Source organism: Acipenser ruthenus, chromosome 3, assembly GCF_902713425.1.
Source record: "Acipenser ruthenus chromosome 3, fAciRut3.2 maternal haplotype, whole genome shotgun sequence".
NCBI lineage: Eukaryota > Metazoa > Chordata > Actinopteri > Acipenseriformes > Acipenseridae > Acipenser > Acipenser ruthenus.
The window spans coordinates 49,469,588-49,530,535 of record NC_081191.1 but is presented as its reverse complement, the minus strand read 5'-3'; the positions used below and the strand labels follow the sequence as shown (position 1 = coordinate 49,530,535).

General features: G+C 41.2%; 1 protein-coding gene across 2 annotated transcripts; it reads right to left on the bottom strand.

The window, feature by feature from the left end:
- Positions 1 to 595: 595 nt before the first annotated feature.
- LOC117394871 (CCR4-NOT transcription complex subunit 10-like) lies at positions 596 to 42,459 on the bottom strand. 2 transcript variants are annotated; one of them, XM_033993542.3, is made up of 19 exons: positions 42,164 to 42,459; positions 40,719 to 40,816; positions 40,160 to 40,321; positions 39,362 to 39,512; positions 38,719 to 38,858; positions 33,746 to 33,823; positions 33,411 to 33,494; positions 32,568 to 32,685; positions 31,690 to 31,839; positions 31,374 to 31,576; positions 30,198 to 30,319; positions 24,943 to 25,119; positions 24,305 to 24,385; positions 7,414 to 7,527; positions 6,093 to 6,223; positions 5,052 to 5,087; positions 4,429 to 4,556; positions 2,677 to 2,752; positions 596 to 2,114 (listed from the first exon to the last, which is right to left on the bottom strand). In XM_033993542.3, the coding sequence occupies exons 1-19, from the start codon at positions 42,183 to 42,185 to the stop codon at positions 1,954 to 1,956; spliced, it is 2,232 nt and encodes a 743-aa protein (XP_033849433.1). In that variant the 5' UTR covers positions 42,186 to 42,459; the 3' UTR covers positions 596 to 1,953. The 2 variants fall into 2 exon arrangements, with proteins under 2 accessions (XP_033849433.1, XP_033849434.1); XM_033993543.3 differs by having other exon boundaries at positions 38,719 to 38,855.
- Positions 42,460 to 60,948: the final 18,489 nt, after the last annotated feature.

Here is a 60,948-nt window from a genome sequence, read left to right as displayed (position 1 = left end):
TGACATTTCCTTGTATGAAATGGCTGGTCCACCATGAGGGTATACGGACAAGTATTATCCTATGGCTATACTGAAAGAAACAAACTATTTCGTAAATGTTTGAACTAGAAGTCTTTTAGTAAGTACCCTGTTGGAATAGCTGTTGTGTTGCTTTTGTGAAAAACCTTAGAAATGTCTTGGGTTGCCATGGTAATTGTGCATTTCACCATATAGCTGGGGTGGGGTCTGCATTTGCCAGATGTGAGTCAGTCTTGGAGCTGGAATATCAACATTATCTTGCTGAACAAGTATTGGGCCTTGACAGGGATACTGGCTGGTCATGGTGACTCATGTACATTTATTGCCTACGCAATTGGGATTCACTTTTATTCATAGCAGGGCCCAAGGCTGTAAGCTCCTGCTGGTATTGTATATGCATTCTCTTATATGTATTGACAAATATGTTCTTATATTGTGTCATATGCGTCAACATACTTTGTATTCTAATGGGCCAATTAACATGGCAGATGAAGGAGCGCTACAGCATGTTACTGAACGTGTAGTCTGTGATCAAAGCTTACTTAACATCCTGAGAGAAAAAAAATGCAAAAATCCAAACATTTTACATACATTTTTATTGACTAACATACATTACAGATCTCTGTCAAACAAAATGGTGACAGTTTGCTCCTGTATTATATTTAGTTCACGTTCCCTACATGACATTAAACAGTGCTTCCCCACTAAGAACTAATTGGATTTTTAATGTTAATTATAAATAGGGCTTCTGATTTAGTAGTTTCTTATACATTTTAAATGGTTTTAAATTCCTCAGACCTTATTTAAAATTAATAACTGAACATTAAAGAAAATACCTTAAAATAAACCTGGTGACTGATCATAGAATGCATTATGGTCTGCAGTATAGACACAACCAATAGATGGTCTTTTAATGAAAAACAGCAATATAATCCTATCACTTTATCCAATAAATTACTTAACTTAGTAAAAGATACATAGAATGAACATTATGTAAAGTAAATTTCATATTCTAAAATATGTTTTATATTTACATGTTATATAAAGTTGATCTAAAATTGCAATACTTGCTGTGGTGGTACTTTAACATCATATTGGTAAGTAGAACATAGTCGTTTCTGCATTATTGTAAGAATTTTGTAATGGGTTATTAACCTGGGAAATGATAAGCAACCAGAACTTTTACTGCTGCAAAAGACTCCATGCACATCAGTGAGTGACAGAACCCTTAAAGAAGATTTAGTGAACTACACTAATTACCTGTTATTTGTACAGAATGCTTCATGACTGAGTAGGCATACTGTGTAATAGCTGCATTTTTGTCTTCATTATTCATCAACTACCTTCAAATTCCAGTGCTATATGACTAAAATGAACCATTTAGTCCACACTTGCCTTTATAACCAGCAAATTCTTTGTTGTTAACCCAGTAAGAAAAAAATGCAGAATTACAGCTTTACTTGTGCTGGGGCCTTTAAAAGCAGTGTCCCCGATCTTAACTGCTTTGTCTTGTATTCTGTTATGCATAATGAGAATGGCCTCCTCAAGGATGGTGCAGAAGTAAGGATATCCCCACAGAGGCTAAGGAGGCATAATATTGCGCATCTACAAGCAGGCACACACAGCGAAAGAAAGACCCCTATTCCAAAATTCAAACTAAATACTGCAGAGGAAACCAGCATTTACCCAGTTGATTTTTAGATCATTTGCTAAACCAGAGATCCAGAGCCTTCTGATTCATTTATTTTACCGATTAGTTTTTACTTTACTTTTGTCAGTTTAAAAAAAAAAAATAATAATAATAATTAAATGAAATAAAAATGTATAAGAACAAAATAGGACCTAGTTGGTTGGTGCTATTTCTAAATGGCTGTGAAAAAATTGATGGGAGAACTGTTGTATTTCTAATTGGGGCAGGCTCTGTCTCTGCCTTCCTCACTTGCGCTGGACTGTGGTGAAAGCAGGCATTTGAATAGGCTGGATGGGCTGGACGGGCTGGAAGGCTGCTGGTTTCTTCCGCACATCAGGAGACAGGGTTTTGACAGAGGGCAGTAGCTGATTTCTTTTTATAATCTGCAGAGCCAGCTGTGTGTTTCCTGCAGAACAACAAAAGATGATTAGGGTATCCAGTCACTTTCAGTTTTTCTACTTTTGAATTGCAGAGATACTCATCTTATTGAATGATAATCACTGTATGAGAACTATAGTACAGCTGCTTTTTTTCTCTCTCCACAATTCAAGGTGTCAACCATCCTCCTAGCTTTGAGGAGCTGCCCACTACAGGGAAAGAGATGCACTGAAGCTACCGTGTTTAATAAATCAAGGCTCCAACTGTGTGGTCCTTTTGTGCTGTTGATTATAGTTCAATAGGGTATGTTCAGAAAATGCAAATCTTATTAAACCTGTGACCAAAGATGTAGGCTTGTGTGTCGTCTTCACAGACTTGGTCTGTTGAAAAAGTTAAATTTCTACCTTTTACTTCCATGCAATTTCAACAGCTTTTTTTTTTTTATATACCATTGTTTGCATTAGTAAATTCCTGCTACCTTGGGTCCACATCAACTATGTGTTAATAAATGCTTAGTGTTTTTAACATATTACAGATAAAAAAGAAGTAATCTAAAGTTTTAAAGGGAATTCCCCAACACAGTGATTTACCGTTCTGTAGTTCAAGGTAAACTGCCAGTAGAATTGCCTCGGGTGGAATCTCTTTTGTCTGAACCATCGAAGCAGCCTGTTCATAACACACATAAAAAAAGGTTTGAATTAAACACATTTCCCAAGGCTAGAGGTGTGTAAATGAAAAAAACAAAAAAAAACAACAACTATTCACTTTAATGCCTTTTCATTTAAAACAGTCCTAAATAAAATAACTAAATCAGGAATTATCTTGTATTCTTCGTTAACTGAATAATGTTAAACCAACTGACAATTCTCGGGCAGTACATGCACCCCACAGAATACAGAGAAGTCACTAAATATTAAATATTTGACAAAGTGATTGACAGAACATCTTTATTCAATTAGATATGCTTATATGGCTTCTGTTTTAGATAACAAATTTTAATTATATAGGCCAATTATGCATAGTTTAAAAGCTTTACATTTCCAAAGGTCTCATGCTAAACACAACAATAAAATGCAAGTAATATGTGAAAGTGTTTTTTTTTTTTTTTAACTGATTTGGGTGAAATTCAGTAGTTAATATAAAATGTCAATAATAAATTGAGATAAAATGTAACTGTAAATTTCAGAGCAATGCATTATTATATTATGCTCTATATTATGTAATTTATATTAAATACCAGTAGCTCTACAAGGTAGAGGTCTTCACGGGTCTGAGCAGACATGAGGACCTGAAACCCGTCCCGTACCTGAATGGGTTTCGGGTAGAACATTGTTATGCAACACGGGTTCGGATCTATTCAATTAATGTGAATGTCTTACAGTGTTTTGCACACTTACGAATTGTGCATTATTTTGAGATGTACCCATGTGTTTTCCAGCATCAAGTGTTGCTAGCGAGGCTGCTTTTAGTATTGCCGGTCATACACGGGAGAATCAGCACACTTCTCGAGGAACAGCATGTCAAAATGACCTTTTATTTTTGAACAGCAATATGAAATGTAGTGGAAGTATATGTTTTGTTTGTTTTTTTTATTTGCTAGTTTGTTTGATTCAATGATGCCTTTACTTGTTGTTTTTTCAATATTGTGCCGTGTTTATGTGTGAACTCTTATTCTGCTGTGTGTCTCTGTCCCCTACGTAGTGTTTCTGCTACCATGTATAGTTCACATTTTTGGGACGGCACTCATTATGGGGAAATCCTGACAATCACTGAACCATTATTGTTAGAGTTCGGGTTGGATCCGGGTCTGTTGTTAAGAGTTTTACTTCGGTTTGGGTCGGGTCGGGTATAAATGTTATTTTGGACCTGTGAAGATCTCTACTACAAGGTGTGGGACTGCTTTTTCTCTCACTACCACACAACTGTGAAAAAAACTAACATTGAATGGGGTAAACAGTATTTATACTACAAAAAATAACAAAGTGACAGGATGTATTTAACACTGTAATTCCATCGCTGGGATCAAATGTGGATGAATTTATTTCTACATGAATTTCAAGCCTTAAGTGATTTATACCTTAGTTTCTTTCTTTCAACATACTGTATTCTGAAATTTTAACTAGCCAACAGGAGCCACACACAATTTTGAAAAGTATAATATCTAAGTACAATGTTATGTCATCAATGTGTTTCGTGATTCACAGTTTAGCAGCACAAAATAGGTGTTCTTCAGGCACAACAAGCCAAATATCTTGGATTATAAGCATGAATCAATTAAGGTCATTTTCTAGAGTTCTTTCTAATGTTGGTATTTAAATAAGGTATTACAATCTTTTATTCACCTGATGGAGACATTTTCGGGCTTTCTCGTATTCACTCCTCAGACAGTAGGCACTGCCAAGATTGAACAACATCATTGCTCGAGCTGCCATCACAGAGTTGGGGTAGCATAGTGGGGTCTGCTTTCCTGCTATAACATTACAGCACTACATGTTTAAATATACTATTCATTAAGAACAATGTTATACATTTGGTGTTTTGGGGTCCAGAGTTGACATTTATCATTGTTATTCTCCATTATAAATTATTTCCAGGCTACACAAGAAATGGTTGATCAACTTTTCTTACATTTTGACCCAACACATTTAAAACCAATATCGAATACCACAAAATAAAATAGATTATTATTTATACCTTTTACCCACCCCTTTAGGATCAAGACCGACACATTTATATTGCACCCTTATAGCCAGTCTTCCAAAGTAAACTTGCTTAAATAGAATACATCACACCCCAAGTCCTCTACATTTATAATAACACCAACACAAAGATCCCACATGCAGGCCAATAAATGAGCTGAGTCACCCTTTCCAGGGGTTATATTTAACAGAAAATCATGACCTGTATATCTCAATGATACTGGCCAGGACCCAACACTCCAAATAATGAAAGCAAAACCACTTACAGGACTCCATTGGCTCATTTTCTCCCTTGTCAGACCCTGTGGAGTAAATGACACAAGTTTATTGATTGTACAAATTGTGTCAAAGCTTTGTTTTGTATATTCTGATCAGTGTTTGCCATCCACAAAAATAAATGTATCATTTTTTTTTTTTCTCCTAAACTTATTATTATTTTTTTTTAAACCTTTAACAGATAGTCCAGTATGATAATATTACATCTCTTAACCCTTGGGCTCAAACTTATGTTTTGTCTGTCCACACTCTGGTATTGTGTAATGTAAAAATGTGATTGCCATACAGAAGCTTAAGGGACATTCATGAACCAATATAAATGCAGAACATATCTGAGTAAGATTCATATTGATTCAGTTCTCAATCTACAGTAGTATAAATGTTTTGACAAGTTTTAAAATGCCCTCCCTTTCTGAAAATTTGCAAACGAAAGAGAATTTATTTAAAAGAGATTTCTTAAGGATTAACACATTTCTGCTAAGCCAACCAAAAAGCCATATTACATAAACAGTATTTATTTTTCCCTACTGAGTAAATAAGGATTACAGCAAATCCGTGAGATCAACTACAGTTACTTGCTACTTAAACTGTCCTCATTCATGTGGGTAGGATGACCTTGACAGCATATTGTTTAAAATGTTGTTGAGTTCTTCAATTAATACAGCTTTAGACAAACATGTATTGTGTAAAACAATAATTATTTAGTAAGCTATTTTTTAATCTAAATATATAAATCTTGATATGTAAACCCTAATTTGTGAAATAACCATGTTTGCTTACAGTAGTGCAGGTTTAAGATCACTTTGTTTAAAACAAAATTATTTTACAAAATTATGTAAAATTGCTATACTGTGGTAGAGGTGCCGTGAGGGGAGGAAGTACAAACAAGCTTTTAAGGCTGAATAGCTCTCTGAAAAACTATACTCCAAGTTAAACAAAATATCTACATTTACACATGCTGTAAGTTAAGGGTTATGGCAGGAAAGATGCTTAAAGCATGACCGGTTTTAATCAAGCACATGCTCATTAACCTTGATCTTGCTCGTTTGAAGAGATCCCCAGGGAAACATCAGTGACGTTCTCAGGGTTCAAGTGACTAATGGCATCAGAGATCCTGTCCAAAGAGATGAGAGCCTCGGCTGCATACAAGTGGCCCAGAAATCTATACCAACACAAACATACAGCTGTACATTCCAACAGTTTGCAAATCACATTACTCTGCTACTGATGCATGAAAAAACAGGGGTTTTCCTTACTTGTGCGAATCACAAAGATGCGAAGTATAGATACGCCAAGATTCCTAACCCTTTAAGGGACAAGGGGCATATGTTTCCCACAAATAAAAATGATGCAAACTTCCTTATTTTTGCAATGAGGTGCATGAAACAGGGATTAATTTACTGACAGGTTGGATAAGGTCATCCAAATTGTTAATTTTCTCAAGATACTGAAGTCACTCTCAAATGTATTTTAAGAAGAAACCATTTGAACAACTGCTCAATTCCTTGTGTACCTTAGTGGTCAACAGCAAAGCCTGCATCATTCTGTATTTTTGTCTGGACAGTGTTTGTTATTATTATTGTTTTAATTGCAGTTACACCAGTATTGGGCTATAGCTTGTTCAACTAATTATTACCAACCCCAAGACACCCGTAACTCATTGATATTTCAAAACGACTGTGAAATTAAATAAAACTTAGGAAAACTAAGTTTTTTTCTGTCAAATTCAGTCAATCTTTTATTTTGTGTTTGAATATGCAAAGAGCAACATGCATCTGCGGGAGGAGTAGTCGCTATAATGAAGCAGGAGAAATCCACCTCACGGCTCTTTTGCTTAATGGTCAATACAACAGTGCATATACTTGTTTCACTTTCCCATTGCAAACTTCATCATACGTCTGCTCTTCATATAGAAAGTGATTTCAATGATTTGATTCAAACATTATACTTGTTTCTTTTAGCAAGTGATTTTAGATATTTAATATTACTGGAGATTTTATGATTGACTGTTTAAAGTTATGCCAGTGAAAAAATACAAACTTCAATCAATTGTACCTTTTTTTGGCAACATGCCCACAATCCCTTAAACTTAATAAAACACTTTTTTCCCTCCTACAAAAAAATGGCAACTTAAATATATATTCAACAACAAGAGAGGGTGAATATGTAAAAACAAATAAATCCTTTCTCTGTCATTAAATGAGGTGTCGGGTAAGGTAGCGTGCCATTAATCACTGCAGGATCTGGGGGGGGGGGGGGGGGGGGGGGGGGGGGGGGGGGTTGTAGGAACAAAGACATATGGCAATTTTACACTAAAGGCAGGAAATATTATTTTAAAAAAGGGAAACATACTTTAGTGATCCAGACAACTTGAGCTGCTGTAGAAGTTTCTCTGCATGATTCAAAGCCAGGAGGCTATCTCCGAGAGTCAGTGCTACATAAGCGCTGCAGGCCAGAATCGAGCACCTACAGGCAATATACACAAGAGAAGTTAACATCCTGTTCTGTTCCAGAAGAATGTATTAGAGTTACAGTAACAATACAGACATGGCTCTCCTTTTATCAGACGTTCCACGGCTCCATTCTTATTCAGGGTGAAACATTTAAACATTTAAAAGTGGAAGCCTGTTATAAACAGGGTGGTTATATTCTAATGGTAACTGTGTGTAAATACATTTGACTTTTTTATATTTAGTGTGCAGCATACATTTTAAAGAACAACAAGCAAAGGAGGTGTTGATGATTTTGATTTTATTGTAATTGGTAAAAGTAGGAAGGAAATACAATAGCGTTTTAATGATTTTTTTTTAATCTAAAAGAGATAAACAACTATGTCTGCAGATGTAATTTAGCTTGTGTTAATGCTAGAAACACCAAGCTTTTTTACAACCCCCACCAATAAAAGGAAAAACACACAAACATAATTTTACTATAAAATTACTATAATTTTTATTTTCTCTCATTTGAACTGGCTCTTACTTACTACTGATTTTATTGTATCTATAACTGCTATTATCTGTAATGTAATACTTTGTAATGTGACACTTTGTAACAACTGTAAGTTGCCCTGGATAAGGGCATCTGCTAAGAAATAAATAATAATGGATTTTAAAATGAAGTAGAAAAACAGCACCTCAGCTTTTTTTACACCTCCCATTCCTGGAAACACAATAGGGCTTCAAATTCAAGAAATCTGAACCCAGCGCCCTGCCTCCTCATAAACCTGTCACAGAGCAGGATGTCAGGGCAAGGTCAAACCTTTATTTAAAGACTCCCAGAGTAAAGCGGGAGGCTGATGAAATTAGATTGTCAGCAGCACAAACCTTTTTCTAATCAGCTTCCACAGAATCTGGAGAAAACAGCAGCATGGTAAATGAGCTCCGCTTTACAAAGCTGGGCATTAGCACACCAGAAGTGTCTATAAAAAATACTACCAATATCTCTAGATCACCTCAAGCAACATATTTCTTTGCATTTTAATAAAAGGATACTAGTAAATCTTCACATTTTGCACAAAATAAAACAATGTGTAGAGCATAAATGTGACGTCTGCAAGTGTTGTTTTATGTGCATGGGAAAGCAGTGCAGATTTAAAATACTTATTTAGTTCCTGGTTGTCTGTTAGAGTTCCCAGAGGACTGAAGTTAGAAACCACAGCAGGATGGTGCAATTACATCATCTTATTAACTTTCACATATAATTATGGCTTTAACATTTCAGTTTTTATTTAGTTCGGGGGAGGGTGGCTTTTTATTATTATTTGGGAAAGTCGGCTATTTACAGTTATTATAAATAAACACCACTCAAAACGCATCAATGTTCAGTTTCTATAATACATTGCATGTATGTTTCACTAATACATACAGCTATGGCCAAAAGTTTTGCATCACCTAGAATTTTAGGATTGTGACAATTAAATAAATAAATAATAAATAAATTATGGCTGCTCCAATTAACAGATTTATCAGACCGATTAACCAACTAAAGAGTTGATCGCAGATTAACTTATTTTACAATTTAAAAAAAAAAAAAAAAAAATCAGGCAGATTTTATTTATTTTTTTGGCTGGGCATTTTGAACTCCATTTAACATCCTCTGTGGAGAATGAATGCGTGCAAGAAGGCATTTTCTGCAATGTCCAGAACGCTCCTCAATGTCAAAATACGTCTGCATTTACTACAATCAAAGCAGACCTTATTCATTTTAAAACTGTTGATGAAAAGAGAGTTTTTATGTTTAAGTTGGATGTACAACGTTAATTTCAACGGAGTTGACTGTGCAGTGCAGCATTTATTTTCCACGAATCCTTCAATTTGGCCTGGCATGGTTTCAGATGAGTAAATGCCTTTTACTATTGTCACAAGCTGCGATGTATGCTATAATGTTTTGTTTTATTGATGTTAGTACTGTTAACATTACATTACTGTTCAAGTTGTTTATGTATACCCATTTTTACTAGTTTATATTGTGGAACATGGGTAGGAGAGTTGTTTTAACCAATCTTGACCTGTTTCAAGGTCATTAAAAGTTTTTTTTTTTTTAATGCCTAAAACAAAAAAGGTTGTTTATAAGGAACCATGAGTGTTATATATGTTTGCATGAAAGACCAAGAAAATCCACTCTCAGTTCTTGTGCATTATATTTTGCTATATTAAACTCTTTCATGGATTGACTGTTCTGTGAAAATGTGTTACATTTACTGAAATAAAAATGACCAAATTAAATCAACTAATGCCCATAAGTTAACTGATCAAAAGTTTTAAATCGCGTTACAGCCCGAATTTATATATATATATATATATATATATATATATGGAATTGTTTTCCTGTACCTCACTGAAGAGGCCCATTTATTATTTTTTATAATACATGGATACCCTTGATGCTAATATTAAAGATGACGAGGTTCAGCAGTACAGTTGTTTTTTTGTTTTTTTTAAATGTAGTGTTTCAGTGCTGTACCGATGTTCCATGTCGTTATCCGTTTCTCAGAGATACGAATGCACCAGCTTTACATCTTTTTCTTTTTAATGTATTCTCATTTTGTTGATCATTAATGAGCATTTCTGGACTGTGGGTGTTGTCGAGTGATTGAAAACGAGACATTTTGTATTTGAATTGAAAGTGATGGTCTCGAGGAGTCGAATGGGTCAAAGTTCAAGTATATATTCCTCTAGAGGAATTATCACTTTTTGACGTCACTAGTGTGGCATTATGCCTTTCTTTTCGGAATGGCTCATGATGCAAATATAGCCTTCATCCATGTATTATATATAGACACACACACAGTGCACTCTGTTTATAAGAATCACTGATATATGAATCAACCGCATATAGTGATCAAAACCATGCTAAAATACTACGCTTGTAAGAAATAAGCAATCTGCTTATAAGAACCATTTTTGGGCAAACTGACTACATGTAATACGGTACTGTATCAAGTGCAATGACGTGTACAATCAATAAAGCTGGTTTTGAATTTGATGACATCTCGCGTGATTAGGCACGTACGCAGTGTGGATCGTGCAATGATGCAGGAAACACTGCCTTGTTTGTAATCAAACGTGACTGCGCCACTGCATTGTGCAGGTATGGTTTTTTTTGTGTTCTCTAAGTGAAAATGTGTTTCCATAAAGTGAATACACATTCATTGAATACATACTGAGCTAGAGTCCTGCATCAGGTCGGGTACCCGCGGGGTCCATGGGTGAACCGCAAATGCGGGTCGGGTTCAGGTCAGAATGTGAACTTTTTTGCGGTTTGGGCGTGGGTCAAAAAAAAATTTTCGGGGCTGAATTTGAATCGTCTAAAACATTTTCTGTCCTTTCAGGGTACTTGTCTGTAACCCTTTCCCAAATAACGTATTAGAAGGTAAATGTACCAGTATTTCCTGCACTAAAGAGTCAGCTGACTAAGCGGTGTTGTTCTTGCTTGTTACGCCGCAAGATCTTTTTATCATGTCTGCTTGGTGTTATTAAAAATGCCTGTGGACGAGGTGAAACAAAAGATAGCGCAGGGTTTATATCATAGTGGATAATAGTTTAAATCAGAAGTGTGGAATTCTTTTTGAATCATTCTTTTGGAAAATATTAAACGTGACTGGATTCGTTGCTTGTAAAACCTGTCATTATGTTTTTGTAAACGACAGCCACAAAACTATCTGCGAAAGCACAGGTGTAGCTCCCTTTCAACTGGTGGCACGAAAGGAATATACAAGTATTTTATAGTAAAGTAAGTAGAGAGAGCTATTTTCAGATCACTAGAAAAAGCTACCACGCTGTATAATTGCCTATTTTATAAACTCAATCTGTGGAGAGTGGTAGAGATATCTGTGTGTGAATGTGAGAGAGTCAGTCGGCGCAGGCAGTAGGTAAAGGACATGCACTTGCGGGTTTGGGTCGGGTTGCGGGCAAGAAGACGGTGTTGCAGTGGGTTGTGGGTTCGGGCCAGGTCCTGTAGTAGTGGGTCCGGGTCGGAAGTGGGTCCTACAAATCGGACCCGTGCAGGACTCTATACTGAGTACAGCACTTATTGTGTGATATGCATGTAGAGGGAGTGGGATTGCAGTGCGGTGCGGTCAGGAGGGGGGAAGGGAGGAAGGGGGGATTGCGGAGCTTTGCATCTCCGCTTAATGAAAAACTGTGAGATAGAAATGAACATTGCTAAGGGGGCTAAAACCAATTCCAAAATGTTTTTCCAATATTGTAACAGCAAGAGAACATTCAAAGAGGAGGTTAAATGTCTAAGAGACACAAATGGCAAAATCACAGACGAAGAAAAAAAAATAGAAAACATATTAAATGACTACTTTTCACAAGTTTTTATAAAGGAGGATACGGACAACATGCCCCACATGTCGACCTGTTCTGATCCAGTTTCAAATGACTTTAGCATAACAGAGGCAGAAGTGTTAAAGGGACTAGGAGCTCTTAAAATAAACAAATCCCCTGGGCCAGATGAGATCCTCCCAATAGTACTCAAAAAAATGAAAGAAGTTATTTACAAACTGCTAACCAAGATCATGCAGCTGTCTCATGACACAGGGGTTGTACCGACAGACTGACAAACTGAACCAGGTAACTACAGAGCAATAAGCCTGACTTCTATTATATGTAAACTTATGGAAACTATAATAAAGATCCAAAATGGAAAATTAGCATTTTGGAAAGGAAACGAAAACAATAATTTCATACAGTATATAAAAAGCAAACCCCTCCTCCCAAAAAAAATGACATAAAACAATAGCTAAAAATAAGCACCGAAAAATGAAATGAATAATTTACATAGCACGGTTCTCTTGTCTGGTTGCTCAAAATACTTCCAAACATTACTTCACCTCGTTCCTTTGTTTAGAGATGCCATTTTATTAAAAAATATAACAAACGTCAAAAAAATGCTTGTCATTAACTCTCTTACCATGTGGACTGGTTACCGTGACATGCCTACCATAGCATGAACAGAGTGCGCCACTGAAGCGCCAGATCAACCGAGGATAACACCCGCCCCAGTGTTAATCTTTCTGTTGCGCCAATTAGAAAAACTGCTTGGAGGCAACTGCCAAACCCCTTCCTTTTTATAATATCCACCTTACTCTGGCAACACCACAGTCGGATATGTGATGGACTACTGTATATGATAAATTACTACAATTAATACATTTAAAAAAATATGCATTTGGTGAATTTTGTCACGTGACTGGTCATATGTTTAGCATATTATTAAACGTTTGACCACTTCTTTAGTGCTTATACGTTTAAACACTTAAAATTCTCATGCCTAGTGTTTAGCAACCCCGCACCTCAGGTTTAAATCTGGCCTGTGCATAACATGCACATATTTCATCAAGCAACAACCAGCATGGTGAGAGGGTGCGGATGGAGGCACAGTGCTGGCTGAGTTTGTAAAACTGAAGCAAGGCCTGCTCGGGAGGACCATTTAAGATTCCACAAGACTTGATGAAAACCAGCAGGGCCTGCTGACCCTTGTGCTCTGGGCAAACTCAAAATGCTTCACTTCCCCACTACAGCATGATGAAGACCTTTAGCTTTTTCTACTTTGTGATCATGTGGTGGTGAGAGAAAGGATCTACGAGTTACAGCCTCAATGTGTCACAGTGCATGGCGTTCATTAGAATCAAGTACTAATACAGTCATAAGGAACTTGCATGCAACTGGAAATGGTCAAACACCATTCCAGCTGTTATATACTGCACATCACAGTTAAATGATAACCGGCTGTTAAAATACATATGAGCGTCACATGATCTCTACACAACAAATACCTTTAAGTTAGTAATTTCTCAAAATATAATTTCTGGTAAGAATGTGTCAAGTGTACATCATAGCCTGAGGCCAGTTCATATAACTGTGTTAATAGTGTAACAGTACCTTTGCATTCTTGTAAAATTTAACAAAATAATCCTGATGCAAATTAAACAGAACAGATGCATCAGTGCTGAAACAGTAACAAAACACTTACTTGGAATCGGCACCAATATATTGTAAAATGGCACAATCGGCTATCGGTAGTTTTTGTTGTTCTAGCAGATTATGAGCACCGATATTTAAGATGCTTTAATTTCTCATTGCATTAAATGCAATGTTTGGTGCATGAACTGATGTACAGAACCTTGCATAAGTATTCACCCCCTGTGGACTTTTCCACATTTTGTAGTGTTACAACCTGGAATTAAAATGGATTTAATTAGGATTTTTTGTCACTGATCTACACAAAATAGTCCATAATGTCGAAGTGGGGAAAAATATCTACATATTTTTCAAAATTATTTACAAATAAAAAACTGAAAAGTCTTGATTACATAAGTATTCACCCCCTTTGCTGTGACACCCCTACATAAGCTCTGGTGCAACCAATTGCCTTCAGAAGTCACATAATTAGTTGAATGGGGTCCACCTGTGTGCAATTAAAGTGTCACATGATCTCAGATTAAATACTGTTTCTGGAAGGCCCCAGAGTTTGTTAGAGAGCATATCTAAACAAACAGCATTATAAAGACCAAGGAGCTATCAAAACAAGTCTGGGATAAAGTTCTGGAGAAGCACCAATCAGGGTTGGGTTATAAAAAAATATCCCAAACTTTGAACATCCCCCAGAGCACCGTTAAATCCATTATTAAAAAATGTAAAGAATATGGCACAACCGCGACTCTGCCTAGAGAAGGCCGTCCACCAAAACTCAGTGACCAGGTAAGGAGGGCATTAGTCAGAGAAGCAACCAAGAGGCCAATGGTAACTCTGAAGGAGCTGGAGAGATCCACAGCTGAGAAGGGAGAAACCGTCCATGGGACAACTATAACCCAGACGCTCCACAAGGCTGGGCTTTATGGAAGAGAGGCGAGAAGAAAGCCATTGCTGAAAAAACCCATATCAAATCCCATTTAGATTTTGCCAAAAGGCATGTGGGAGACACAGCAAACATGTGGAAAAAGGTTCTCTGGTCTGATGAAACCAAAATTGAACTTTTTGGCCTTAGCGCATAACGCTATGTGTGGCGCAAAACCAACACTGCTCATCACCCTGAGAACACCATCCCCACGGTGAAGCATGGTGGTGGCAGCATCATGTTATGGGGATGCTTTTCATCGGCAGGGACTGGGAAACTGGTCAGGACTGAGGGCAAGATGGATGGAGCCAAATACTCAACAGGGAAATTCTAGAGGAAAACCTGTTTCAGTCTGCAAGAGACCTGAAGTGGAGGTTCACCTTCCAGCAGGACAATGACCCTAAACACACAGCCAAAGTTACACTGGAGTGGATTAACCCTTTGCGGTCCATTGTCGGACCTGGTCCGACATTGCAATAATTCCTATCAGATCCATTGTCGGACCCTGTCCGACATCATTATAGAAACGAAAAAAAACGGGTTTCTAGTCGTTTTTTCTCCGGAAAAAGCCGAGAAAACCATTCAATGGCCGAGTGGGAGCGACAGGAGCAGAGACAAGTTGGAGAAAAAAAGGCGTACATGGTCATACATGGCCCTGGTATCAGATAACGGGGCGGTCATAAGTAAACAAGCTGGCTGATAGTGCGTCAGCGCACAAAGAACACGGACATTTGCACAGCTTTTTTGAGATGTTATAGTAATAAAATAATGACTTGGATAGCATTATTGAGGAGTTTGGTGATAAAACGAGTGATCAGGAGATGATTGATCGGTATGTACGACTATTATTATTATTATTATTTATTTCTTACATAGGTGAAAGCTATAGCGAACGAAAGGGTGGGGCGGGGCTGGGATGCCTAGTGAGTGCTTTGTTGTTATGCAGGGCCTTTTAAGCCCGTTTGACTGTGGAAAAAAATACTTTTAAACAGCGCGTCTAAAATTAACTGCGCGTGTGAAAATAAATTGGACCCGACGTGTCTGACACGCACTTAATAAATGGACTGCAAAGGGTTAAAAACAAGAACCTGAATGTCTTAGAATGGCCCAGTCAAAGTCAAGACCTCAATCCGACTGAGAATCTGTGGCAAGAATTGAAAATTGCTGTTCACCAACGGTCCCCATCCAACTTGACAGAGCTTGAGCAATTTTGCCAAGAAGAATGGGCAAAAATTGCAGGATCCAGATGTGCAAAGCTGGTAGAGACTTACCCAAAAAGACTCACAGCTGTAATTGCTGCCAAAGGTGCTTCTACCAAGTATTGACTCAGGGGGGTGAATACTTATGCAACCAACAAATGTTTTTTTTTTTTGTTTAATTAACTTGTGTCACAATAAATATTTTGCACTTTCAAAGTGTTAAGTATGTTGTGTAAATCAAATGGTAAAACTCCCAATTAAATCCATTTTAATTCCAGGTTGTAACACTACAAAGTGTGGAAAAGTCCAAGGGGGGGTGAATACTTATGCAAGGCACTGTAACTATTCAACAGGTTTCATTCAACTTTATTAATGAACCAAAATGAGTTAATTCTTAGGGTGATGCAAAACTTTTGGCCATAGCTGTATATTGATTCAGTTATAAAAATGTCTGTGTTAAGCAAGATACAACTGGGCTAACTTGGCTAATGGCACTGCCAAGACTAGTGGAGGCAGTGTAGTCCAGTGGTTAAAGTCCAGGGCTTGTAACCAGAAGGTCACTGGTTCAAATCCCACCTCTACAACTGAGTGACCCTGAGCAAGTCACTCCTTGTGCTCCATCCTTCGGATGAGATGTTAACCCTTAGCAGTCCATTTATTCGGCGCGTGTCAGGTCCAATTTATTTTCACACGCGCAGTTTAGAACATAAGAAAGTTTACAAACGAGAGGAGGCCTTTCAGCCCATCTCACTCGTTTGGTTGTTAGTAGCTTATTGATCCCAGAATCTCATCAAGCAGCTTCTTGAAGGATCCCAGGGTGTCAGTTTCAACAACATTACTGGGGAGTTGGTTCCATACCCTCACAATTCTCTGTGTAAAAAAGTGCCTCCTATTTTCTGTTCTGAATGCCCCTTTAACTAATCTCCATTTGTGATCCCTGGTCCTTGTTTCTTTTTTCGGTCAAAAAAGTCCCCTGGGTCGACATTGTCTATACCTTTTAGGATTTTGAATGCTTGAATCAGATCACCGCGTAGTCCTCTTTGTTCAAGACTGAATAGATTCAATTATTTTATTTTAGACGTGCTGTTTAAAAGTTGTTTTTTTTCCCCACAGTAAAACAGGTTTAAAAGGCACTGCATATCAACAGGACACTCAGTACTGCATCCCCAGCCCCGCCCCACCCCTTGTTCGCTGTATTTTTCACATACCTCTTCATAGTCGTGCATACTGATAAATCATCTCCTGATCACTCGTTTTATCACCAAACTCCTCAATAATGCGATCCAAGTCATTATTTTATTACTATAACATCTCAAAAAGCAAATGTCCGTGATATTCTCTGAGCGCTGGGTGCGGAAGCAGCCATCTTGTTTGTTTATGGCCGTCTTATCTCTGTGGTGCCAGGGCTATGTGTATTGCTCAGATTCTCTTGGCTCCTATCGGTCTCACTTGGCCATTAAATGGTTTTCTTCTCGGCTTTTTCTGGAGAAAAAACTACTAGAGACCTGTGCTTTACGTCTTTTTGATGACCGGAAAGACCGGAAAGGGAAAATTGTAATGTCGGACCTGGTCCGACATAGGACCGCAAAGGGTTAAATCAATCAAAATAAATCAATTATTTTCAAAATCAATCAATTAAATAAATCAAATCCTATTGTAAGTGACTCTGCATATACAGTGCCTACAGCTTTGGCTGTGGGCTTGGGGTCATTGTCCTGCTGAACGGTGAATCTCTGTCAGTCTTAGGTCTTTTGCAGACTGAAGCAGGTTTTCCCTCAAGGATTTGCCATTTTGCCCTCTACCCTGACAAGCTTCCCAGTCCCTGCTGATAAAAAGCATCCCCATAGCATGATGCTGCCACCACCATGCTTCACAGAGTTGTTTTGAAAGTTCCTTGGTCTTCATGGTAGTATCTGTGCTTTGAATGCACTACCCAACTGTGGGACCTTACAGAGACAGGTGTATTTAATCTGAAATCATGTGAACCACTTTTATTGCACACAGATGGACTCCATTTAACTTATTGTGTGAATTCTGAAGGCAATTGGTTGCACCTAAGCTTATTTAGGAGTGTCATAGCAAAGGGGGTGAATACTTATCTAATGAAGACTTTTCAGGTTTTTATTTTTAATTGATTTGTTTTTTCACCCCCCCATTTTTTTCACACATTGAAAGTGTTGAGTAGGTTGTGTAAATCAAAGGAAAAGAAATCCCATTTAAATGCATCAAGATTTCAGGTTGTAACACAACAAACTGTGAAAACGTCCAAGGGGGGTGAATACTTACTATAGGCACCGTAATGCACAGTTCACAGCCTACCTCTGTAAAGCGTTTTGCGATGGTGGTCCACTATGAAAGGCACTACATGAAAATAAAGATAGAGATATATATATATAACACAACCTAATGAGTTACTCTGCTGTTAACTTACTGAGCACATTGCTACAGTTTGGTACTTTAAACATGTTTTTGAATACAATAGTAAAACCACACAGTGGTTGTTACAGAGTAAGCAGCACAGAAATACTTTGGTATTATGTAAACGGTGTGTTTGAATTCATCTGCACTTCTAAAAACACAAAAATATATATACAAAAAAGTTATTCTCTAATCACACTTTATTGGTTCAAAGTGATGCAATTGTTTTCAAGAAGTGGATGTCTTAAGAGTTTGAACCTACTGAATCTGCAATTTTCACATTTTGAGCCCCATTCACTAATATAGAGATCTATTCGTTCTTTGAACAGGTTCTATCTAAAATATTTCACAATGAACAAAAAAAATTGTGGAAACAGTTCATTACAACCACTGTCGATCTACACATTCTCCTCTCTGCTTTAGATCGGACATAATACATTGCACATGAACGCTGTCTCAGTTGCTTGCCGTTTCCACTAGATTCTAGTAGAGATCTCTATACCGACAAATAAATATACAAATAAATTATTGAGAAATAAGAGTTTTAGTACTGCTGCAATGTGAGGGGGACGTGTCATAAATCCCTGATCCCTGATTTCCATGCAGCCATGTAAGATTACTGTTTAAAACCCTCTGAAATCTAAAATACTAAAAATAATAACGATTTTAAAACTACAGATCGAGGAAATCTCTAACAAAAGCGCAATTAACAAAAATATAAATACAAACAGCAGCAGAAAACATTTTACAGGAATCCACAAAACAAAAAATGGGCTTTAAAGCAACATCAACTTAAATATGTACAAAATATTTCTAGAAACCATATAGGACTGTGCAACTTAGTGGCAAACATATATGTTTGACTGTACATCGATTGCTTGCAGGAGCAGACAGTAATTTAAAAAGCTGCTATAATCATGGGATATATAAGAAATGTAGAAAGTAGAAACTAGTACATCAATGGTATTTAAAAAAACTTTGCCCTGCCCATATTAAATGCTATTTAAAACTGAAATGCTCTTCAGGAATAAAAATAAATAAAAAAAACACTTACATCCGGTCCCATTCCTAGAACATGTAAAAGGTAAAAAAACAAAAACAAAACAAAAAAAAAACCTTGAACAACATTTCAATTACAAAAGTATTTAATGTGTGCAGCGGAAATTACTATTTTACTTTTTTTTTTTTTTAAATATAGGATTTTTTTGCTTTAGTAGTCTCGTTGTTAATCAACAAATTCATTTTAAAAATCCAATACCCTACGTTTGTTAATTCAGTACCCAAGTGGGTACTATTAAGGAGAGTATTAAACAAATCCTAAGCAGAAACAATTTTAAGGAAAGACGGTATACAGCCCATTAAATTATTAAATGCTCTCTGGAAATAGGATTGGTTTTACACTTCAAGCTGTGCTGTGCCTCGAGGTACCGCAGATTTGCCGTGGTGCAGGGGAGGTTTTCCACGTAACCCACTACATTATAAACTGTAGTGTTTTAGCTAATAGTTAGTTCTGATGTGCACCCTTTTGGTGTTATAATGTGGGTAATACACTAAACTAAAGCAGTGGATTTCTTTACTGAAATGCCATTTAATCCTCCAAAAAATGTAAAATAAATGGCGGCATGACATCTGAATTGCAAATAGCAAACAGCAGACAAACGGTACGGAGACTGTTTTTATGTGATATTTTAAACAAAGGATGTTGCTGTTGTCAGAGAAATACCAAAAGCATGCACCCAACCAGTTAATATATGATTCTTATCTAAATGAAACAAGGTGACTAATTCAGTTCATACAGCTCTTGGCTCACAGGAATGCATCCCAAAGAACCACATTTAAATTTTCATGTTTAATATGCTCATAATTTAGCTGTTTTGAACAAATAAGACACCCCATCTGTCTGAAAGGTTTCCAGAAATGGTTTCAGCTGTCTTGCAACAAATGCAAAAAAATACAGTTTTGCTTCTGAGTGGGTCAGAAGCTGCCTCTTTCACCAAAGTGTAGGACACTGAGGTTGCTTTTAGGAATTTCTTGTGGCTGTCAATATACTTGAGTACAGCTGGCCATATCTCAATTGCACGCTCTGCAACTTGCAGATCTTCCACCCATCTGTGGGCACAAAACTTCAGAGGAAATGTTGTTTTCGTCAAGTCAGCAAAATCGTCTCTTCAGGCTGGTGTGTCGTGAAAGAGCTGCCACAGGGCTCTCAGTGTTTCTCCCAGTTTCCAACCAGTCTCACCCTGTTGAAAACTGCCATGAACAACATGCAGACCACAGCTTCCCAGGTTGAGCAGATGTGGTAGATTTGGGTCCATTTGTCTCCTCTCCTCTTCAAATATTCGCAGAAACTTCCAGTTGACCTTTGGGCCATCCATGGAGATTTGAAGGAGCTTCTTGGGATCAAGAGGAAATAAACTGATTTTGATTCTCAAGGAGCCGCTCTGTTTGAGTGTGTCCCAAAAACTCTGAGTCAAGATAATGCACCACAACCTTGCACTCATCCTCACTCCAGTATCGAATGACCACATCCATCTGTTCTGTCTGTGTTACTTTGTTTAGGCATTCATCAAAAGAGATAACGTAGCACTTTGACATTCTTATGTCATTATTATTATTATTATTATTATTATTATTATTATTTATTTCTTAGCAGACACCCTTATCCAGGGCGACTTACAGTCATAAACAAATACATTTATATCCTTGATTAGCTTCTCTTTGAAATACGGTGACAAACCAAAACATACAAGGTAGGCTGCTTTCGTTGCACCACACAAAAATGTCCTTGCAATTTCACTGTCTGGAAACATTTTTCCAAAAATGTCAGCCACATCTGTGCATGAATTAAAGGAGTAGTGTGACATCACCATTTTGATAACCCAGCGGATCTCTGCTTTAAGTACAGCTTCGTTCGAAAAAAAAGTTGAAACTGAGGAAGACAGTTGTGGTCCTGAGCTTGTTCCCTCATCGGCACCTGCATTTGATGTTTGTAGTCCAGCTCTGCTTCCTCCCTGACTGACACTTTCCTCCTCTGCATTGGCAGTTTGTGGTCCTGTGCTTCCTCCCTGACTGCCACTTGCCTAAAACTGCTGTCTCAGATGGCCTTCTCATAAAATGTGTCATGCAAGGCTCATTTTGTAACTGTCCTGCTACTTTCAGATGTCCTTGGCCTCGTGCATGGCTCTTGAGTGCAGAGATGCCCATATTCCCAACTTCAAAGGACTTCCTACAAAACTTGCAATATGCCCTGTGCACATCTCCTGATACTTCCCCTATCCAGTCTCTGAATAGAGGCTCTTCTTTCCACTCCACTTTAAACTTGCACTGCCTTCCTGACATCCTGACTTCCTGACCTCCTCACTCACTCCTTTAATAATAAAACACAGCAAAGTATTATATCACTTTTGCAAATGAGATTGAAAAGTGTCTCATGAATGTAACGATTAGCAAAGAGCCACCATAGATATAGAGCTCTAAATTCATTCCAACTTGGGAGTGAGGGCTCTGTATGATTTCGCTCTGTATGATATCAAACCAATGAAAATTATAACGCACACACAAAGTTGCCTACTAAGGGATTTTTATTACTTAAGCTATCGTATCAAATGAGGGTTTAGGTTCTAGCTTCATTGAACTACACAGTCAATGTCAGGAGGAGTCAGCTGCACGTGCACACACCCTTCAGTCACATACTGAGATCCACACACACACACACACACAACACCAAAAGTGCACGCATAAACACACACACACAAAGACAGTAAGCACTCATAGGTGCATTCACACAGATTTTTGATTTTTTGATAAGAGACTACACATGGAGATACAGGTTATGCATGCGTGCGTGTGCATGCACATGCACGCACACACACACACACACAGTATACACAAGCACAGTGCACAAACACTCAAAGGTGCACTCACACAGAGTTTAGAGTTTTTGTTAAGAGACTACATGGAGATTCACGTTGGGTGCGCACACACACACAAAGACAGTACAAGCACTCATAGGTGCATTCACACAGAGGTTTGAGTTTTTGAAAAGAGACTACACATAGATACAAGTTATGCGCGCATGCACACACACACAGAAATACAGTAAGACAAGCACAGTGCACAGACACTCATAGATGCATTCACACAGAGTTTTGAGCTTTTGATAAGAGACTTCACACGTTGATACACGTTGTGCACACGCGCACACACACACACACAAGCGTGACTGGAAGTCTGCTCTCATTCTCAATGCATTACCCGAAGTAAGCATGAATCCGTCAATGAGGAAGCACTGCACAACAGCTACTTTCATGTTGCATATTGTTTCCCAACAACAAGATCAGCTAGCTACCAGTAGCCTACGTTTCTGAGAAAAGATTACCACAGCATCAGGATCACACTCACGCACCATCTCTCACCCCAACAACGAGTTGACTAGCTCGGTAGCTTGCTATCGTTACTACATTTGTTTCCAGCTAGATTATAACATACAACAATGTAACTACAATTAAACATAACAACCAGCCTCAATGCATAATGTTAGCGACACAAATCAAGCGGCGCAGTTACTGATGCTTTCAACCTGCACTGAATTGACCTTCCCTGGACTGTGATGTTGCCGCAGCACGCTAATACAAGCTACAGTATGCCCAAACACGTTTTGAATTGATGCAACTGCTTATTTGTTCGAGTTACTATGGCATCTGTAATCTTATATGATTTTTCCAGGACACTAAGTTTTCCAGGACATTTTATTTTTTTTCTCATTTTCCATGCGTTTTCCAGGCCTGGAAGACTAGTCTTTAATTTTCCAGGTTTTCCAGGACGCGTGGGAACCCTGGGCCCTACCAAATTCACGATACATTTTTTGTAAATTTCACGGTCATTTTAAAAATCTTAGATTTCATGGTGGTGTAATAAAGTATGAACATGTAGTTAAACGGCAAAATATAAACATTTAACCCTTTGCAGTCCTATGTCGGACCTGGTCCGACATTGCAATTTTCCCTTCCCGGTCCAATGTCGGACCCTGTCCGACATCATCAAAAAGACTTAAAAAACAGGTCTCTAGTCATTTTTTCTCCGGAAAAAGCAGAGAAAACCATTCAATATCCAAGTGAGACCGATAGGAGCTGAGAGAAGCCGGGAAAAAAAAAAGCACAGCATGAATTTTTTAGAAGTTAAAGTAATAAAATAATGACTTGGATCGCATTATTGAGGAGTTTGGTGATAAAACGAGTGATCAGGAGATGATTTATCGGTATGCACTACTATGTAGAGGTATGTGCAAAATACAGCGAATGAGGGATGGGGCGGGGCTGGAGATGCAGTACTGAGTGTCCTATTGATATGCAGTGCCTTTTAAACCTGTTTTACTGTGAAAAAAATACTTTTAAACAGCACGTCTGAAAATAAATTGGACCTGACGCACCTGAGACGTGCTGAATAAATGGACCGCTAAGGGTTAAAGCCCTGAAGTTAAGAAAAGCATGTGACTAACAAAGTAGAAACTATGATTGTTGCGTTTCTGTTATTGTTATAAAAAAAAAAAAACTATTCTGGTTTTAAATGTCATTGTATGCAACAGTAACTAAAACTATTCTGAAATGCTGTTTTTCTTCATTCCCTGTCTTTGCGGTGTAAATACATATCCGTATTTAGACACAGCTCTCTCTGCATCCACAGAGTTTGTTGGAATTGACAGACAGCGCCAAGCTAGGGACAGGTCTGTAGCTGGACAATATATCCAGAGACTAAAAAATATAAATGTGAAGTCTCTGAAATTACTGACTTATTTATTTTATTTATGATTTTGTCCTGCTGTGTTTATGTATTTTTCTGCTCATACTACTACTTGGTATATATTTGGCTTCCAAATTATTTTACATGATCTGCTTCAGTAACGATTGTGGCACTTTTTGATTTATTTTGGACACTCATTTTAAAATGTCGGTGTACCAGTTGAGATCCGTAGGTTATACTAAACCCGCCCCGGATGCCCGTGTCTACCAATCAGTGAGTACAGCCCAGTTATTAGCTGTTGTCAAGTGTCAATCAATAAATCCCATCCTGTTCATGATGAGCTTTCTTTTTTAAATTGAAACAAGCTAACAATCGCATCAGGAACCTGTAATAAACTGCACTGTATTTTACTACAAGGTAAAAGTACACAAAAGACCAGATTTCACAGGGGAGACCAGATTTCATGGTCCATGATGCGTTTCACAGCCATGAATTTGGTAGGGCAGTACTCATGTGTGACTCATGTGACACTGTCGTTGCCTTACCTTAAGTTTTCAAGTTCCTGTTTCCTCAGTGGTGATGAAGGAGGAGATGGGATGAACTTATCTCCTTCATGACCTTTACCACTGCAAAGATATAAAATGTTGTTTAAAGAACAGGCTATCAAAAAAACAAAAAGACCAAAATACATTTTTATAATTTGTTATAAAATTAATAAAAAAGATAATTAAAATCTAGTGTTAGCTGTGAATCTTGAGTAGACTGTTCTTAGATGAACAATACATGAGGCACATTTTCATCAAGGGTTTAAAAGTGTGCCTGGATTCGTTACAATTTTACTGAGTTAGAGCCGAGCATTTCCCAAAAAAGCTTTTAATAAGGGCCTTGAGCTTGCCTCCGAGTCATTCCAACTGCATCCCTGTTTTCTGAGGAAAAACCTTAATCCTTTACCCTTTTTGAGGACTTGAGGGAGCACAAACACATTTAAACACCAATTCATAAATGCAATTGTAATTCTATACATTTATTTTGCTACTCTGCATTTCCTAAAAGGGGGGGGTGGGGGGTTGAACAATAAAGCAGGGTAGTATTCTTATATTACTAGCAACCTCAGAATGGTTTTAAGAGCACTAAACCAGAATGCTACAAATCCTAGTACAAAGAGTTTAGCGTGTAATGTAACCTGCAGGCTTCGCTGCCCTCACTGCTGCTTTCCACACTGCCAGACTGGCTGGAGTTTTTAGAGCCGTTCTCTGACTTCGCCTCCTGTTGATCTTCAGGCAGCAGGAGCAAGGCGTTCCTCAGACAGATAGCAGCAAACTCCATGCTAGCAACAGGGATCGCTGCAGACTGACCATCACTGCACAAAATACATTTCATTAACAATTCCACACAGCCAATCACTACCATTCAGAATGTTCATCTTTTTACATTTCAGGCTTCAGAAACATGGTAAGTATGCAATAACTAAAACTCATTTATTTAGTTACCATAATTGGGTAAAAATATGTATCTTCTGGAAATGTCTTTTTGAAAACCTGCATCTTGCTAAGCATTATATTTTTAACAGGGTCTGCCTGCCCTCCAGTGGTGACATTTATAAAGTGCACTATAAGGAAGATGTAACCTGACTTGTTCTGTTAATGCTTACAGCATCCTGCCCATGCAGTGGTGGGATTTCCCCCCAGAATTGTTTTAGGGTATAAAACAGTTAAATGCTACACTCTGGTGAGTTCATTTTGTTTACCTTAGTATAGATGAAACCTTTTTAACTTATACCAACTGAAAATTATTTCAAGTACAGAAAATAGCCATTTTTGTTGTATGTGTGTATTTTATTTACTGTCAAAACATAAATTGAAATGTATAAGCTTCTAAAACAAAGAAACAAAGCACTTTCAAAAAAGGAAAAAAAAAACTTGTAAATAGTCACTGAGTGAGCTGTTTGGAACAGAAATGAATCCAACAGGTCAAACTGCACTTTCAGATCTTGAATGTTTAGCTTCACAGGTGGCTGACTTGGCTTTCCTGAGCAAGGTGTCACTAAAGGTTTTTGTGTGACACTGTGGCAATGTGCCCTGCCCCTGTGTGCATGTGTGTGTTATGTGTTGTATGTTGCGTGTGTTAATGTTGGTGTATAGAGATTGGTACACGGGATATAAACTGGTCTGTGTTTCACGTGCGATTTAAATTGTATATTTGTATTTAGGCACGGGATTGCACAACACCGCACGTGCATTTAAAGTAATTGAATATGTGAGCACGAGGTTGCAGATAATTAATTCACGTGCTGGGATTCAAGTGAATAATTAATTAGTAATTGAATCCCAGCACAACAGTATATATAGATGCACATTTCTTTCACACGGGGTTGGGTGTTCATGAGTGGAGAACGGGAGAGAGAGAGAGAAGTTAAACTAAATAAGAACGTAAATATAAGTGTTGTACTCACCGTGTTTGTTTGTCTCTCCGTGCACCGTTTGTTAAGTGTTAGTGCGTTTTGTTTGTCTGTTTTATTTTGGCGTGAAGTGCCGTGTCCTGTTTTGTGTTCTGTTTAAAACCTTTACTTTGTTAATAAACGCTGAGTGCTACCATTTGCACTCAGCTTCTCATCACCACCGTCTGTCTGTGTATTCCTTTCTGTTCTGACGCCACCCACTCCGGCCGTCTTTGTGACACGTGGTGTCCTGCGTGGGATAACAGCGCCTCCAAGCATCAGACCAGGAGGGGTTTTTTTGGGGGGGGGGGGGGAAATAAAATAAAAAATAAAAGGCAATGGCAGAAGACGCCATCAAGCTACGGGACTGGATAATGGAAAATGCTGGGCTGGAGGCCCAGTCTATGCCAGTAGCCATCCGGATCCTGTGGCTGATGGACAGGGAGCGATGGGAGGCCTATGAGAGGGAACACACCCTAAGCACCTGGGAGGAAGGTGTGGAGTTGGCCCTCAGCTACCTGGAGGCAGCTATAAACGGAACAGCAGCCCAGGTAGCAGGGTCTCCAGCAGGAGGGTTCATGGCCAGCTGCCCCTTCCTAAAGTGGGAGGAGCCAGAGTGTCCACAGCCCGAGTGGGAGGAGCCCGAACATCCTACGCCTGAGTGGGAGGAGTCCGAACGTCCTACGCCTGAGTGGGAGGAGTCCGAACGTCCTACGCCTGAGTGGGAGGAGCCCGAACGTCCTACGCCTGAGTGGGAGGAGCCCGAACGTCCTACGCCTGAGTGGGAGGAGCCCGAACGTCCTACGCCTGAGTGGGGGGAGCCCGAACGTCCTACGCCTGAGTGGGGGGAGCCCGAACGTCCTACGCCTGAGTGGGGGGAGTCAGTGCGTCCACAGCCCAAAAGGGAGGAGTCTGTGCGTCCACAGCCCAAAAGGGAGGAGTCGGTGCGTCCACAGCCCAAAAGGGAGGAGTCGGGGCTTCCATAGCCCTAAGACCCAAGCTGACAGCAGAGGGAGAATGCCTGCTGGTTCCACCTCCACCAGCAGAGGAAGAATGCCTGCTGTCCCCATGTCCACCAGCAGAGGGAGAATGCCTGCTGTCCCCATCTCCACCAGCAGAGGGAGAATGCCTGCTGTACCCATCTCCACCAGCATAGGAAGAATGCCTGCTGGTTTCCCCTTCAGAGGCAGAGCCGCACCAGTCCCCTGCAAGAGAGGCAGAGCCGACCAGTCCCCTGCAAAAGGGGGAGACTACACGCTGCTCCCACCTCCGTCGCCAGGAGACTACACGCTGCTCCCACCTCCGTCGCCAGGAGACTACACGCCGCTCCCACCTCCATCGCAAGGAGACTACACGCCGCTCCCACCTCCATCGCAAGGAGACTACACGCCGCTCCCACCTCCATCGCAAGGAGACTACACGCCGCTCCCACCTCCATCGCCAGGAGCAGAGCAGCCGGAGCTGCCTCTGCCTCCGCCACCTTCACTGGCAGGAGCAGAGCAGCAAGAGCAGAGCAGCAAGAGCTGCCTCTGCCTCAGCCACCTTCACTGGCAGGAGCAGAGCAGCAAGAGCTGCCTCTACCTCCGCCACCTTCACCGGCAGGAGCAGAGCAGCAGGAGCTGCCTCTACCTCCGCCACCTCCACCGCCAGGAGCAGAGCAGCAGGAGCTGCCTATGCCTCCATCACCATCAGGGGGAGAGGAGCTGGAGCTGCCTATCCCTTCACCAGAAGGACCAGGACTAGATGCTGGCGGTCCTCAGCAGCCCTTGCATAGGCTGCTGAGGGAAGCCCGGGGAAGAACCGCCCGGCCGCAGAGGCCGAGAAGAGGGCCAACACCCGCACCCCAGCTTGGCCTGACTCCCTGCCTCGCTTCGCCCAAGGATGCCTGCCTCGCTTCGCCCAAGGATGCCTGCTTCGCTTCGCCCAAGGATGCCTGCTTCGCTTCGCCCAAGGATGCCTGTCTGGCATCGCCTGGGGCTGCCTGTCGCTCGGCATCGCCTGGGGTTGCCTGTCGCTCCGCATCGCCTGGGGTTGCCAGCCGCTCTGCATCGCAGCAGGAAGTACTGTGGTCGGAACCCCACCAAGGGGAGCTGCCGGCCACGAAGAAGGTGGTGGAGGTCAGGAGACCTGCTCCCACTGCAGCAGTTTTGCTGCCGGAGATCGTGGGGGAGGTCAGGAGACCTGCTCCCACCGCAGCAGTTTCGCTGCCGGAGATCGTGGGGGAGGTCAGGAGACCTGCTCCCACTGCAGCAGTTTCGCTGCCGGAGATCGTGGGAGAGGTCCGGAGACCTACTCCCACTGCAGCTTCTTCGCTGCCGGAAGTATTGTGGCCGGAGCCCCACAAAGGAGAGCTACCGGCTACGAAGAAAGGGGGAAAGGTCAGGAGACCAGCATCCCCCGCAGCAATTTCGCTGCAGGAGTGGACCAGCATGCTGTCAGCCATGCCACTACCGGCAGGGGTGCTGACAGCATTGCCAGCCATGGGCCCACTGAAGCCTCCCTTCCCAGTCCGAGACTTTGTCCTGGACTGCTGGGTTTTTAAGGGGGGAGGTGGCCGTTGAGGCCCTGTGTGCTGCGCACAAAGGGGGGGTATATGTGGCAATGTGCCCCGCCCCTGTGTGCATGTGTGTGTTATGTGTTGTATGTTGCGTGTGTTAATGTTGGTGTATAGAGAGTACTTCACACTCCCTCCAGTGTGCCCGAAACTGGCAGTTAAAACACAAGTGAGTCAGCTCAACAAAGCCTAACAGGCTACAGAAGAATGTCAGTGATTATACAAAGAAACTGAGTGGTGGGTATTTCTGTCAGTGAACTCACGATAACTTTTTTTTTTTTTGGTTGGATCGTCAACTAAACTCAAAAGCTGAATGATTATTCTATCACGTAACTAAACTCAAAACCTGATTGGTTAATCTATCTTGCTTGCCTTGCCCTAAGGCCAGCCCTAATGTTAGATGCAACACTTTCTCTAATTACAGGCAACATCATAGACGATGAGAGAAATATGGATTACGTATTATTGTGTACCATCTCTGATAAAAAGCGTACCCGCGTATTACCAACTCAAAATGCGTAGCGGATATGCAAAATGTGTAGAGGTTAGCAGGTCTGGTATACATATGCAATGGAAAGTGCATCATTTTTTCAACCCAGCTCACCGCTGCCACCCCTGCGCTGACTCGGGAGTGACAAAGACTGACACAGGCGTCCTCCGAAACATGCGCTGTCAGCCGTCCACTGCTTTGCACTCTGCGGGCTCGCCATACAACCACCTCGGAGCTACAAAGTTGGAGGGTCATGCAGCTCTGTGTAGCTTACAGGTAGGCCTACAGGCACCCGGCCAGTCTACAGGGGTCACTGGTGCGTGGTGAGCCAAGGACACCCTGGCCGACCTAGACCCTCCCCAGACGGGTGGCACTCGGCCAATTGTGTGCCGCCCCCCGGGAACTCCCGCCCACAGACCCGAACCAGCGACCTCCAGGCTATATATAAAAAACTATATAAAATAGGTAGTAAATGAAAATTATTTAAACCAATGATTTAAAAAAAAATAATCAAGTGGTTTAAATCATGATTTAGATCACTGATTTAAAATCAACTTGTTTTAAATCAGCCAACCCTGCGAGTAACGGTAGGAAACAGAGAGACTGCAAATTGACAGACCACAGCTATTAGGATTAAGATCATAGTAATTAGGATTAGGATCCACAGATATTAGGATCTAGTAAAGCACAGAATTGTTCTACATTCTGTCTATTCTAACACTTTTTAAGAAACATTACAGGTTTAACTAACTGAGTAGTCAAACCTGGAATGCCTCACTCTTCTTTGTAATAGAAACCATGACCTGGTACTACAAATAGGCAACTAGCACCAAGGCTAAGTGCAGCTCAGAAACTGCTCAGATTTTCTAAGTAGCAGTGTATACATATCATATCCCAAAATGCAACCTTTAAATATAAAGTACATTCATTTTAAAACACACAATACATATACATTACTTGTATACTGTGTTCTGTGTTGATTGTGAAGCTAGAATTATCTTGCGATGATATCCTTGACCAACAATTGACTGCACAATTCCTTTTTTGCTTGGAAGGCCTTTGGTCTCTTGCTCAGAAGTCTAAAAAAAAAAAAAAAAAAAAAAGACAAATTAATGAGATTTAAATGATTCTTCACATAAAAGGTTTCTAAATTAGGGTATAATTCTGGTCTCTAAAGTACTAAAATATATGAGAACCACACAGCGCTCTTCTGAGAAAACAAACCACAAAATTTAAGACAAAATGTTGTAGGTGCAGATGTTTAACAATCTGAGAAACATAATGCCAGAACTTCGACTGGAGTTCAAAATCAGGATTGCCTGATTTCTGTTCTTAACTCACTAACATGATAGCATGAGACTAAACTATATCAAATCCTTTGCAGTACATTTATTAATCGCACGTCAGGCACGCCAGGTCTAATTAATTTTCACACGCGCAGTTAATTTTATACGCGCTGTTTAAAAGTATTTTTTTTCACAGTCAAACGGGTTTAAATGGCCCTGCATATCAACAAAGCACACACTAGGCATCTCCAGCCCCGCCCCACCCTTTCGTTTGCTATAGCGATCAACTATGTAAGAAATAAATAATAATAATAATAATAGTCGTACATACCGATCGATCATCTCCGGATCACTCGTTTTATCACCAAACTCCTCAATAATGCGATCCAAGTCATTATTTTATTACTATAACATCTGAAAAAAGCTCTGCAAATGTCCATGATAGTCTCAGTGCGCTGACGCACTCAGCCAGCTTGTTTACTATGAACGCCCCGTTATCTGATACCTGATACCATGTATGACTATTCATGAGATACGCTTTTTTTTTTTTTTTTTTTTTCCCCCGATTTGTCTCGGCTCCTGTCGCTCCCACTCGGTAATTGAATGGTTTTCTCGGCTTTTTCCGGAGAAAAAACGACTAAACACCCGTTTATTGCGTTGCTATAATGATGTCGGACCCAGTCCGACAAAGGACCTGTGAGGAATAATTGCAATGTCGGACCCAGTCCGACAATGGACCGCAAAGGGTTAATGTTCAGAACAACAGAAATCAGGAGTAATGTAAGTGTATACTAGCATCTCAGACTTCTCCAGATCCTGATCATGATTACAACCTGTATTTACTCACCCCCTTGTTTGCAGCTATGCAGCATTCTGCCAGCCGCAGCCAGAGCCGTGGATTTGAATGGTAAACCTGCACTGCCTCAATCAGGCATTCAAAGGCTGCCAGGGGCCTCCCTATGTGTAGGAGCTGGATTCCACAGTTGTACAGCAGCTCGTAGCGCTTATTGGCTAGAAGGGTACACATCGGGATGCCGGAAAACTTCTTAGCTTTAATGGGGGGGGGGGGGGGGGGGGGTAACAATTAGCTCAAATAGATATGCAAAATGCAGTATTCATACTATTCATTGAGAAAGCTGTTTAAATTCCATAAATGATCTTACCTTGCCCAGCGCCACTGGCAGCTAGTTGTGAGCATGTGTGATCGTTTTCCTGAAGAGCCTTTTTGAAGTAGAAAATTCCTAGGTTGTGCTTTCCCATAGAAAAATGAATGCAACCAAGATTGTTCCAAAACATACACCGTACACATTCACCTTCAAATTTGGAAGAAAAAAACAAAACAAATCAGTAGATTATTTATAGTGGTACCTCACCAGGACAGTATTTTATAAGGCATTCTTAACTAATGTTCTTGGTCAATTCCTCATCAGTTATATTCATTAAAGGGGTGATAGACAATAAAACATGCAATACACTTTACTTGTTGTGCAAAGCTATTAACTACGTACTTTTCTAAGCAGCAAATATATCTGGTACCATACAAGGTTCATAAAATAAAGCAAAAAACCAAAACAAAAATAACAAACAAAGAAAAGCTTCCAAGTAGTCTATTAAATGTGCACCTCAGAAGTTTTTGTGGGGTAAACCCATGTCAACGACTGTAAAGCATGTCAGTCATTAGGGAAGCAGCTGGTTAGCTAATGGAAGGAATTCATGCATTGACGGGGTGAAGAGGATTTCACTCTCCAAGTGAAATTACCTAAGTAGTACAAGTGTAACAGGCTACCTCAAAGTAGGGCATGCAAAGTTGTTTTTTTAACCTAATGTAGCACACATCACATATGTACTTTTAAATAAAAAAAAAACATGTTTGCAGTAACATGTGTTTCTTTCAAAATTGTACATGACGTGTGACCTACACAGTAAATGGGAGTGCTTGAAAAGGAAAGATTTATGGGATTCTTACATTAGCTATAATCAAGCTAAATATCTTGATGTCTGCATGCTTAGAATAGCAGGAAATTTAAAAGACAACAGTTACCAGTTTTCATGACGCCTGGATGCTCAGCAATGTTAGAGCTGTTCAACAACTTTACTGCTTTCCGATAGTTACCCCTCAAATACTCAAAATTACTTTTTAGAAAAAGGGAGGGAGCAGACTGAAAGAAAAAGAAAAACAACCAGTTATATGAAAAAAATATTACTTAAATCTATCCCGGGGGGGACCAACAAAACACATGAACTGGATTAGTTAAGGGAAGTTCATACCACAGTCCATCACATTCTGGATGAACAGCTTTTATGAACTAAAATGCCATGACAATTTCAGACCTTGTTGATCCTCTCATCGTGGAGAGGCTTGTTTACATTGGATCACACACATTCAGGTCATCAGAAATAACTAATCAGGAGGTTAGTCACCAAAGTTTAACGTAAGCTTCACTTTGTCTACGGTCATTTGGCAGGTAAAGAAAAAAAAAAAAAAATTTGCACACATTCATTCTATGCCCCAACCAATCTTCATCACAGAGTTGTATCTGGTGATATCCAAAGCTGCAAAATTGACTTAAGTGGCTGTTAGGCCAACAAGTAGAGTCAAAGAAAGATTAACCAATGAGTCATCCGTAAGTAAAAATAAAAAAGGTTCAGCTACTAACTGAACCAGTCAATTGAGATAACACTGAAGCTACATAGCTCCAAAAAATGTCAATGCTGGAACAGTCCCAGAATATATGAACACTGGTGCCAGGTGTAATTGGATAAGTGGTTATTTATATAAAATGTGATATATGCATGTACATCATACTGGTGCCTACCTAGGCAATATTTCCCTATGTCCAGGATATGGGTATCTAGCTGGTGATAATTGGATAGAGGAACTTACATTTCCAGCTGTATTCATGACTGACTTGATTTCCCTTTTGCAGGTCTTCAAAGACTTCATCTGAATATAAGCCCTTACTTTATACTGGAAAACAATATTAAAAGAAATTAAAAGAACAATAACACTGCTGCACACAACAAAACGTATGACATGTCATATTCTGACACTAAATTATTTTAATATTATAAGTATATCAGGGGGTCAAGATTACCTTTAAAACCATTTTCCAATCAGACAGATTGTGGAAGAATCAAAGACCATTAGGTTGAATTAAAGTATTTAAAAACTTGCTATAATGCACAGTGAAGAGTTTACTATTGCCTTAAATTGCCTACCTGATGAATTTTGGATTTAGCTGCCTCAATCATAGCAATATATTCCGCCTTCTGATTTGAACCTTCTTTGTTTGCGGCCTGTTCATGTTAGGGTAAAGAAAGAAACATTGTGATGATTATTGTGTGAATATATCTGCTGAAGAACAGTATAATAAATATAATGCATCATAACAAATATAAACATTCTGCTAATATTTAACAGATGAACTCGCTTTATATCATGATTGCTGTGCAAGCATAATTTGTGACATAAATCGAGTTTCATGTTTGCCTATGACGGGTGGGGGGGGGGGTGGGGGGGGCACTTTTACGAACATTCCCTCACACTACACAGCCAGCCCAGGTTTTTACGGGTCCCCTTCGCAGGGACAGTGGGACTGCAGCTAATCGCAAACTTGAATTTGCAGGAGAGCCCCTATTGGGGATTAATTAATTATGTGCATGCACTTAAATAATGTGTGCTTGTGATTGGTGGAGCACACACGACGCAGTGAAATGTAAGCCTGGCAGAGGAAGGGGCTGGGTGAAGAGTGTGTTTTGGAGCTGTGGGAGAGAATCTGCTGGGGTTTTTTTTTCAGACACACAGACTGTTAGCTTTGTATCCTGTGTTTGTTATTGTTTATTGCCTTTTAGTGGCATCTCGTCTTTTGTGACAGGTGAGGCACAAATCACAAAATAGTTATTACCACCCCCACTCAATGGATAATGTACTAAAAGTAAATTTACTTTGTTCAGCCGATTGCATATAAGCCTCAGCTGAGAGCATTTTGATGCATTCAAATAATAGACTGCAGTCGCTATGTAAAATAGACCCCCATCAATTCAAAAACATTAGCACTGTAAATACACAATTTACAGAATTGCAGATTCAAGTTTTCAAAATCTCCAGTGCTAGTGTTATTCTGCCGTCCTTTCTTCTTGGGATCTTACTGTAAAACATATTTCCCTCAGGTCGCATATAATACCAGATTCAACTGAAACCATTATTGAACAAATTAAAATTGCACACATTGTTACCGTTCCAAATCCAGTAGGTGCCTCAGTAACGCCTTCAGAATGGGACTCCCCAGAGAAGTGAGTTGCCATGGTAACAAACAGCTTTCTGAGGCACTCAAGGTTTGTGCGTCACATGGCAGTGCGGCAGCACTACATTGTTCCAGCTTTCTGGTGTTGTGCTTTCGCTACTGGTGAAAGTGAGTTGAGACTTAAATAATGTCACTATCGCTTCTGTGGACTTGAATTTATTTAATATGCTTAAATGTGTTTATATTTCTCAATTAAATAATACGAATATACAAAATGTTTTTTTAGTCTTTGGGAATTATTGGTGAGGCCATGCCCCACTTCCACCACTTTTTCATTTATTTTATTGAACTGCTCTTTCTTGTAAAATAAGTCGTGCATTACAATTACATTACAATATCAATTTAAAATTGTGTTGCAACATAATGAATACCAGTTTTAATTTTCAATTCAAAAGCAAGCATTGCAAACATACCAACAACAGTCAGTTTGTGCAGTTGTTTTTTGCAATATGCATTTGTGGCAGGCTGGCTCGGTGTGGTGACGTAACGGACCAGGAAGTAACTGAAACCAAACAGTGGATGGGCGGGTGAAGTTTCAGTTACTTCCTGGTCCGTTACGTCACCACACCGAGCCAGCCTGCCACAAATGCATATTGCAAAAAACAACTGCACAAACTGACTGTTGTTGGTATGTTTGCAATGCTTGCTTTTGAATTGAAAATTAAAACTGGTATTCATTATGTTGCAACACAATTTTAAATTGATATTGTAATGTAATTGTAATGCACGACTTATTTTACAAGAAAGAGCAGTTCAATAAAATAAATGAAAAAGTGGTGGAAGTGGGGCATGGCCTCACCAATAATTCCCAAAGACTAAAAAAACATTTTGTATATTCGTATTATTTAATTGAGAAATATAAACACATTTAAGCATATTAAATACATTCTTGCGTTAAAAAAAATGCAGGGAAGTCAATTTTCTAACGGGGTGTAGCAATGGTGAATAAGCATTCACAAACAATGCTTAGAAAACAGTCACTCGGAACTGAAACCTCCCTTCATCTCCCCTGCAATGCCAACCCCACTTAATGATATTTTACTATTGTGTTCTCCCTCTGCGTGGGATGTGAAGTTTATCGTTTGAATTTACTGAAACATGTTGCATCTTTTGAAATAAGTGTAAAGTAATTTTACAAAAATGTGGAGATTTAAACTGGGTTACGACCCTGACTGAAGATGTCATTAGCAAATGGGGCCGGTTGTACTAACGAGGACAAACATTTTACTAAACATTTTAAAACTAATAAACAAACAATTACCATAATGAACATTATCGTAGTATGTTGCTTAAAACATAATAACACGATATATTCATAATAAAGTTGAGTTCTTATCTACAAACAGTAACAAGTTTAAACTGTCAATAATATTAGTTGACCACAGTTTTACAGCATCTGATTATGCAGCAAAACATCTGACCGGTACATCTTGTTGCTCATATAGTGATATGTTTCATTTAATAAAGACTGAATCAGCAAAACAAAGCACTTAAAAATAAAATAATCAGTCATATTCATTAATTGCGCAATGCAAATATTGTTTCCTGAATGAATTGCATATGCTGGGTTTCAGATTGATTCTAAGTCAATGCATAAGACATTTTACAATGCTATAACATACACTCACTGTATTTCGTACACTTCGAGTAAAAAAGACTTAAATAGAAAAAATTCTTAAATAGAAAACATAGGTTGTTTGTTTTAAAACAAATGTTATACAATGTCATAACTCTGCTATACTCTGCTATAGGGATATGACTGTACAGTTCAGTCTTCATCACCAACATCGCTTGTAAGCTCAAAACTGATTGATCAATTCACGATGTCCAAGGAAACATAAGCCCAGAAACTAAATGGCCTCAGAGAAGGAATGTTTTACTCGACATATACATAATGAATTGTGGAACTTGTTGCTATTTTACTGGAAGTAAATAAACATTTTGAATGCTTTTCACTGGAACATATGAGCACTGAACTGGCAGTTTAGCAGGCTGCCGGCTGGAAATGAGAAGGCTATTACAGTTGTGCCTATTTGCTTTGAAATTTGCTAGGTGTGTGTCAAGCTATTCTTTTGGATTTCTGTGCTTTCCAATCTCAGTTAGATAAGATTTTACCACATCCAAGTCAAATCTGGTTTTCTTGCACGTGTTTATTTTCTTGTTCAATAAAAGTTTTCTGAGCATCGTTGTCGGCTGGGTGTTGAAAATGGGACATGTTGAGTTTGAGACAAACGTTTTTTGCTTGAGCTAATCTGGATTGACAGAGAAAGTAGTATTGCACGGTTACCTGACTTTGATGTCACAAAAGTGCAATGCAACTTTTTAGCTACCAACTGCAGACCCGTTAACATTGTAGCTTTGTTAATTTCAATAACCACATTTATTTTAAACAATATTATTTACAATTATGGAGGATATAATCGTTACTCAGTGAATGTTTTGTTTTATTTACGCAATTTCAAGTTATTAATAAAAGAGTATTATTATTAAAACTGCAATACGAAAACATCAGTTTATGAGAAAAGGAAACTTATCATTGTAAATGCAGTAAGGTGAGTAAAACTGACTCCATTGTGATTTAGCGGTTGGTTCAAAAAGTTTAACTACAATGCTGGATTGTAAATAAATCTAAAACTATGAAGAGAATCCAGAAACAGGAAAACAGGGATTTTATACTGGATTGTTTTTTGGATGATGATAATAACAACAACAACAACAACGACAATAGCATCAGCAATAAAACAAACTTAAATTAGATTAATTAAGTAATTGTATCGATTAAATATGATTAAAAAGAAGATTAACTGAGATCATTTTTTAAATCTCAAGATTCATTTTTAATCGCTTGACAGCCCTAATATATTGTAGCGTGCACTGGGGTAGGGGCGAGGGCTGGTAGGCGTCATAATTAGGGGTCTAATTAAATCGCGGTAAATTTACATATTTCACGGGTATGTTGCGGAATAAAATGAGGATTTCACTGACATTTTGCGGACCTGTTTAAACATTAAATAAACCTAAGTAGACAGTATTTCAGAACACTATAAAGTACCACTATAAAAATAGTGGTACTTGCTTCCTTACTAAAACAGAGTGCTGTCATTTGTTAAAGGCAAGCATGCAGCATCCCCCAGAGGTTGACTTGCCCATACATTGAGAATGCACGTTCTGATTCCACTGAATCGCGATTTAGGTAGACCCCTAGTCATAATATGCCGATATCTGCTCCTGCACTTTTTGCACCAGTCTTTGTCTAAGGCCTTTTCTAAACTTGCCAAAAAAAACTGGCTCATTTAGTATGCTTTGGTTTTGTTAAGCTATAGTGTCAAAACTGGCAACAGTTTGCCTAGAATATGTGTCTTTTGGTATCAGAAATTACCTGTTAGCTTTTCTATCTTTCTATCCACTATACTCAAGTCTGTTTGGCTAATTTAACCATTTTATCTGCTCTTAACCTGTTTTGTTGTATACTGTCTGTCCTTATCTTGTATCATGTCTGCTGCTTCTGCTTTGGGGTCCCAGTGAATGTAGTACTTGCATCTCTCTTGAAAAACAACCTGTACAAATAACTATTTAAATTAAAAGGCACCATTACTTTAACATAGACCTTACTCTAAATTAATTTTACTGCTAATTGCCTTTTCAAGTTTGTATTATTTGAAAACACAACTGGTTGTATTCATGAAGTATGAAGCCAAGCACGATTACTTGCTGTTACTGGATAGCACAGCTCACAAATCAATATTACTTGTAAAGCTTTTTAAAACACAGTTAGTAAGGATTGGAGAGAAACCACATTCTAATTTTCAAACTCAGTTTGTAATGAGAAAAAAAGTGAAAAATACAGTGCTATGAAGTTTAACAATATAACGTTTGAAACAGACCAACCTCGTTTTTGCCGTTTTTGTTGTTTCCCTGTATGGTCAATTTCTCCAGGACAGCAATAAGATGCAATGCTTTCTCTGGCTGGAATGTCAGTAGATATAGGTCCACAAGCAAGAAGCAAACAGCCTGAGCAAACTTCTCTTCTAGGACAAATACATATAATTAAAGGCATGCCAAAACTAAAGTGCAAAAACAATTATGAATTAACAATGGGGTCTGAAGATATCTAATACCACAGTGGCAGTGTAATGTAACTCCTGCTACTTTTTATATTTATTAAACTATTGCTTACCGATCTGACTGTCCAGCTACAACGAAGTGGATATTTCAAATTTTAGAAATCCACAAATTTCCCTGTCATTGGATTAGCATTCTAGTAATGCTTGAATTCTCAACTGCTAGTCCAATAACTTGGGTTATTGGTGTTCCTTTTGCAATAATCATGTCACCCATCCAAGATGCTCTTAAACAGACTATATATTCAAAAAAAAAATTTTATAAAACAATAGAAAAAAGGTAAATACTGTGAGTTCTGGAAATATTATCCAGGACACTAATCTTAAAAATAGGATTGACCCGAGATTGGGTATTTTAGTAGCCAATAGCACAACAAACTGTAATGTAATAAGACAACTGCTACACATACCAAAAGGTTCCAGAAACTGATACAGCTTCTCTCCTATTGTGATGGCTTCTGTGTACTGACGCATGTGGTAGTGTATAATTGCTTGATTGTAGTAAAGAAAGCTGTTTTCAACATCATCCAAACCATCAATTTCCTCTACTGCAGCATGGACCTACAAAAATTTTAAAAAAGCATAATTTTTAATAAACACACAGGATGCATTCCACCTGAAACCATGTGGTGCTAAGTCATTTATAACAAATTCTGTGTTGTCAGCCAATCAGCTTCCAGTTAGACATCAGTGTATCGGCTGTGATTCAAATCAAACCACCTGAATTTTTCAGTTTCCCTTTCAAGCTTCGTCAGTGGCCACTGTCGACCTGACTATCTCTTGTTGCAGTGCACATCTGCATCGGTTAGCACCTAAATTTGCTGCGTCTGGTCTAAATGCTGTGCTACTATAACCTCAGAATATGCTGATATCTTTCATGTTTCAACAACAATCAGATCAAACTCTACGAACTGCTTGCTGTACTACCGCTCAACTGACTCGTTTCAATTCACTGACATTGTCCACATAACCTAATAAAACCATGACCATGAATACAAAAGGTAATTTTATTAAATCAAGTTTATTTCTTTTCTCTTTAAAATATGTCAGGGCTTGTTACACATTCAGAAGAACGGTACCCAACGACACAGTGCCCTTTGGCATAGTTATCTGCCACACAGTAGACCAAAAACGACTGCAACCTACTTTCTGCTCAGAACAAGATTTGACTGGCTATGTAGTGCTGGAAGGCATTTTGCACCCATTACCTGTTTTTTCATTGCAGCAAGTATCTGCTTTAAGGTGACTGTTGTGGTCTGGCCACTTTTATAAAACTCTGCTATTGCCTTGTTCATAGCAATTTTGTAGTCATCCTTGTTGACCTCCTGTAGGCTTGTTAGATGTTGCAGACAAGTGTCATAATTTCCAGACTGTAAAAACCAAAACAAAAGACACAGTTTAAAACAATTGTTCTAAAATCTAAAACCTGTTTCTTACATGAATAGAACAGGTCAGTATACTGTATTGTATTTATAATATGTTTTTATTAGTTTAAAACGACATTTAAAATACGTCATGTATAACTGAAATTATTTATTTACTTTTACACAATAACTTGAAGCTATGTCTAATTAAAACACATCATATATTGCACATTCTTTGTGGTTTAAAGCATAATTTTTGCACCACTAATCAGGTACCATACTGTCTTTTAAGCAAATGGCATTGTGAAGACCTGGGCAAAATTATCACTTGACAGGCTGGAAAGTGTGAGGGAGGAGGGGCTTGTATCGGACGTGGTTTTGTATAGATCTTTAAACTAATTACCGAGAAGGCCCGAAATGCATCAGTTGCCAGTTCTTTTTCTTGGTCTGCGACTCCAGAGGTTGAAGTATTGCTCTCATGTTTTCCTTCAGTTCCTTGTTCTGCCAGAATAAAAAAGTGATTTAGTCTCTTTGTCAATATTAAACTTAAATGTTATACTAAAATGTTATTCCTATGCTACAATGACTACTTTCTATGTGTTACATTTCTGTGCTCTCTACTACATCAGAAACTAGACCTTGTTGGCTCTTCAGTTTGTTTGAATTCTCTAAAAACAGTTTAAACAGCAGGCACAAAAGCTTTCTTCGCTAATTATAAATATATTTCATATGTTAAAACATATTTTTCAAACTGGACGGGGGAAATGCACTTTACCAAATATTTAGTACAATCTGTCCCATGAAGAATACAAATTTAGAATGAATCACTGAATGGTTTTTGCACTATTTAGCCTTAAAATCATGCAATGAAAAATCACTCCTACAGTGACCTCTATTTATATGCCACTGATCAATGCCAAATACAAACAAATGAATTTAAAATTGAGCATTACATCATTTTCAATGGATCGTTTAAACTGTTTCAAACTTTATGCACCATTTTGCTGCATGCATATTCCAAAATTCATCATGAAATGAAAAACACATTTAAACTGCTGTAAGTTGCTTAGGTGTTGTATGTATGCATATTCATCTAGTATTGTTCGGTAATATGTTCTTTAGTGAATTAAAGTACATTTAAACGACTTTAAAAAAATGCTTTCGTCTTTAAAAGTTTGGTCCTCAGTCGTCATAAATGTATAGATGACAGTGAACGGCTATTCTCAAGCTAGCTAAATATGGGTGTGGGATGGGAGGTTATGCTCGTCTCAAGTAAGATACTTATGGGCACGACTCGGAAGTATTTCACACTATGCATACATTGAAAATAAAACACACACACACACACTAAAACTTACCAGTTATCGGTACACTGTGCCGTATTATGTACCTATGTGACTCAAAAAAAATCTAATGCTATCAAAGTGGCACTTCCTGGCTTCATACTTCACAACCAATGTCTTAACGTTATTATTGTGTTAATACTGTTATTAGTCTATTTTTAATCACTGTTATCAATGTTTATCCGCAATATCTATGACGTTAATATTTCACCTTAGTCGTTAACTAACTAATGGTGAAGGTGATATACTTAAAATACTGTAGACATCTTGCATTAAAATTAGGTGAACACTTCCGGTTTAAATTTTTCGTTTCAAATAGAAAAAACAACACATTGATGATGGAATAATACGCGGAACCATCTTTGAAATGCGTGTCTAAATAATAACAGAAGCACACACTGACACATACCAGCAACTACTGTGTGACTTTCTAGCCTTGCATAATCAAATAGTAACACTATTTTTTCTATACATTTAGTTTAAAAATGACAAAAAAACACAGTACCTGCTGCACTGTTGTCCGACATTTCTTCAGATGTTTTTGAAAATGTGTCAAAATATATTATGGTAATCTTCTTTCGGGCTATGTCTTGAATGAAACTGTGTTCCAGTCAATATCTAAGATATGTATTGACACTTCAGCTTATAGTATATAGAAATAGGTCTGCTATTTCCAAAAAGTTTTAATGTAGAAACTATTTTCACGAGTAATGAATCGAGAGGTTTACTTCTGTGCTATAAAAATCAAACCAATCCCTCTCAGTGTTCCGCCATGAAATTTACCCACAATCAATCGGACACATAGGCGCTGGAGTTTTACGTCGCCAAGATTTCCCCCTGCTTACCTAGTTACAGAGTATTTTAGCGCCGCCTGTTGGACTGGAGGAAAACTACAGAAAACTACACGATTCAGATGCACTCTAAAATAGCATAACCGTGCTAATAATAATAATAATAATAATAATAATAATAATAATAATAATAATAATAATAATAATAATAATAATTTCTGATTCTGATGTTCCCAACAGAAATACTCCAGTATTTTAGACACACTACATTTTAAATTAGGAAGTACTACCTAATAATGCATTTTTCTTTATAAAGAAGTGAAGTAGGGCCAGATTCTGGTCTGTACTTCAAAGGGAGAGAGAAAGCTTTCACCTTGATGCTGTCATGATCCATCATGTCCATCATGATCAAAAAATCCAAAATGTCAGCAGTATGGGGGACTATGGTGTTAGAGGTGCAATGGATGAGAAGTGAAACTAAAGTCATACCTTCATTATTGACAACACGTAAATAATAATCATATTTATAAGCATCTCACAAATCCTAATCAGTTCATCATTTATAAACACTAATAACAATATGCTATCCGGATTCACCTAATTTGTTGTTGTGTGGTCCAGTGGTTAAAGAAAAGGGCTTTTAACCAGGATGTCCCCGGTTCAAATCCCACCTCAGCCACTGACTCATTGTGTGACTGAACAAGTCACTTAACCTCCTTGTGCTCTTTTGGGTGAGACGTTATTGTAAGTAACTCTGCAGCTGATGCGTAGTTTACACACTCTAGTCTCTGTAAATCGTCTTGGATAAAGGTGTCTGCTAAATAAACAAATAATAATGATAATAACTACTTTCCAGTCCCCATGAGAGATTAATGTAAATTAATCTTGGCATTAATCTCATATTTAACTTTTACAATTACTGCATCCATCTCATTTAATTTTGTTTTATTACTGATATTATTATCATCATCATCATCATCATTATCCAAAAAACAACCTAGCATAAAAACCCTTTCCTATATCTGGATTCTGGACCCTATTTGTTGGTCCCTCTTTATAGTTTTATATTTATTTACAATCCAGCATTGTTATTAAATTGTTTGAACCAACTTCTGAATCACAATGGAGTCAATTTATTACTCACCTTACTGCATTTACAATGATCAGTTTCCTTTACTCATGAACTGATGTTTTTCATTGCTATTTAAATAATAATTATAATTCTAATAATAATTTTAAATTCTCTTTTATTTATAACTTGAAATTGCCTAAATAAAACAAAACATTCACTGAGTGACGGTTCCCTTTCAATTCGAAGACGACCACCAATGACATTACACATGAGATATGCCTGCCCATTGGGTAGGTATCGCTGAGCTCTCTATACCAGAACTGCCGATAGGCCCCTTCCTGGGATGATGCACTCGGTCCCGCCCACCGAGGGAATAAAAGTATCATCCTGAGGAAGCCATTTCTCTTTTTCCATCGAACCCGTGAGGGCGATCGATGCGACCTCACGGTTGGTGGTCGCCTTCTCTTTCAGAGAACCAGGGTTACGGTAAGTATCCTAACGTTCCCTTTCAATTCGAAGACGACCACCAAAGACATTTCTCTTTTTCCTTCTCAAGACTGTACGGTAAGACCTCTATGTTTAGCTGAGCATGTTGGTAGAAAAGAGCTCCTTGAGTCGAATCGAGTCGATTGTATTTCCCTTGCATTCGTGCTGAAAGCTGGCTCGCTGCTTTCCCGGAATCAATGACTTTGAAAAGACTGAGCCTTTTGCCTTTCTGTCTTTCAGCAGCCTCCTCGCTTGCGTAGTAGGCCGCTCTTTGTTATCGGTTTGTCGTGTGTGTGCGGCTGCCTGTGCAGTCACCCGCAAGTGGTTGTCTATTTCTTTCTGAGAGTACACATTTCCTTCACGGGGCTAGGCCTTGCCGTATACCGGTCGTGTGACTGCACGTAGCCCAGGCTAGACACCCCTGTCCAGTTGCTGTGATCGAGACTGTGTGAAATAGCTCTCTCTCGAGTTTTCTGGGGTTCCCCTGCAATTTCTTTACTGGAAGCCGGCTTGCCACTTCCCTGGAATCAGAAACCCCGCTTCTGTGAATTCAGCTATAAACGCTGCACAACTGCACTGTGTTTACTCGTTTTCTTTTCAACAGCCTACATCGCTTTGCGATTGCTGTCCGCTTTCTAACTTTACAGTGCTTGCTTTTTTTTGTTTTCCTCTGCTATTGCAGTTTAAAAAAAAAGAAAAGAAAAAGAAAAAGAAAAACAGATGCGTGATCCTCCACCGGACCCCAGGTCTGCCGCGCCCCGCTGTGGAGTTGACTCTGCTGGATTGTCTCGGCCCACCCTTTCGCTGCACTTAAAAATTCCAGTTCACCCGCGTTGCCGTGGTGTCTGTTGTATTACCCTCACAGCTTTGCTGTTGTGTGCATGTATGTGTGGTTTTATTTCAATGCCTTGGAGTTGAAAAAAATAAATAAATACAAGCCGCGATTCCTCCCCCGGGACCCAGCTCTGCTGCGCCACGCTGTTGAGTTGCATACACTGGCTTGTTTCAGTCTGCCTACTGGGCTGGTAAAAACAAAACAAAATCAGTTACCCGCGTTGCCGTGGTGACTGTTATTTTTACCCACACAGCTTGTTGTGGTGTGTTGTGGCAATGTGCCCCGCCCCTGTGTGCATTTCTGTGTTGTATGTTGCGTGTGGTGTGTTAATGTTGGTGTATAGGCATTGGTACATGGGATATAAACGGGTCTGTGTTTCACGTGTGATTTAAAATGTATAGTTGTATTTAGGCACGGGATTGCACATCGCTTCACGTGCATTTAAAGTATATAATATGTGAGCACGAGGGTGCACATAATTAATTCACGTGCTGGGATTCAGTAATTGAATCCCGGCACAACAGTATATATAGATGCACGTTTTACTCACTCGGGGTGGTGTGTTCGAGAGTGGAGAACGGCTGTGGAGAGGAGAGTAAAAGAAAGTAAACCAAAATAATAAGTATTTGTTTATTTAAACTCACTGTGTTTGTGTGTCTGTCCGTCCACCATTTGTTAATGTTAGTCTGTTTTGTTTGTCTATTTATTTTGGCGTAAAGTGCCGTGTGCTGTGTTTTGTTCAAACCTTTTTATTTATAATAAACCAGCGCAAGCAAACGCCTTCATCATTTCATTTCATCTGTCTGTGTGTTATTCATTTCCTGGATCTGACGGCACCACTCAGCCAGCCGTGTGACATGTGTGTATTCATTTCTTTACTGCCTTGCAGTTATAAATAAATAAATAATAAAAAATAATAAGCATAATTCCTCCACCGGGACCTTGCTCTGCTGTGTCCTGCTGTTGAGTGGCATCCGCCAGCTTGTTTCAGTCCGCCTGCTCAGTGCGCTGGTAAAAAAAAATAAAAATAAATAAAAGCAGTTACATGCGTTCCTGTACGCTTTCCCGCCGATACTGCTGCGCCTGCCTTCTTCGAGAAGTTCAGGAGAGACAAGGCTACAGTTCTCCTGGTGGCCCCTAGATGGCCGAGGAGATTCTGTTTTTTAAACCTCTGCTAGCTGCTGCAAGGCCAGCCCTGGGGGATCCTGCTGCGCATGGATCTCCTCAGTCAGGCGCAAGGCACCCTCTGTCACCCAGTACCGGGAAGACCAACTGTGGGTCTGGCCCCTGAACACGACCGCCTGTCCGCCTTAGGGCTCTCAGACGCAGTTGTCAGTACACTGCAGAATGCTAGAGCCTCCTCCACAAGGGCGATACACGCCATATGTGGAAGTATTTTCAAAATATAGCAACTAATTTGCAGTTTCTGCAAGATCTGTTAGAGGCAGGTCGATCCACCTCTACGTTGAAAGTGTACCTAGCAGCCATATCTGCATGCCATGTCCCCATTGTCCCTGGCGCTTATATAATAGCAACCCATTTTTTGAAGGGTGCTCGTTGGTTCTCCCCAAATTGAGCCTTAATATTATACTGGAGGCTCTCACGAAGGCCCCGTTGAGCCTATACACGCCATAGAGTTGAAACATCTGTCTGAAGACAGCCTTACTCTTGGCTATCACCTCCGCTAAGCGGGTCAGTGAACTGTAGGCGCTGTCTGTGCACAGCTTCTGCATGTGTATTTGGGAGGATGGCAGCAGGGTGTCTCTGCGCACCAACCCTGCTTTCCTCCCCAAGGTTATCACAGGATCACACCCTAGGTCAGCCCCTCTCTAAGCAGAATTGGATTGTGGACACAGTCTCGACTGCGTATGATGGTGCTGGCTTGCCCCCAACTGGTAGGGTAGCCGCACACTCCACTAGAGGGTTGGGTACATCTTAGGCCCTCTTCAGAGGGGCCTTGATGTCTGATATTTGTACTGCGGCTAGCTGGGCTACGCCACATACTTTCTCCAGGTGCTACGGCCTTAATGTGGTAGATACTGCTCTGCCTTCATTAGGCAGAGGGTGTAAGCTCACACCACTAACCATTGGGTTATGTGGTTCTGATGCGTCCCTCATATGCTGCTGTTCCTTCTCCCTCGTGACGGCTCTGATATACATTATCCCACATTGTGGCAAAGTGCCCCGCCCCTGTGTGCAATTGTGTGTTATGTGTTGTATGTTGCGTGTGTTAATGTTGGTGTATAGATTGGTACACGGGATATAAACGGGTCTGTGTTTCACGTGTATTTAAAAAGTGTAGATTTGTATTTAGGCACGAGGAGAGCACAAATCACTTCACGTGCTGGTTAAATGTAATATGTGAGCACGGGGTTGCACAGAATTAATTCACGTGCTGGGATTCAAGTGAATAATTAATTAGTAATTGAATCCCAGCACAATAGTATATATAGACGCACATTTCTTGCACTCAGGGGTGGGTGTTGGAAGGAGAGTGAGCGAGAGGATTAAAACGAAACTAAAAGTAAACTCCAGGAACAGTGAAGGCAAGTGCTCAGCCTGACCTGGGTTTTGTTTATTATTTTTGTGTTCGTGATTTTGTTTTGTTTAACTATTTATTTTGCTCTGTGAGCGAGTGTTTTCTGTTTGGATATTTTATTTATTTAGTTTTGGTTGCTTTAAATAAAACGGCGCCCGCGCCACTGCACAATACCTTTTTGTTGTTGTGGTCCCTTCTTCTGCCGTGACGTCAGACCCTCAGCCATTCCTGTCACACACATGTAATGTCATAGGTGGTCATCTTCGAATTGAAAGGGAACGTTAGGTTACTTACCGTAACCCTGGTTCCCTGAAAGAGAAGAAGACCACCAACCGTGAGGTCGCATCGATCGCCCTCACGGGTTCGATGGAAAAAGAGAAATGGCTTCCTCGGGATGACAGTTTTATTCCCTCGGTGGGCAGGACTGAGTGCATCATCCCAGGAAAGGGCCTATCGGCATCTGGTAAAGAGAGCCCAATGGGCAGGCATATCCAATACGTAATGTCATTGGTGGTTGTCTTCTCTTTCAGGGAACCAGGGTTACGGTAGGTAACCTAATGTTATATCCTCCATAATTTAAAATAAATGTGGTTATTGAAATAAAACAAAGCTACAATGTTAACAGGTCTGCAGTCGGCTATCGACTTTGCAACAGCACTGGTTATAGTATAGAACAGGGGTGGCCAAACTTCCACCCTACGAGCCGCATATCAAAATTTCCATATGGTCGAGCGCCACAAGACACATACTGTAAAACATGAAATGCAATGACAAATGCACTATTTATTTTGAAAGGCATTACAGTACCTGCTCATGACGAGATGTAAGATATGTAAATATAATATTAATTACAATAGACCTGCAACATGTAAACATGCATTCTCTAGTCTAGCACCAACACTCCAGTTTATAAAAAGATTAATTAATTTGAATAAGGACGTTTGCCACGAGCGATATTCCATGATTGCCATACAAAACTTGCTTGAGCCGAAAGCAGCATCTGCCTTAAATCTGATCCAGGAGGATATTCAGATGAAAATGTGTTGTGATTTGTTTCATAATGTCGTTTGAGGTTGCTCGCCTTGTACAGGCTACAGTGTGTAAGCGATTTGTTGCAGATGAGACACAGGTTTACTACTGTTTTTAGTGAAAGCAAACTCTTTGTCCCAGTCTTGAATTTTAAATTCAAATGATGGCTGCACTCATTCAATCCTGGCATGCACTGGAGTGTATTAAAATGGTGCCATAGGAAATTAATTACATTGTGCTAAGAGGGACAAGACAGAGAAGTGTGATTAGTTGACAGCCCTAATATATGTACTGTATATATATATATATATATATATATATATATATATATATATATATATATATATATATATATACTGTTTATATACTGTGTATATATATATATATTGTAAGACAGCGTGTTGTGTGAGACAGCAGGGAGGGGGTTAAAACCTCCCTGAAGAAGAAAAGAAGAAAAAAAATGCACCTTGTTGTTTGATTGTGTTGCTTTATTGTTGTGTTAATTGTCTTATTGTTTTGTTTAATTGTTTTGCCTTTTAGTTAATCATTTGTTAATTGTTTTATTATTAATTATCCCCTGCACCTGGTAGCTATTGCTAAATTGGGACCAGGTGCAGGGTATTTAAGAGGAGCAGTCAGTCTGCTCAAGACTGCTGAGTAGAAGGAAGCAGAAGAGAGGTGCTGGAGACCTGCGAAGTTTGTTTGTGTTTGTAGTGTCAGGTAAACGGCTTAGCCGTCCTGCAAGTTAGTCGGGGAATAACCTGTATAGTTAGCGCTCCAAGAGGAGCTAGGTGTTTATTTTGTATTTTTTATTTTTGTGTTTATTAAAATATAGCGCGTCAGCGCTTGAAAGCGCCATTTCTGTGTGCTGGGTCGTATTCTTAAAGGGGCAACGAACCCGTGAGTGGTGCAATCTTTTACAATATATATATATATATATATATATATATATATATATATATATATAGTAACACGGCAGGGAGGGGGTTAAAATCTTCCCTGCCAAAAACATGTGTAAATGCACATTTTGTTTAAGTTAATTGTTTTATTTGTTTAATTATCACCCGCACCTGGTAGTTATTATCAATCGGTACTAGGTGCAGGGGTATTTAAGATGTGCAGTCAGTCTGCACGGGGCTGCTGAGTAGAAGGAAGCAGAAGAGAAGTGCTCTGCTTCCGAGCAGTCATATATGAAGTGCTGTGTTAGTGTTGTGTTTGTGGTGACAGGTAAACGGCTTAGCCGTCCTGCAAGTCAGTCATGGGAATAACATGTTTAGTAAGTACTCCAAAACGGAGTTAGGTTTGGTTTTGTGTTTGTGTTTATTCTTGTGTTTATTAAAAATAGTGCAACCGCGCTTGAAACTCCATTTCCTGTGTCCTGGGTCTGCTTTGAAAGGGGCAAACGAACGACCGTGAGTGCCGGCCGGGTTACAATATATATATATATATATATATATATATACAGTGGTTTGCAGAAGTATTCACCCCCCTGCAAAGTTTTCACATTTTGTTGGCACCTGAGCGTACTCCACAACGCTTTCAAATTAGACTTTACATGTAGAATCTACACAAACTACTTCACATTGATAAAGTTAAAAAACGCATATAGAATATAAATAAGTAAGATTTACAGAGAAAAACAGATTAATCTCAGTTATATAAGTATTCAACCCCTTTGCTACTGCAGCCCTAAATCAGCTCAGGTGCAAATGATTTGTTTAAAAGGTCACAACATTAGTGAACTGGTTTCAGCCTGTGTGTACTCAAAGTGGTTTAACTTGTAGATCATTTCCCTCAGGTATATAAAGACTTTCAAGCTGCAACTCACATAGTGATCCAACAAAGCAACCATGAAGACCAAGGAGCTTTCGAAACAAGTCAGGGATAAAGTAGTAGAGGAGGCACAGAGCAGGAGAAGGGTACAAGAACATTTCAAAGGTGCCGATTATCCCTCTCAGCACAGTGAAGTCCATCATTAAGAAGTAGAAGATGCATCATACCACCCAGACACTACCCAGATCAGGTCGTCCTCCCAAACTGAGCAGCCGGGCAAGCAGGAAACTGGTTCGGGATGTCACTCTGAAGCTAACAATGACCTTGAGAGATCTGCAAAGTTCTGTGTCTGAGATGGGAGTCAGTGTTCACACATTAACAATAAGCCGGTCCCTACACAAAGCTGGCCTGTATGGACGGGTGGCAAGAAAGAAGCCATTACTCAAAAAGCCTCATCTTAAAGCACTATGGAGTTTGCGAAAAAGCATGTAGATGCTACTACAGAAAAAAAGTTTTGTGGTCAGACGAGACAGAAATTGAACTTTTCGGTCTAAATTCCAAGCGTTACGTCTGGTGCAAGCCCAACACTGCACATCACCCAGTCAACACCATCCCAACTGTCAAGCATGGTAGTGGCAGCATCATGTTATGGGGATGCTTCTCTTCAGCAGGGACTGGGAAGCTTGTCAGGATAGAGGGGAGAATGGAAGGTGCAAAATACAGGCGAATCCTTGAGAAAAACCTGTTTGAGTCAGCCAAGACTCTGAAACTGGGGAGGAAATTCACATTTTAGCAGGACAATGACCCAAAGCCACACTGGAATGGTTGAACAAGAAGAGAATTAATGTCCTCACTTCAATCCAACTGAAAATTTATGGCGAGACTTGAAGATTGCAACAAACTTATCAGAACTGATAAGTTTGAACCATAGCAGTAACTGCTGCAAAAGGTGCTTCTACCAAGTACTGACTTAAGGGGCTGAATACTTATGCAACCAGTACATTTCATTTTGTACATTTTCTTTGCAAGTTTTGCTGACATTTAACCTCCTCCTCATATAACAGTGTTCAGTTTATCCACTACAGCTTTGAATAAAAAATGTTCGTTTGAAAAACTGTGTATACATTATTTGTAATTCAACAAAATGTGACATTATTGGTAGGGGGTGAATACTTCTGCAAACCACTGTGTGTATATATATAGGAGGGTGTGTCTCACACAGGAATAGGGCTTTATTATTTATTGATCAGGTTGGGTAATAAAAAGGCCACAGTTGGGTTGTTCATTGATGGGGGTTGGAGAGAGATCAGTTGTATGGAGAAGTGAAGGGAAAAACAAAGATTAAAGAACAGTGGTTTTGGTTTGGGGTAAACAAGCTTAGCTTGTCCCTTATTAGTCAGGGAAACTCAGAGGTCTGAGTTGTGTCAGTTATTGTAAAGTTTAGGACTCTTTGGATAGAGTTAGGTTTATTTTGTTGGTTTTGTTTTTGGTTATTGTAAAAAATAAAAGTGTGCAAAAGCGCTTAAACTGCAGGTTATTGTGTCAAATTTAAAGGGTGCAGATCAGCCTTGGTCGGAATGCTGCACCACATCATATATAAGTTGTCGTCAAAAGTTTACATACCCTCTATTTATCAATGTATAAAGTGTTATAAAAATGTGCTTGTTAAACTAGACTTACACGGCAGTGATACCTCTTGAACACAGGTTCAGTGTGTTGAACACAGGGTACCAATATTTATGACTCCAGCTCTATGAAAGTCAATGGAGTTCATTCATAAATACTGTTACCCTTTGCCTTAACTCAGTTAATTCACCAGATTTTTAACTACCACTTGGTAAGAAGAATGGCACACTCACAAGAGGTATCATTGCCGTGTCAGTATAGTATATCAAACAATATTTAACACTTAATATGGTAAATAACACTGTTGCAAATAGAGGGTATGTAAACTTTTGATGACAACTGTATATACAGTATATATATATATATATATATATATATATATATATATATATATATATATATATATACAGTGCTGTGAAAAAGTATTTGCCCCCTGACTGTTTTCCTGCATTTTGCACATTTTTCACATTGTATTTGGTCAGATGTTTTTGGTGGGTTGTAGTAGTATATGAGGGAGTCTGAGAGAAAAAAATGACACCAAAGTTTGGTGCTTCTTTCATTTGTTTGGTGTGCAAGGTAATCAAACATGCAATCTTCAGGTGTGAAAAAGTTATTGCCCCCCTAGTTAACTCAACCCAATTAAAGGGATAATTAGGGTCAGCTGTTTGAGTACTTTGGTTAACAACCAGGCCTGATTTGGGCCCTTACCATCAGAGTGAAGTTGTCAGCACACAGGTTCTAGAGGCACATCACGCAACGAACAAAAGAAATTCCTGAAGACCTCTGGAAAAAAAGTTGTTGATGCCTATCAGTCTGGAAAGGGTTACAAAGCCATTTTTAAGGCTCTGGGGCTCCACCGAACCACAGTCAGAGCCATATTGTCCAAATGGAGAAAGTTTGGGACAGTAGTGAATCTTCCCAGGAGTGGCCGTCCTGCCAAAGTCTCTCCAAGAGCAAGGCGCAAAATCGTCCAGGAAGTCACAAAGAACCCTAGAACAACATCCAGGGATCTGCAAGCCTCTCTCGCCTCAGCTAAGGTCAGTGTTCATGACTCCACCATCAGAAAGACACTGTGCAAAAATGGGATTCATAGCAGAGTAGCAAGGTGGAAACCATTGCTCACTAAGAAGAACATGAATGCTTGTCTCAAGTTTGCCAAAAAGCACCTGGATGATCCTCAAGAGTTCTGGAACAATGTTCTATGGACAGATGAGTCAAAAGTGGAACTTTTTGGCTGACATGGGCCCCGTTCTGTCTGGCGAAAACCAAACACTGCATTCCACAGTAAGAACCTCATACCAATGGTCAAGCATAGTGGTGGTAGTGTCATGGTTTGGGGATGCTTTGCTGCATCAGGACCTGGACGCCTTGCCATCATTGAAGGAACCATGAATTCTGCTCTGTATCAGAAAATTATACAAGAGAATGTCAGGCAGCTAGAGGACGTAAGTAGCCTACTCTTATTATTATTATTATTATTTATTATTATTTGTTTATTTAGCAGACACCTTTATCCAAGGCGACTTACAGAGACTAGGGTGTGTGAACTATGCATCAGCTGCAGAGTCACTTACAACTACATCTCACCCAAAAGACGGAGCACAAGGAGGTTAAGTGACTTGCTCAGGGTCACACAATGAGTCAGTGGCTGAGGTGTACTGTGTGTGTATGTAGTGACTTCAAAAGGAGCGTGACTGGAAAACAGGCCTGACATAAAAATCTATTTTGTCCTGGGTCAAAACAACCCCTGCTACTCATCCTGGCCTTCCCGATCCAAATGATGGTCCTGACAAAGACTTGACAGCATCTGTAAATCAAGCCGTCATTGAAACACAGCGAAGCAAATCTGGAGCTGAACAAGGTCTGTACAACAGCATCACTGGTGAGATTCGCGCTAAAACCTGCGCTATGCAGCTGAAAACGGGAACTCATATGCAGCTTGAAAGTTCTCCCAAGAACTAAAAATCAATCTAAATGAAAGTACAGTAAGAAATTATAAAAAACTGTACTTAACTGTTTTAACTTTGGTAAATACTTTCTTGTAGTATTTCTATTGATTTACTATGATATCAGAATTTGCATTCAGTTCTGTTTTGGAGTTAATATTGCACTAGTAGGCCTATACACTACATACAGCACTTTAAATGCCTCTGAAGTTGTTTGTGTAGTTCTTGCATTAGAAACAGTTTTGGTTGATTGATTTTCATATTTATTTTCCTGTCAGTAAATTATATTTTGTATGCATTTTCTTTCTCTCAAACCCTGTGATAACTTACATGTACACAAAATAAACAAAACACAGGACACAATAGCATCGACCAAAAGCATCGATTTGCCAACTGTCCCTTCCACTATTATGAAGAGGAGGAACTAGCGCTCAGAGGGGGGAGCGCGAGCATCCAGCGCCCAGAAGGGGGGAGCGCCTGCATCCAGCGCCCAGAAGGGGGAAGCCCGTGCATCCAGCGCCCAGAGGGGGGGAGCCCGTGCATCCAGCGCCCAGAGGGGGGGAGCCCGTGCATCCAGCGCCCAGAGGGGGGGAGCCCGTGCATCCAGCGCCCAGAGGGGGGGGGGAGCCCGTGCATCCAGCGCCCAGAGGGTGGGAGCCCGTGCAACCAGCGCCCAGAAGGGGGGAGCCACCAGCAGGGGCAGAGCAGCGGGAGCTGCCTCTGCCTCTGCCACCTCCACCAGCAGAGGGTGAATACCTGCTGGTTCCATCTCCACTTCCACCAGCAGAGGGTGAATGCCTGCTGGTTCCGCCTCAGCCGCCGTGGGAGGACTGCTTGCTCCTCCCTCCTCCACCAGCAGAGGGTGAATGCCTGCTGGTTCCGCCTCAGCCGCCGTGGGAGGACTGCTTGCCGCTCCCAGCTCCACCAGCAGAGGGTGAATGCCTGCTGGTTCCGCCTCAGCCGCCGTGGGAGGACTGCTTGCCCCTCCCTCCTCCACCAGCAGAGGGTGAATACCTGCTGGTTCCACATCCACTGTCATGGGAAGGACTGCTCCTGCCCTGCCTCGCATCACCCAAGGATGCCTGCTTCGCACCACCCAAGGATGCCTGCTTCGCACTGCTCAAGGATGCCTGCTTCGCACTGCCCAAGGATGCCTGCTCCGCATCGCCTGGGGCTGCCTGTTGCTCCGCATTGCCTGGGGCTGCCTGTTGCTCCGCGTCGCCTGGGGCTGCCTGTTGCTCCGCGTCGCCTGGGGCTGCCTGTTGCTCCGCATCACCTGGAGAGCCACCAGTTACAGGATACGAGGGAGAAGTGGAGCTCCCGCTGCCGCCTCCATCGCCAGGGGCTCCCCTCCCGAGTTCGCCTCTGGAGGGTCCCCTGCTGCTGCCGTCGCCTCCCGAGGGTCCACTGCTGCTGCTGCCGTCGCCTCTCGAGGGTCCGCTGCTGCTGCTGCCGTCGCCTCCCAAGGGTCCGCTGCTGCTGCCGTCGCCCGCCGAGGGTCCGCAGCTGCTGCCGTTGCCTCCCGAGGGTCCTGCTTTGCCTGGGGTCGCTACCAGTCCTGCCATGCGGCACGAAATACTGTGGCTGGGGCCCTGTGGAAGGGTGGGGGTATTCACTGACACAGGAGACAGAAGGTTTTATTTGTAACCACCGCACAGGTGCCCAGATTTATTTATTTTCCTTATTTATTATTTTATTTAGTTTAGCCCACAGAGGGCGCTGTTGTCCGTGGTCTGGATACTGCCGACAGTAAACCAGGACCACGGGGTTACCAACACAGGTATCCCAGTCCGTGCACCTTCAAGTGCTCAAAAATAATAATGAAAACAGAAGGCGAAAGAAAAAGGGAAAATAAAACACAGTAATAAAACTACAAACAAAAGTGCTGCTTATGCAGTGCCCCCACTGCCGCTAAGCCGGTCAGCATGGGTCTCCGTCCTACACTCGGCTATGCCTATACGCCGGGGTTGGCCAGGGTTCCCCGTACTTCTACACACGCCCCCTCGGGTACGTGTCTATTTATATTGCTCTGTGCAAATTAGTTTTGGGTTTTTATGAACGGCTGCCCCTCAGCCGGGCTCGCCTGCTCCTTGTTTCACGCTGGCCTTTTCTGCCAGCAACACTGTATTTCCCCCAACACGGCCACCCGAGCGCATAACCAGGCCAGTTCTTATGGGCCGAGCAGTCTCCCAAGGCCCGCCCCTCAGCCACTCGGAGAGAGGGAAAGCACACACACCCTCTTCCCCACCTCTCCGTGTCATCGCCATGACCGACAGGCAGATCCCACGAGACTGCTGCCCTCTACCTGCAGTAATACGAATGTGCCAGCAGTCAGTCCAGATCTCCCCTGTTACACATCCTCCCCCTCAGAATTGCACCACCGGTCTATTCGAAAATCCTACAACCCAATGCCTTCCCGAGAGAAAAAGTCTGCGTTTTGATGCAGTTTCCCTGCTCGGTGGACTACCCTGAAGGCATAGGGCTGCAGGGCCAAGTACCACCGCGTGATTCTGGCATTGTTATCCTTCATCCGGTGAAGCCATGCTAAGGGGGCATGATCCGTAATCAGGGTGAAGTGTCGCCCCAGGAGGTAGTACCGGAGTGACTCGACTGCCCATTTTACTGCGAGACACTCCTTCTCGATGGTACTATAGTTTTTCTCGTGGGGAAGGAGCTTCCTGCTGATATACAGGATCGGGTGCTCGCTTCCCCGCACCTCCTGAGACAACACTGCCCCGAGACCTGTCTCTGACGCATCCGACTGCAGGGTGAACCTCCTACTAAAATCAGGACTGCATAGCACTGGCTTGCTACACAGCCTTCGCTTCAATGCGAGAAAGGCTCTCTGGCACGGCTCCGTCCACTGAATCGTATTTGGGGCAGCCTTCCTGGTGAGGTCTGTCAAAGGAGCAGCGAGCGTGGCGAAGCTCGGGATGAAATTCCTATAATAGCCCGCTAGTCCCAAGAAAGAGCGCACCTGGGTTTTGGTCGTAGGGACCGGCCAGTCAGCCAAGGCTTTCACCTTAGCAATCAGCGGTCTGATCTGGCCACTCCCTACTCGATACCCCAAATACTCCGACTCACTCTTCCCAATGGCACATTTCTTTGGGTTAGCAGTGAGCCCAGCCTCCCGCAAGGATTGCTACCTTACACAGATGACTCGGCCAGTCCTCACTGTGGATAACCACGTCATCTATGTAAGCAGCGGCGTACTGCTGATGGGGCTGCAAAATGCGATCCATCATCCGCTGGAACGTGGCTGGTGCTCCGTGCAACCCAAAAGGCATGGTCCTAAATTGGTATAACCTGAAGGGAGTCGAAAACGCCGTCCTCTCTCTGGATTCTGGGGTCAGGGGTATCTGCCAGTACCCCTTCGTTAAATCCAGTGTCGTCATAAAATGAGCCGTGCCTAGACGCTCCAGCAACTCATCTACCCGGGGCATGAGATAAGCGTCAAACTTCGATTTTTCATTAACTCGCCTGAAATCAATGCAAAATCGAGTTGACCCGTCCGGCTTATCCACTAAAACAATTGGACTGTTCCAGTCACTTTGGGACTCCTCTATTACCCCCAGTCTGAGCATCTCGTCAATCTCCGCCTTTACTACCTGCCTTTTGCGCTCAGGTATGCGGTAAGCGCCCCCGGCTCAGTCTCAATGTGATGGTGGGCTACTCGAGTCTGCCCCGGGACGGGAGAAAACTCATCAGGAAATTCCGCCACCAGCGCCCGAGCCTGACATTTCTGGGCTGGTGTCAGATTATCTGCAATCTGTACCGACCCTTGTTTCACCAACACAGAAAGATCAGGTCCCAGGTCGGTGACGTCATCTGCTTGCGCCGCTAACAAAGCCTCCTGCTGTAACCAAGGCTTCAGCAGGTTTACATAGTAAATGTGCTTCTCTCTCCGTCGCTCCAGCTGGCAGATCTCATAGTCCACCGTCCCAACCTGGCGTGTAACCTCAAACGGTCCTTGCCACTTCGCCAAAAGTTTGGACTCAGAGCTGGGTAACAACAAAAGCACCTTATCCCCCGGCTGAAACGTGTGCAACCGGGCCCCCCTGTTATTTTGGGTCTCCTGTCTGTGCTGAGCCTGCTGCAAATTGTCATGTGCCCATTTTCCTACAGACTCAAGACGTTTGCGCAGATCCAACACATACCGGACAGTATTGGTCGAATTGTCCTGCTGCTCCTCCCACATCTCTCTGACCAGATCGAGCACACCCCGGGGTCTCCGACCATACAGCAACTCGAATGGCGAAAAACCCGTGGAAGCCTGGGGTACCTCTCTGATAGCAAAGAGAAGGGGAGGAATCAGCTGGTCCCAGTAGCGCACGACACTGTTTACAAATCTGCGCAACATGTTTTTGAGGGTTTTATTAAAACGCTCCACAAGACCATCGGTCTGAGGGTGAAAAACCGAGGTCCTAATGGTCTTAATCCCCAAAAGTTTACATGTTCCACGGACTAGCCGGGACATAAAGTTGGTGCCTTGGTCGGTCAGTATTTACTTGGGGATCCCCACCCGGGAGAAAACCTTCACGAGCTCGTTGGCAACAGATTTAGCAGACGCAGATCGGAGGGGAATGGCCTCTGGATAACACGTAGCATAATCCAAAATGACCAATAGGTGTGTGTATCCTGCCGCACTCCTTTCTAACGGTCCCACTATATCTACTCCAATACGCTCAAACTGAGCTTCCACTAGGGGCAATGGCACCAGTGGAGCTCGTGGGACGGCTCTAGGGCTAGCTTTCTGACATTCCCCACATCGTTCACAAAAACGCCTCTGTGGCAGAGCAGGGCTCTGCCCTTAGAAATACTGGCAGGGAAGGAGTTAAATTCTCCTCCCTGCCCAGATTGATTGCTTCAGGTGGGAGCAATCAGTCAATTAATTATTCAATTATGGACTTAGCCACCTGGCATAAAAGGAGGCCTCAGCCTCCCAGTTAGAGAGAGAATTCTGGAAGGAGAAGAAGCAAGTGTTTTTCTGTGTGTGCTGTTTTTGTTCATTTGGCAAACCAGTGAAGGCAATGCCCAGCCTGGAAGTCATATTTTTGTAAGTTTTGTTTTGTGTGTTTTTTGTGATTTGAAACCTTTTTGTTTGGCCCTCGTGCCTGTTTATTTTGTATTTTTGTTTATTAAAAAGCTTTATTTTTTAACTTTATACTGTCTCTGAGTCTCAACCTCTGACATCCTGTCACAGCCTCACATCACCATCCAACCCCAGCCAACAGAACCGTGTCACGAGCCTTGCTTTAGTCTTGTCCCTTCCCAAATGACCAGATAGGGGAATAGCATGAGCAAGCTGCAACAAATCCTCCTTAAAGGGCTGAGGAATGAGCAACTGGTGACGCACTTCCCCCGTCTGGGGTAATTTTTCAACACAATACAAAAGGTCTCGATCAATTTCAAAGTGAAGGTACATGGCGGCGCGTCTGGGCTCGACCACACGACCATTAACCACCGCTGCTTGATCAAAGAGCCTGCCCAGCACGTCGTCACGCCCTTGCTCGAGTCGGAAGACACGGGAACGTGCTAAAAAATCAGCTCCCATGGCTTCCAACTCGGCAATGGACTCCCTCCATTGCCAGCCCTGATTCTTAGCGGCCCGGCGTTCCCGTTTAGTTTTGCGGGGTCTAAATCTGTGGCAATAGCAATCCGGGTCACGAAAGGGAAAGATCTCGCCAATTACTTCCTCTTTCTTAGCCAATAAGGAGGACGGGGCCGTCACAGCAGCCAACCAATTTTTAAACTGCTCGCAGTCCCGTCCCAGAACTACCGGTACCGGCAATCGAGGACACAAACCCAATTGCACTCGCGTCACCTGCTGGCCAATTTTCAGATTCACATACATTTTGGGATAAGTGCGCACATCCCCATGAATACATTTTATATGCACCTGCCCCGTTATTTGCTTATGCCCTGGTGAGATTAAGCTCTCTTGTATCAGGGACTGACTACACCCTGAATCTAAGAGAGCCTGGGTTTGTGTATCATCCACTGACACAGGAATCACAAAACCCGTCTGGTGGAGTGACTGATGGAATGGAACAGTCTTACCTGGTCGAATGACGTCACATCCCATAGCGGGGCAATCCCGGTCGATGTGGCTCACCTCCCAGCTTGTTCCACACATCAGTGAGCTGGTTTCTCGCCATGAAGCTTCAGCAGGAGGTTGAAACACAGGACCCATCAAAGGGGATCGACGGTAGGGTGGCCGCGCGAGACCCCGGTCCAACACTGCAGCAGCCCGTGGGTGACCCCACTCTGCCCCAGTTCTCGGGCCGGGAGCTCCCACCGCCACACTCCGTCCAAAGACCTTGCTATCCCTTCCCCCCAGTCCCTTCGCCCTCCCTGGGGCCAGACGAGGGGGTGATGCCGGTGTAGCGCAGTTTCCAGGCAGCTTAGCGGGTGTTGGTTCCGCTGCCTGGTACTGCTCTGTCAGTTGGATCGCCAACTCTAGGGTGGCGGGTGCCTGCCGTTGCACCCACACCCGCGGTCCCGGAGGCAAGCACTGCAAGAACCACTCGACCACCACTACCTCCACCAGCCTGGCAGTGGTGGTGGCTCCCGGGTTCAACCATCCCCGTGCATAATCCTGCAAACGATGCGCGATGGCCCTGGGGTGTTCCTCCGCCGAGAAGTTCTCCTCCCTGAACCTGCGGCGGTAGCCCTCCGGAGTCGCACCCATGCGGTTGAGGATGGCAGCTTTCAGCATGGGGTACTCCATCATTGCCGCCGGATCCAGGGTCCTCGCTGCCGCCACTGCTTGCGGGCCCACCCGGCAGAGATCGCCATCGCCTCAAATACCTCCAGGTATGCTTCTGGCCGATCCTCTGCCGTCATCTTCGTGGGCTGCTGTAGCCATAGGTCTGGCCCCGCAGCTCTTGCACTCCCCTGCACCACTGCAGTAGGGGTTTCCCGCAGGAGATCCATTAAGATGGTGAACTGCTGGGGATCCATTCTGCTCCCTGGTTTTGCAATGCTTTGTGTGGGCAGTGCCAGTGAATCCCACTTCTCACACCACGTGTGGAAGGGTGGGGGTATTCACTGACACAGGAGACAGAAGGTTTTATTTGTAACCACCGCACAGGTGCCCAGATTTATTTATTTTCCTTATTTATTATTTTATTTAGTTTAGCCCACAGAGGGCGCTGTTGTCCGTGGTCTGGATACTGCCGACAGTAAACCAG

Coding starts and splice junctions, on each gene's coding strand:
- LOC117394871 (XM_033993542.3), bottom strand. CDS start 42,185: ATGTCGGACAACAGTGCAGCAG. Junction 32,686..33,410: donor TCATGAATACAGCTGGAAAT/GTAAGTTCCTCT, acceptor TTTTTCTTTCAG/TCTGCTCCCTCCCTTTTTCT. Junction 6,224..7,413: donor AAGTTGTCTGGATCACTAAA/GTATGTTTCCCT, acceptor GTGTTGGTATAG/ATTTCTGGGCCACTTGTATG.